The sequence below is a fragment of the Cavia porcellus genome, unplaced genomic scaffold, assembly GCF_034190915.1.
Source record: "Cavia porcellus strain 051 isolate PalLab524CR breed Dunkin Hartley unplaced genomic scaffold, mCavPor4.1 scaffold_26, whole genome shotgun sequence".
NCBI classification, from domain to species: domain Eukaryota; kingdom Metazoa; phylum Chordata; class Mammalia; order Rodentia; family Caviidae; genus Cavia; species Cavia porcellus.
The window spans coordinates 32,447,980-32,519,505 of record NW_026947509.1 but is presented as its reverse complement, the minus strand read 5'-3'; the positions used below and the strand labels follow the sequence as shown (position 1 = coordinate 32,519,505).

At 46.5% G+C, this 71,526-nt stretch overlaps 1 protein-coding gene across 1 annotated transcript; it reads left to right on the top strand.

The window, feature by feature from the left end:
* The first annotated feature begins 34,169 nt into the window (after positions 1-34,169).
* On the top strand, positions 34,170-60,049 carry Spp2 (secreted phosphoprotein 2). Its single transcript, XM_003474397.5, has 8 exons — positions 34,170-34,376; positions 34,471-34,595; positions 41,262-41,384; positions 42,518-42,625; positions 49,832-49,886; positions 50,966-51,016; positions 53,575-53,668; positions 59,945-60,049. The coding sequence occupies exons 1-7, from the start codon at positions 34,310-34,312 to the stop codon at positions 53,658-53,660; spliced, it is 615 nt and encodes a 204-aa protein (XP_003474445.2). The 5' UTR covers positions 34,170-34,309; the 3' UTR covers positions 53,661-53,668; positions 59,945-60,049.
* The last annotated feature ends 11,477 nt before the right edge of the window (positions 60,050-71,526 follow it).

The following is a 71,526-nucleotide window of genomic DNA, read 5'->3' as shown; positions in this document are numbered from 1 at the left end:
CCAAGCCAGCACCTCCCCTCCCTGTAAGTGGAGGCAGGGTGGCAGCCTGCAGCCCTTCCAGGGGGAGAACTAGCAGTGTCTCCTGAGATCCACACCATGCTGGAACTTAGGACTCTGGGAAGCCAAGCCAGCACCTCCCCTCCCTGTAAGCGGAGGCAGGGTGGCAGCCTGCAGCCCTTCCAGGGGGATAACTAGCAGAGTCTCCTGAGATCCACGCCATGCTGGAACTTAGGACTCTGGGAAGCCAAGCCAGCACATCCCCTCCCTGGTAAGCGTCGGTAATTTAGCCCACTGCAGCCCTTCCAGGGGGAGAACTAGCAGTGTCTCCTGAGATCCACGCCATGCTGGAACTTAGGACTCTGGGAAGCCAAGCCAGCACCTCCCCTCCCTGTAAGCGGAGGCAGGGTGGCAGCCTGCAGCCCTTCCAGGGGGAGAACTAGCAGTGTCTCCTGAGATCCACACCATGCTGGAACTTAGGACTCTGGGAAGCCAAGCCAGCACCTCCCCTCCCTGTAAGCGGAGGCAGGGTGGCAGCCTGCAGTCCTTCCAGGGGGAGAACTAGCAGTGTCTCCTGAGATCCACGCCATGCTGGAACTTAGGACTCTGGGAAGCCAAGCCAGCACCTCCCCTCCCTGGTAAGCGGTGGTAGTTTAGCCCACTGCAGCCCTTCCAGGGAGAGAACTAGCAGTGTCTCCTGAGATCCACACCATGCTGGAACTTAGGACTCTGGGAAGCCAAGCCAGCACCTCCCATCCCTGTAAGCGGAGGCAGGGTGGCAGCCTGCAGCCCTTCCAGGGGGAGAACTAGCAGTGTCTCCTGAGATCCACGCCATGCTGTAACTTAGGACTCTGGGAAGCCAAGCCAGCACCTCCCCTCCCTGGTAAGTGGCGGTAGTTTAGCCCACTGCAGCCCTTCCAGGGGGAGAACTAGCAGTGTCTCCTGAGATCCACACCATGCTGGAACTTAGGACTCTGGGAAGCCAAGCCAGCACCTCCCCTCCCTGTAAGCGGAGGCAGGGTGGCAGCCTGCAGCCCTTCCAGGGGGAGAACTAGCAGTGTCTCCTGAGATCCACACCATGCTGGAACTTAGGACTCTGGGAAGCCAAGCCAGCACCTCCCCTCCCTGTAAGCGGAGGCACGGTGGCAGCCTGCAGTCCTTCCAGGGGGAGAACTAGCAGTGTCTCCTGAGATCCACGCCATGCTGGAACTTAGGACTCTGGGAAGCCAAGCCAGCACCTCCCCTCCCTGGTAAGCGGTGGTAGTTTAGCCCACTGCAGCCCTTCCAGGGAGAGAACTAGCAGTGTCTCCTGAGATCCACACCATGCTGGAACTTAGGACTCTGGGAAGCCAAGCCAGCACCTCCCCTCCCTGTAAGCGGAGGCAGGGTGGCAACCTGCAGCCCTTCCAGGGGGAGAACTAGCAGTGTCTCCTGAGATCCACGCCATACTGGAACTTAGGACTCTGGGAAGCCAAGCCAGCACCTCCCCTCCCTGGTAAGCGTCGGTAGTTTAGCCCACTGCAGCCCTTCCAGGGGGAGAACTAGCAGTGTCTCCTGAGATCCACGCCATGCTGGAACTTAGGACTCTGGGAAGCCAAGCCAGCACCTCCCCTCCCTGTAAGCGGAGGCAGGGTGGCAGCCTGCAGCCCTTCCAGGGGGAGAACTAGCAGTGTCTCCTGAGATCCACGCCATGCTGGAACTTAGGACTCTGGGAAGCCAAGCCAGCACCTCCCCTCCCTGGTAAGCGGTGGTAGTTTAGCCCACTGCAGCCCTTCCAGGGGGAGAAGTAGCAGTGTCTCCTGAGATCCACGCCCTGCTGGAACTTAGGACTCTGGGAAGCCAAGCCAGCACCTCCCCTCCCTGGTAAGCGTCGGTAGTTTAGCCCACTGCAGCCCTTCCAGGGGGAGAACTAGCAGTGTCTCCTGAGATCCACGCCATGCTGGAACTTAGGACTCTGGGAAGCCAAGCCAGCACCTCCCCTCACTGTAAGCGGAGGCAGGGTGGCAGCCTGCAGCCCTTCCAGGGGGAGAACTAGCAGTGTCTCCTTAGATCCACACCATGCTGGAACTTAGGACTCTGGGAAGCCAAGCCAGCACCTCCCCTCCCTGTAAGCGGAGGCAGGGTGGCAGCCTGCAGCCCTTCCAGGGGGAGAACTAGCAGAGTCTCCTGAGATCCACGCCATGCTGGAACTTAGGACTCTGGGAAGCCAAGCCAGCACCTCCCCTCCCTGGTAAGCGGCGGTAGTTTAGCCCACTGCAGCCCTTCCAGGGGGAGAACTAGCAGTGTCTCCTGATATCCACACCATGCTGGAACTTAGGACTCTGGCAAGCCAAGCCAGCACCTCCCCTCCCTGTAAGCGGAGGCAGGGTGCCAGCCTGCAGCCCTTCCAGGGGGAGAACTAGCAGAGTCTCCTGAGATCCACGCCATGCTTTAACATAGGACTCTGGGAAGCCAAGCCAGCACCTCCCCTCCCTGGTAAGCGGCGGTAGTTTAGCCCACTGCAGCCCTTCCAGGGGGAGAACTAGCAGTGTCTCCTGAGATCCTCGCCTTGTTGGAGCTTAGGTCTCTGGGAAGCCAAGCCAGCATCTCCCCTCCCTGTGAGTGGAGGCAGGGTGGCAGCCTGCAGCCTTTCCCAGGGGAGATCTAGCAGTGTCTCCTGAGATCCACACCATGCTGGAACTTAGGATTCTGTGAAGCCAAGCCAGCACCTCCCCTCCCTGTAAGCGGAGGCAGGGTGGCAGCCTGCAGCCCTTCCAGGGGGAGAACTAGCAGTGTCTCCTGAGATCCACACCATGCTGGAACTTAGGACTCTGGGAAGCCAAGCCAGCACCTCCCCTCCCTGTAAGCGGAGGCAGGGTGGCAGCCTGCAGCCCTTCCAGGGGGAGAACTAGCAGTGTCTCCTGAGATCCACGCCATGCTGGAACTTAGGACTCTGGGAAGCCAAGCCAGCACCTCCCCTCCCTGGTAAGCGGCGGTAGTTTAGCCCACTGCAGCCCTTCCAGAGGGAGAACTAGTAGTGTCTCCTGAGATCCACACCATGCTGGAACTTAGGACTCTGGGAAGCCAAGCCAGCACCTCCCCTCCCTGTAAGCGGAGGCAGGGTGGCAGCCTGCAGACCTTCCAGGGGGAGAACTAGCAGTGTCTCCTGAGATCCACACCATGCTGGAACTTAGGACTCTGGGAAGCCAAGTCATCACCTCCCCTCCCTGTAAGCGGAGGCAGGGTGGCAGCCTGCAGCCCTTCCAGGGGGAGAACTGGCAGTGTCTCCTGAGATCCACGCCATACTGGAACTTAGGACTCTGGGAAGCCAAGCCAGCACCTCCCCTCCCTGGTAAGCGGGGGTAGTTTAGCCCACTGCGGCCCTTCCAGGGGGAGAACTAGCAGTGTCTCCTGAGATCCACACCATGCTGGAACTTAGGACTCTGGGAAGCCAAGCCAGCACCTCCCCTCCCTGTAAGCGGAGGCAGGGTGGCAGCCTGCAGCCCTTCCAGGGGGAGAACTAGCAGTGTCTCCTGAGATCCACGCCATGCTGGAACTTAGGACTCTGGGAAGCCAAGCCAGCACCTCCCCTCCCTGGTAAGCGGCAGTAGTTTAGCCCACTGCAGCCCTTCCAGGGGGAGAACTAGCAGTGTCTCCTGAGATCCACACCATGCTGGAACTTAGGACTCTGGGAAGCCAAGCCAGCACCTCCCCTCCCTGTAAGCGGAGGCAGGGTGGCAGCCTGCAGCCCTTCCAGGGGGAGAACTAGCAGTGTCTCCTGAGATCCACACCATGCTGGAACTTAGGACTCTGGGAAGCCAAGCCAGCACCTCCCCTCCCTGTAAGTGGAGGCAGGGTGGCAGCCTGCAGCCCTTCCAGGGGGAGAACTAGCAGTGTCTCCTGAGATCCACACCATGCTGGAACTTAGGACTCTGGGAAGCCAAGCCAGCACCTCCCCTCCCTGTAAGCAGAGGCAGGGTGGCAACCTGCAGCCCTTCCAGGGGGAGAAGTAGCAGTGTCTCCTGAGATCCACGCCATACTGGAACTTAGGACTCTGGGAAGCCAAGCCAGCACCTCCCCTCCCTGGTAAGCGTCGGTAGTTTAGCCCACTGCAGCCCTTCCAGGGGGAGAACTAGCAGTGTCTCCTGAGATCCACGCCATGCTGGAACTTAGGACTCTGGGAAGCCAAGCCAGCACCTCCCCTCCCTGTAAGCGGAGGCAGGGTGGCAGCCTGCAGCCCTTCCAGGGGGAGAACTAGCAGTGTCTCCTGAGATCCACACCATGCTGGAACTTAGGACTCTGGGAAGCCAAGCCAGCACCTCCCCTCCCTGTAAGCGGAGGCAGAGTGGCAGCCTGCAGCCCTTCCAGGGGGAGAACTAGCAGAGTCTCCTGAGATCCACGCCATGCTGGAACTTAGGACTCTGGGAAGCCAAGCCAGCACCTCCCCTCCCTGGTAAGCGGCGGTAGTTTAGCCCACTGCAGCCCTTCCAGGGGGAGAACTAGCAGTGTCTCCTGAGATCCACACCATGCTGGAACTTAGGACTCTGGGAAGCCAAGCCAGCACCTCCCCTCCCTGGTAAGCGGCGGTAGTTTAGCCCACTGCAGCCCTTCCAGGGGGAGAAGTAGCAGTGTCTCCTGAGATCCACGCCATACTGGAACTTAGGACTCTGGGAAGCCAAGCCAGCACCTCCCCTCCCTGGTAAGCGTCGGTAGTTTAGCCCACTGCAGCCCTTCCAGGGGGAGAACTAGCAGTGTCTCCTGAGATCCACGCCATGCTGGAACTTAGGACTCTGGGAAGCCAAGCCAGCACCTCCCCTCCCTGTAAGCGGAGGCAGTGTGGCAGCCTGCAGCCCTTCCAGGGGGAGAACTAGCAGTGTCTCCTGAGATCCACACCATGCTCGAACTTAGGACTCTGGGAAGCCAAGCCAGCACCTCCCCTCCCTGTAAGCGGAGGCAGAGTGGCAGCCTGCAGCCCTTCCAGGGGGAGAACTAGCAGAGTCTCCTGAGATCCACGCCATGCTGGAACTTAGGACTCTGGGAAGCCAAGCCAGCACCTCCCCTCCCTGGTAAGCGGCGGTAGTTTAGCCCACTGCAGCCCTTCCAGGGGGAGAACTAGCAGTGTCTCCTGAGATCCACACCATGCTGGAACTTAGGACTCTGGGAAGCCAAGTCAGCACCTCCCCTCCCTGTAAGCGGAGGCAGGGTGGCAGCCTGCAGCCCTTCCAGGGGGAGAACTAGCAGTGTCTCCTGAGATCCACGCCATGCTGGAACTTAGGACTCTGGGAAGCCAAGCCAGCACCTCCCCTCCCTGGTAAGCGGGGGTAGTTTAGCCCACTGCGGCCCTTCCAGGGGGAGAACTAGCAGTGTCTCCTGAGATCCACACCATGCTGGAACTTAGGACTCTGGGAAGCCAAGCCAGCACCTCCCCTCCCTGTAAGCGGAGGCAGGGTGGCAGCCTGCAGCCCTTCCAGGGGGAGAACTAGCAGTGTCTCCTGAGATCCACGCCATACTGGAACTTAGGACTCTGGGAAGCCAAGCCAGCACCTCCCCTCCCTGGTAAGCGGCGGTAGTTTAGCCCACTGCAGCCCTTCCAGGGGGAGATCTAGCAGTGTCTCCTGAGATCCACACCATGCTGGAACTTAGGACTCTGGGAAGCCAAGCCAGCACCTCCCCTCCCTGTAAGCGGAGGCAGGGTGGCAGCCTGCAGCCCTTCCAGGGGGAGAACTAGCAGAGTCTCCTGAGATCCACGCCATGCTGGAACTTAGGACTCTGGGAAGCCAAGCCAGCACCTCCCCTCCCTGGTAAGCGGCGGTAGTTTAGCCCACTGCAGCCCTTCCAGGGGGAGAACTAGCAGTGTCTCCTGAGATCCACACCATGCTGGAACTTAGGACTCTGGGAAGCCAAGCCAGCACCTCCCCTCCCTGGTAAGCGGCGGTAGTTTACCCCACTGCAGCCCTTCCAGGGGGAGAACTAGCAGTGTCTCCAGAGATCCACACCATGCTGGAACTTAGGATTCTGTGAAGCCAAGCCAGCACCTCCCCTCCCTGTAAGCGGAGGCGGGGTGGCAGCCTGCAGCCCTTCCAGGGGGAGAACTAGCAGTGTCTCCTGAGATCCACGCCATGCTGGAACTTAGGACTCGGGGAAGCCAAGCCAGCACCTCCCCTCCCTGGTAAGCGGCGGTAGTTCAGCCCACTGCAGCCCTTCCAGGGGGAGAACTAGCAGTGTCTCCTGAGATCCACACCATGCTGGAACTTAGGACTCTGGGAAGCCAAGCCAGCACCTCCCCTCCCTGTAAGCGGAGGCAGGGTGGCAGCCTGCAGCCCTTCCAGGGGGAGAACTAGCAGTGTCTCCTGAGATCCACGCCATACTGGAACTTAGGACTCTGGGAAGCCAAGCCAGCACCTCCCCTCTCTGGTAAGCGTCGGTAGTTTAGCCCACTGCAGCCCTTCCAGGGGGAGAACTAGCAGTGTCTCCTGAGATCCACGCCATGCTGGAACTTAGGACTCTGGGAAGCCAAGCCAGCACCTCCCCTCCCTGTAAGCGGAGGCAGGGTGGCAGCCTGCAGCCCTTCCAGGGGGAGAACTAGCAGTGTCTCCTGAGATCCACACCATGCTGGAACTTAGGACTCTGGGAAGCCAAGCCAGCACCTCCCCTCCCTGTAAGCGGAGGCAGGGTGGCAGCCTGCAGTCCTTCCAGGGGGAGAACTAGCAGTGTCTCCTGAGATCCACGCCATGCTGGAACTTAGGACTCTGGGAAGCCAAGCCAGCACCTCCCCTCCCTGGTAAGCAGTGGTAGTTTAGCCCACTGCAGCCCTTCCAGGGAGAGAACTAGCAGTGTCTCCTGAGATCCACACCATGCTGGAACTTAGGACTCTGGGAAGCCAAGCCAGCACCTCCCCTCCCTGTAAGCGGAGGCAGGGTGGCAGCCTGCAGCCCTTCCAGGGGGAGAACTAGCAGTGTCTCCTGAGATCCACGCCATGCTGGAACATAGGACTCTGGGAAGCCAAGCCAGCACCTCCCCTCCCTGGTAAGCGGCGGTAGTTTAGCCCACTGCAGCCCTTCCAGGGGGAGAACTAGCAGTTTCTCCTGAGATCCACACCATGCTGGAACTTAGGACTCTGGGAAGCCAAGCCAGCACCTCCCCTCCCTGTAAGCGGAGGCAGGGTGGCAGCCTGCAGCCCTTCCAGGGGGAGAACTAGCAGTGTCTCCTGAGATCCACACCATGCTGGAACTTAGGACTCTGGGAAGCCAAGCCAGCACCTCCCCTCCCTGTAAACGGAGGCAGGGTGGCAGCCTGCAGCCCTTCCAGGGGGAGAACTAGCAGTGTCTCCTGAGATCCACGCCATACTGGAACTTAGGACTCTGGGAAGCCAAGCCAGCACCTCCCCTCCCTGGTAAGTGGCGGTAGTTTAGCCCACTGCAGCCCTTCCAGGGGGAGAACTAGCAGTGTCTCCTGAGATCCACACCATGCTGGAACTTAGGACTCTGGGAAGCCAAGGCAGCACCTCCCCTCCCTGTAAGTGGAGGCAGGGTAGCAGCCTGCAGCCCTTCCAGGGGGAGAATTAGCAGTGTCTCCTGAGATCCACACCATGCTGGAACTTAGGACTCTGGGAAGCCAAGCCAGCACCTCCCCTCCCTGTAAGCGGAGGCAGGGTGGCAACCTGCAGCCCTTCCAGGGGGAGAACTAGCAGTGTCTCCTGAGATCCACGCCATGCTGGAACTTAGGACTCTGGGAAGCCAAGCCAGCACCTCCCCTTCCTGGTAAGCGGTGGTAGTTTAGCTCACTGCAGCCCTTCCAGGCAGAGAACTAGCAGTGTCTCCTGAGATCCACACCATGCTGGAACTTAGGACTCTGGGAAGCCAAGCCAGCACCTCCCCTCCTTGTAAGCGGAGGCAGGGTGGCAGCCTGCAGCCCTTCCAGGGGGAGAACTAGCAGTGTCTCCTGAGATCCACGCCATGCTGGAACTTAGGACTCTGGGAAGCCAAGGCAGCACCTCCCCTCCCTGGTAAGCGGCGGTAGTTTAGCCCACTGCAGCCCTTCCAGGGGGAGAACTAGCAGTGTCTCCTGAGATCCACACCATGCTGGAACTTAGGACTCTGGGAAGCCAAGCCAGCACCTCCCCTCCCTGTATGCGGAGGCAGGGTGGCAGCCTGCAGCCCTTCCAGGGGGAGAACTAGCAGTGTCTCCTGAGATCCACACCATGCTGGAACTTAGGACTCTGGGAAGCCAAGCCAGCACCTCCCCTCCCTGTAATCGGAGGCAGGGTGGCAGCCTGCAGCCCTTCCAGGGGGAGAACTAGCAGTGTCTCCTGAGATCCATGCCATGCTGGAACTTAGGACTCTGGGAAGCCAAGCCAGCACCTCCCCTCCCTGGTAAGCGGCGGTAGTTTAGCCCACTGCAGCCCTTCCAGGGGGAGAACTAGCAGTGTCTCCTGAGATCCACACCATGCTGGAACTTAGGACTCTGGGAAGCCAAGCCAGCACCTCCCCTCCCTGTAAGTGGAGGCAGGGTGGCAGCCTGCAGCCCTTCCAGGGGGAGAACTAGCAGTGTCTCCTGAGATCCACACCATGCTGGAACTTAGGACTCTGGGAAGCCAAGCCAGCACCTCCCCTCCCTGTAAGCGGAGGTAGGGTGGCAACCTGCAGCCCTTCCAGGGGGAGAACTAGCAGTGTCTCCTGAGATCCACGCCATACTGGAACTTAGGACTCTGGGAAGCCAAGCCAGCACCTCCCCTCCCTGGTAAGCGTCGGTAGTTTAGCCCACTGCAGCCCTTCCAGGGGGAGAACTAGCAGTGTCTCCTGAGATCCACGACATGCCGGAACTTAGGACTCTGGGAAGCCAAGCCAGCACCTCCCCACCCTGTAAGCGGAGGCAGGGTGGCAGCCTGCAACCCTTCCAGGGGGAGAACTAGCAGAGTCTCCTGAGATCCACGCCATGCTGGAACTTAGGACTCTGGGAAGCCAAGCCAGCACCTCCCCTCCCTGTAAGCGGAGGCAGGGTGGCAGCCTGCAGCCCTTCCAGGGGGAGAACTAGCAGTGTCTCCTGAGATCCACACCATGCTGGAACTTAGGACTCTGGGAAGCCAAGCCAGCACCTCCCCTCCCTGTAAGCGGAGGCAGGGTGGCAGCCTGCAGCCCTTCCAGGGGGAGAACTAGCAGAGTCTCCTGAGATCCACGCCATGCTGGAACTTAGGACTCTGGGAAGCCAAGCCAGCACCTCCCCTCCCTGGTAAGCGGAGGCAGGGTGGCAACCTGCAGCCCTTCCAGGGGGAGAACTAGCAGTGTCTCCTGAGATCCACGCCATACTGGAACTTAGGACTCTGGGAAGCCAAGCCAGCACCTCCCCTCCCTGGTAAGCGGCGGTAGTTTAGCCCACTGCAGCCCTTCCAGGGGGAGAACTAGCAGTGTCTCCTGAGATCCACGCCATGCTGGAACTTAGGACTCTGGGAAGCCAAGCCAGCACCTCCCCTCCCTGTAAGCGGAGGCAGGGTGGCAGCCTGCAGCCCTTCCAGGGGGAGAACTAGCAGTGTCTCCTGAGATCCACACCATGCTGGAACTTAGGACTCTGGGAAGCCAAGCCAGCACCTCCCCTCCCTGTAAGCGGAGGCAGGGTGGCAGCCTGCAGTCCTTCCAGGGGGAGAACTAGCAGTGTCTCCTGAGATCCACGCCATGCTGGAACTTAGGACTCTGGGAAGCCAAGCCAGCACCTCCCCTCCCTGGTAAGCAGTGGTAGTTTAGCCCACTGCAGCCCTTCCAGGGAGAGAACTAGCAGTGTCTCCTGAGATCCACACCATGCTGGAACGTAGGACTCTGGGAAGCCAAGCCAGCACCTCCCCTCCCTGTAAGCGGAGGCAGGGTGGCAGCCTGCAGCCCTTCCAGGGGGAGAACTAGCAGTGTCTCCTGAGATCCACGCCATGCTGGAACATAGGACTCTGGGAAGCCAAGCCAGCACCTCCCCTCCCTGGTAAGCGGCGGTAGTTTAGCCCACTGCAGCCCTTCCAGGGGGAGAACTAGCAGTTTCTCCTGAGATCCACACCATGCTGGAACTTAGGACTCTGGGAAGCCAAGCCAGCACCTCCCCTCCCTGTAAGCGGAGGCAGGGTGGCAGCCTGCAGCCCTTCCAGGGGGAGAACTAGCAGTGTCTCCTGAGATCCACACCATGCTGGAACTTAGGACTCTGGGAAGCCAAGCCAGCACCTCCCCTCCCTGTAAGCGGAGGCAGGGTGGCAGCCTGCAGCCCTTCCAGGGGGAGAACTAGCAGTGTCTCCTGAGATCCACGCCATACTGGAACTTAGGACTCTGGGAAGCCAAGCCAGCACCTCCCCTCCCTGGTAAGTGGCGGTAGTTTAGCCCACTGCAGCCCTTCCAGGGGGAGAACTAGCAGTGTCTCCTGAGATCCACACCATGCTGGAACTTAGGACTCTGGGAAGCCAAGGCAGCACCTCCCCTCCCTGTAAGTGGAGGCAGGGTAGCAGCCTGCAGCCCTTCCAGGGGGAGATTTAGCAGTGTCTCCTGAGATCCACACCATGCTGGAACTTAGGACTCTGGGAAGCCAAGCCAGCACCTCCCCTCCCTGTAAGCGGAGGCAGGGTGGCAACCTGCAGCCCTTCCAGGGGGAGAACTAGCAGTGTCTCCTGAGATCCACGCCATGCTGGAACTTAGGACTCTGGGAAGCCAAGCCAGCACCTCCCCTCCCTGGTAAGCGGTGGTAGTTTAGCTCACTGCAGCCCTTCCAGGGAGAGAACTAGCAGTGTCTCCTGAGATCCACACCATGCTGGAACTTAGGACTCTGGGAAGCCAAGCCAGCACCTCCCCTCCTTGTAAGCGGAGGCAGGGTGGCAGCCTGCAGCCCTTCCAGGGGGAGAACTAGCAGTGTCTCCTGAGATCCACGCCATGCTGGAACTTAGGACTCTGGGAAGCCAAGGCAGCACCTCCCCTCCCTGGTAAGCGGCGGTAGTTTAGCCCACTGCAGCCCTTCCAGGGGGAGAACTAGCAGTGTCTCCTGAGATCCACACCATGCTGGAACTTAGGACTCTGGGAAGCCAAGCCAGCACCTCCCCTCCCTGTAAGCGGAGGCAGGGTGGCAGCCTGCAGCCCTTCCAGGGGGAGAACTAGCAGTGTCTCCTGAGATCCACACCATGCTGGAACTTAGGACTCTGGGAAGCCAAGCCAGCACCTCCCCTCCCTGTAATCGGAGGCAGGGTGGCAGCCTGCAGCCCTTCCAGGGGGAGAACTAGCAGTGTCTCCTGAGATCCACGCCATGCTGGAACTTAGGACTCTGGGAAGCCAAGGCAGCACCTCCCCTCCCTGGTAAGCGGCGGTAGTTTAGCCCACTGCAGCCCTTCCAGGGGGAGAACTAGCAGTGTCTCCTGAGATCCACACCATGCTGGAACTTAGGACTCTGGGAAGCCAAGCCAGCACCTCCCCTCCCTGTAAGTGGAGGCAGGGTGGCAGCCTGCAGCCCTTCCAGGGGGAGAACTAGCAGTGTCTCCTGAGATCCACACCATGCTGGAACTTAGGACTCTGGGAAGCCAAGCCAGCACCTCCCCTCCCTGTAAGCGGAGGTAGGGTGGCAACCTGCAGCCCTTCCAGGGGGAGAACTAGCAGTGTCTCCTGAGATCCACGCCATACTGGAACTTAGGACTCTGGGAAGCCAAGCCAGCACCTCCCCTCCCTGGTAAGCGTCGGTAGTTTAGCCCACTGCAGCCCTTCCAGGGGGAGAACTAGCAGTGTCTCCTGAGATCCACGACATGCTGGAACTTAGGACTCTGGGAAGCCAAGCCAGCACCTCCCCTCCCTGTAAGCGGAGGCAGGGTGGCAGCCTGCAACCCTTCCAGGGGGAGAACTAGCAGAGTCTCCTGAGATCCACGCCATGCTGGAACTTAGGACTCTGGGAAGCCAAGCCAGCACCTCCCCTCCCTGTAAGCGGAGGCAGGGTGGCAGCCTGCAGCCCTTCCAGGGGGAGAACTAGCAGTGTCTCCTGAGATCCACACCATGCTGGAACTTAGGACTCTGGGAAGCCAAGCCAGCACCTCCCCTCCCTGTAAGCGGAGGCAGGGTGGCAGCCTGCATCCCTTCCAGGGGGAGAACTAGCAGAGTCTCCTGAGATCCACGCCATGCTGTAACTTAGGACTCTGGGAAGCCAAGCCAGCACCTCCCCTCCCTGGTAAGCGGCGGTAGTTTAGCCCACTGCAGCACTTCCAAGGGAGAACTAGCAGTGTCTCCTGAGATCCACACCATGCTGGAACTTAGGACTCTGGGAAGCCAAGCCAGCACCTCCCCTCCCTGTAAGTGGAGGCAGGGTGGCAGCCTGCAGCCCTTCCAGGGGGAGAACTAGCAGTGTCTCCTGAGATCCACACCATGCTGGAACTTAGGACTCTGGGAAGCCAAGCCAGCACCTCCCCTCCCTGTAAGCGGAGGCAGGGTGGCAGCCTGCAGCCCTTCCAGGGGGATAACTAGCAGAGTCTCCTGAGATCCACGCCATGCTGGAACTTAGGACTCTGGGAAGCCAAGCCAGCACATCCCCTCCCTGGTAAGCGTCGGTAATTTAGCCCACTGCAGCCCTTCCAGGGGGAGAACTAGCAGTGTCTCCTGAGATCCACGCCATGCTGGAACTTAGGACTCTGGGAAGCCAAGCCAGCACCTCCCCTCCCTGTAAGCGGAGGCAGGGTGGCAGCCTGCAGCCCTTCCAGGGGGAGAACTAGCAGTGTCTCCTGAGATCCACACCATGCTGGAACTTAGGACTCTGGGAAGCCAAGCCAGCACCTCCCCTCCCTGTAAGCGGAGGCAGGGTGGCAGCCTGCAGTCCTTCCAGGGGGAGAACTAGCAGTGTCTCCTGAGATCCACGCCATGCTGGAACTTAGGACTCTGGGAAGCCAAGCCAGCACCTCCCCTCCCTGGTAAGCGGTGGTAGTTTAGCCCACTGCAGCCCTTCCAGGGAGAGAACTAGCAGTGTCTCCTGAGATCCACACCATGCTGGAACTTAGGACTCTGGGAAGCCAAGCCAGCACCTCCCATCCCTGTAAGCGGAGGCAGGGTGGCAGCCTGCAGCCCTTCCAGGGGGAGAACTAGCAGTGTCTCCTGAGATCCACGCCATGCTGTAACTTAGGATTCTGGGAAGCCAAGCCAGCACCTCCCCTCCCTGGTAAGCGGCGGTAGTTTAGCCCACTGCAGCCCTTCCAGGGGGAGAACTAGCAGTGTCTCCTGAGATCCACACCATGCTGGAACTTAGGACTCTGGGAAGCCAAGCCAGCACCTCCCCTCCCTGTAAGCGGAGGCAGGGTGGCAGCCTGCAGCCCTTCCAGGGGGAGAACTAGCAGTGTCTCCTGAGATCCACACCATGCTGGAACTTAGGACTCTGGGAAGCCAAGCCAGCACCTCCCCTCCCTGTAAGCGGAGGCACGGTGGCAGCCTGCAGTCCTTCCAGGGGGAGAACTAGCAGTGTCTCCTGAGATCCACGCCATGCTGGAACTTAGGACTCTGGGAAGCCAAGCCAGCACCTCCCCTCCCTGGTAAGCGGTGGTAGTTTAGCCCACTGCAGCCCTTCCAGGGAGAGAACTAGCAGTGTCTCCTGAGATCCACACCATGCTGGAACTTAGGACTCTGGGAAGCCAAGCCAGCACCTCCCCTCCCTGTAAGCGGAGGCAGGGTGGCAACCTGCAGCCCTTCCAGGGGGAGAACTAGCAGTGTCTCCTGAGATCCACGCCATACTGGAACTTAGGACTCTGGGAAGCCAAGCCAGCACCTCCCCTCCCTGGTAAGCGTCGGTAGTTTAGCCCACTGCAGCCCTTCCAGGGGGAGAACTAGCAGTGTCTCCTGAGATCCACGCCATGCTGGAACTTAGGACTCTGGGAAGCCAAGCCAGCACCTCCCCTCCCTGTAAGCGGAGGCAGGGTGGCAGCCTGCAGCCCTTCCAGGGGGAGAACTAGCAGTGTCTCCTGAGATCCACGCCATGCTGGAACTTAGGACTCTGGGAAGCCAAGCCAGCACCTCCCCTCCCTGGTAAGCGGTGGTAGTTTAGCCCACTGCAGCCCTTCCAGGGGGAGAAGTAGCAGTGTCTCCTGAGATCCACGCCCTGCTGGAACTTAGGACTCTGGGAAGCCAAGCCAGCACCTCCCCTCCCTGGTAAGCGTCGGTAGTTTAGCCCACTGCAGCCCTTCCAGGGGGAGAACTAGCAGTGTCTCCTGAGATCCACGCCATGCTGGAACTTAGGACTCTGGGAAGCCAAGCCAGCACCTCCCCTCACTGTAAGCGGAGGCAGGGTGGCAGCCTGCAGCCCTTCCAGGGGGAGAACTAGCAGTGTCTCCTTAGATCCACACCATGCTGGAACTTAGGACTCTGGGAAGCCAAGCCAGCACCTCCCCTCCCTGTAAGCGGAGGCAGGGTGGCAGCCTGCAGCCCTTCCAGGGGGAGAACTAGCAGAGTCTCCTGAGATCCACGCCATGCTGGAACTTAGGACTCTGGGAAGCCAAGCCAGCACCTCCCCTCCCTGGTAAGCGGCGGTAGTTTAGCCCACTGCAGCCCTTCCAGGGGGAGAACTAGCAGTGTCTCCTGATATCCACACCATGCTGGAACTTAGGACTCTGGCAAGCCAAGCCAGCACCTCCCCTCCCTGTAAGCGGAGGCAGGGTGCCAGCCTGCAGCCCTTCCAGGGGGAGAACTAGCAGAGTCTCCTGAGATCCACGCCATGCTTTAACATAGGACTCTGGGAAGCCAAGCCAGCACCTCCCCTCCCTGGTAAGCGGCGGTAGTTTAGCCCACTGCAGCCCTTCCAGGGGGAGAACTAGCAGTGTCTCCTGAGATCCTCGCCTTGTTGGAGCTTAGGTCTCTGGGAAGCCAAGCCAGCATCTCCCCTCCCTGTGAGTGGAGGCAGGGTGGCAGCCTGCAGCCTTTCCCAGGGGAGATCTAGCAGTGTCTCCTGAGATCCACACCATGCTGGAACTTAGGATTCTGTGAAGCCAAGCCAGCACCTCCCCTCCCTGTAAGCGGAGGCAGGGTGGCAGCCTGCAGCCCTTCCAGGGGGAGAACTAGCAGTGTCTCCTGAGATCCACACCATGCTGGAACTTAGGACTCTGGGAAGCCAAGCCAGCACCTCCCCTCCCTGTAAGCGGAGGCAGGGTGGCAGCCTGCAGCCCTTCCAGGGGGAGAACTAGCAGTGTCTCCTGAGATCCACGCCATGCTGGAACTTAGGACTCTGGGAAGCCAAGCCAGCACCTCCCCTCCCTGGTAAGCGGCGGTAGTTTAGCCCACTGCAGCCCTTCCAGAGGGAGAACTAGTAGTGTCTCCTGAGATCCACACCATGCTGGAACTTAGGACTCTGGGAAGCCAAGCCAGCACCTCCCCTCCCTGTAAGCGGAGGCAGGGTGGCAGCCTGCAGACCTTCCAGGGGGAGAACTAGCAGTGTCTCCTGAGATCCACACCATGCTGGAACTTAGGACTCTGGGAAGCCGAGTCATCACCTCCCCTCCCTGTAAGCGGAGGCAGGGTGGCAGCCTGCAGCCCTTCCAGGGGGAGAACTGGCAGTGTCTCCTGAGATCCACGCCATACTGGAACTTAGGACTCTGGGAAGCCAAGCCAGCACCTCCCCTCCCTGGTAAGCGGGGGTAGTTTAGCCCACTGCGGCCCTTCCAGGGGGAGAACTAGCAGTGTCTCCTGAGATCCACACCATGCTGGAACTTAGGACTCTGGGAAGCCAAGCCAGCACCTCCCCTCCCTGTAAGCGGAGGCAGGGTGGCAGCCTGCAGCCCTTCCAGGGGGAGAACTAGCAGTGTCTCCTGAGATCCACGCCATGCTGGAACTTAGGACTCTGGGAAGCCAAGCCAGCACCTCCCCTCCCTGGTAAGCGGCAGTAGTTTAGCCCACTGCAGCCCTTCCAGGGGGAGAACTAGCAGTGTCTCCTGAGATCCACACCATGCTGGAACTTAGGACTCTGGGAAGCCAAGCCAGCACCTCCCCTCCCTGTAAGCGGAGGCAGGGTGGCAGCCTGCAGCCCTTCCAGGGGGAGAACTAGCAGTGTCTCCTGAGATCCACACCATGCTGGAACTTAGGACTCTGGGAAGCCAAGCCAGCACCTCCCCTCCCTGTAAGTGGAGGCAGGGTGGCAGCCTGCAGCCCTTCCAGGGGGAGAACTAGCAGTGTCTCCTGAGATCCACACCATGCTGGAACTTAGGACTCTGGGAAGCCAAGCCAGCACCTCCCCTCCCTGTAAGCAGAGGCAGGGTGGCAACCTGCAGCCCTTCCAGGGGGAGAAGTAGCAGTGTCTCCTGAGATCCACGCCATACTGGAACTTAGGACTCTGGGAAGCCAAGCCAGCACCTCCCCTCCCTGGTAAGCGTCGGTAGTTTAGCCCACTGCAGCCCTTCCAGGGGGAGAACTAGCAGTGTCTCCTGAGATCCACGCCATGCTGGAACTTAGGACTCTGGGAAGCCAAGCCAGCACCTCCCCTCCCTGTAAGCGGAGGCAGGGTGGCAGCCTGCAGCCCTTCCAGGGGGAGAACTAGCAGTGTCTCCTGAGATCCACACCATGCTGGAACTTAGGACTCTGGGAAGCCAAGCCAGCACCTCCCCTCCCTGTAAGCGGAGGCAGAGTGGCAGCCTGCAGCCCTTCCAGGGGGAGAACTAGCAGAGTCTCCTGAGATCCACGCCATGCTGGAACTTAGGACTCTGGGAAGCCAAGCCAGCACCTCCCCTCCCTGGTAAGCGGCGGTAGTTTAGCCCACTGCAGCCCTTCCAGGGGGAGAACTAGCAGTGTCTCCTGAGATCCACACCATGCTGGAACTTAGGACTCTGGGAAGCCAAGCCAGCACCTCCCCTCCCTGGTAAGCGGCGGTAGTTTAGCCCACTGCAGCCCTTCCAGGGGGAGAAGTAGCAGTGTCTCCTGAGATCCACGCCATACTGGAACTTAGGACTCTGGGAAGCCAAGCCAGCACCTCCCCTCCCTGGTAAGCGTCGGTAGTTTAGCCCACTGCAGCCCTTCCAGGGGGAGAACTAGCAGTGTCTCCTGAGATCCACGCCATGCTGGAACTTAGGACTCTGGGAAGCCAAGCCAGCACCTCCCCTCCCTGTAAGCGGAGGCAGTGTGGCAGCCTGCAGCCCTTCCAGGGGGAGAACTAGCAGTGTCTCCTGAGATCCACACCATGCTCGAACTTAGGACTCTGGGAAGCCAAGCCAGCACCTCCCCTCCCTGTAAGCGGAGGCAGAGTGGCAGCCTGCAGCCCTTCCAGGGGGAGAACTAGCAGAGTCTCCTGAGATCCACGCCATGCTGGAACTTAGGACTCTGGGAAGCCAAGCCAGCACCTCCCCTCCCTGGTAAGCGGCGGTAGTTTAGCCCACTGCAGCCCTTCCAGGGGGAGAACTAGCAGTGTCTCCTGAGATCCACACCATGCTGGAACTTAGGACTCTGGGAAGCCAAGTCAGCACCTCCCCTCCCTGTAAGCGGAGGCAGGGTGGCAGCCTGCAGCCCTTCCAGGGGGAGAACTAGCAGTGTCTCCTGAGATCCACGCCATGCTGGAACTTAGGACTCTGGGAAGCCAAGCCAGCACCTCCCCTCCCTGGTAAGCGGGGGTAGTTTAGCCCACTGCGGCCCTTCCAGGGGGAGAACTAGCAGTGTCTCCTGAGATCCACACCATGCTGGAACTTAGGACTCTGGGAAGCCAAGCCAGCACCTCCCCTCCCTGTAAGCGGAGGCAGGGTGGCAGCCTGCAGCCCTTCCAGGGGGAGAACTAGCAGTGTCTCCTGAGATCCACGCCATACTGGAACTTAGGACTCTGGGAAGCCAAGCCAGCACCTCCCCTCCCTGGTAAGCGGCGGTAGTTTAGCCCACTGCAGCCCTTCCAGGGGGAGATCTAGCAGTGTCTCCTGAGATCCACACCATGCTGGAACTTAGGACTCTGGGAAGCCAAGCCAGCACCTCCCCTCCCTGTAAGCGGAGGCAGGGTGGCAGCCTGCAGCCCTTCCAGGGGGAGAACTAGCAGAGTCTCCTGAGATCCACGCCATGCTGGAACTTAGGACTCTGGGAAGCCAAGCCAGCACCTCCCCTCCCTGGTAAGCGGCGGTAGTTTAGCCCACTGCAGCCCTTCCAGGGGGAGAACTAGCAGTGTCTCCTGAGATCCACACCATGCTGGAACTTAGGACTCTGGGAAGCCAAGCCAGCACCTCCCCTCCCTGTAAGCGGAGGCAGGGTGGCAGCCTGCAGCCCTTCCAGGGGGAGAACTAGCAGTGTCTCCTGAGATCCACTCCATGCTGGAACTTAGGACTCTGGGAAGCCAAGCCAGCACCTCCCCTCCCTGGTAAGCGGCAGTAGTTTAGCCCACTGCAGCCCGTCCATGGGGAGAACTAGCAGTGTCTCCTGAGATCCTCGCCCTGTTGGAGCTTAGGTCTCTGGGAAGCCAAGCCAGCATCTCCCCTCCCTGTGAGTGGAGGCAGGGTGGCAGCCTGCAGCCTTTCCAGGGGGAGATCTAGCAGTGTCTCCTGAGATCCACGCCATGTTGGAGCTTATCTCAATCTCTCCCTTATTCTTTAAAAAAATTATTTAGTTATTTCTTATGTTTTTTAATTAAGGGGAAAATTTTTTTAAATTAGCATATATGATAGTAATTCTTTTTGATTTACTGTTAACTTGTTTTGAAGTCCTGTGGTGCTCCCACGATCTTGTTTTGACTGATTAGACTCTGTTCCATTCTATATGATAGTATCAAGTTTGAGGGTATAAGCACCTACTTTGAAGGCAATAAGATTCACTAAGATGCCCATTCTGGTTTGACTGTTGTCTCCTTTGGAAGTCCTGTAATGTTTACAATGCCTAAGTTTTATTGGTATTGTTCTCTACTGTTTTGTCCAACTTTATAATATCTAATGAGATAGACTATTCTTTTTAAGGAAACAAGAGACAACTTTGATAACCATTGTTGATAACCTTGTACTCTGTTCTACATCATGTGCTATGTCTATCCTTGGTTTTGAGTGACAGCTTTGTTTTCCATATTTGACTATATTCTCTCCCCCCCAAAAAAGTAATAAGAACTAGGAGTAATAAAATCCAAAATGTGTAAATTTTGTTGTAAAAAAGAGAAGAAAAAAAAAGAGCTCTATGGATATAACAGCAATTGTGTTTAGGGGTGTTAAATAGCTGACTATATTAATGTTTTTGGATCATTGAACACAGCTGTTTGCAGTCTCTCTGTTTGAATGTTCACTTTGTATTCTTTGATACTGTGATTTGAGCAACTATTTCCAAGATGATAATATGTAATCTATTAGCAGGTGATTTCTTACTATTATGGTTTTTTTTTGTAGTTCTGTATTACGTGTACCCTTACACCACTTTGTTTTGTTTTGTGTTTTTCTCTTTTTCCTCTTAAATAAAATTTAAAAAAAAAAAAAAAAAAAAGAAAACAACTTTCAACCCAGACTGATGTACCCAGAAAAACTGTCTTCCAAATTTAATGGAGAAACAAGATACTTCCATGACAAAGAACAACTGAAGAAATTCATATCTACCAAACCAGCCCTAGAAAGAATATTGTGAAAGAGCTTTCTGGCACAATCGAGAAGCAAAAGTACAAAAAAAAAAAAAAAAAAAAAAAAAAAAAAAAACCAGGTTTATTGAGATGAAGATGTGTGAAGGAGCACACAACCCATCGTGTCTGGGCTCTCTCCTTCGACCAGAATATAGGGGGTATGGGACATATGTAACCTTTAAGTGAGGGTGGTGCTTAGGGCAGGCATTCATGACATGCAAGGAGCTGATTGGAATTTTCTTCACATGCAAACAGGAAGGGGAGTTGCAATCAAGGCTGAGGAAGAAGCAGGAAGTGGTAAGCCTTTCCATCATATTAAACCACCACCAAAACTATATAGTAATTTATTCTAGAGCAAAACTTTTTCATATTGAAATACATGCTAGAAAGCGAAAAAAATGACCATAATCTCCAGAACAACAACAGAAAGAAACCACCAGGCTGGATAAGAAATTAAACAAGGGAAGAAAGTGGGAAACCCACAACAGGAACACAATATGGCAAAGTCAAGCCAATACATATCAGTGATATCCATAAATGTAAATGGGCTCAATTCACCTGTCAAAAGAAATAGGTTGACAGAATGGATCAAGACCCCAGGTAAGCACCTTCCTCTGGCATGATCCAGGAGGAGAACCAGTCAGTAGCCCCCAAGATCTGGCCATGGCCATGGTGGGACCCAGGAGGCAGCACAAAAGAAGCAATTTGCTCGTCCTCTTGGTAAGCACTTTCCTCTAGCATGAACCAGGAGGAGACTCAGTTAGTGTCTCCTGTGAGCCTAGCAGTGCACAGGCTGGGAATCAAACATCTCCTCCTTATCCCATTAGCAACTGTGGCAGAGGTCTGAGCATATCTTGGGAGGATGACTGTAAGCAATATAGCAAACATGGGGGATTTCTTTCTATCTTCTGTTTGAAGGCAAATGTTGTTTTCAGTTTTGTTTCATTATGATTCATTGTTTTAATCTATTCAATATTCTCTTTTGATTGGTTTTATAATGTTCTGTCTTTGGTTTGATTTCACTATACCTAACTGGCTAGACAACTACTGTGAAGATAACGAGATATACTACGGTACCTATTACTGTTATCCTGGTAACCTGCTCTGAAGTTCTCTACCAATTTCACCCCATTCTCTCGATTGGCTTTGTTCTGTCTTGTTCTGTTGTATTTCTACTACCTTCAAAAAAAAAAAAAAAAAAGAAAGAAAAGAAAAGAAACAGGATCCCCAAATATGCTGTATACAAAAAACATATCTGACTCAAAAAGAAACTCATAGACTAAAAGTCAAAGGATGGAAAATAGTATTCCACACAACAGGAACCCAGAAAAAAGCAAGGGTAGTTATTTTGTTTGCATACAAAGTGAACTTCAAACCTAAAATGATTAAAAGAGATAAAGAAGGCCACTACATAGTAAGTGGAAAACTGCAAGAGGAAGAACTATCAGTTATAAATATATATGCACCAAATACAGGAACAACTAACTATATAAGACAAACACTAATGGACATGAAAAACCAAATACACAAGAACACAATTGTAATAGGAGACCTTAACATACCACTGTCACAAAGAGATAGATCAACTAACTAGACAAAAAGTCAGCAAAGAAATAACAGAACTGAGACATACCTGTGGACAAATGGACTTAGTGGATGTTTACAGAGTGTTCCACCCAACCATATCAGAATATACATTCTTCTCAGCTGTACATGGGACATTCTTCAAAATAGACCATGTATTAATGCATAAAGCATTCTTAACTAAATACAAAGGGAGTGAAATTATCCCATGTATAATATCTGACCATAGTGCACTAAAATTGGAAATCAATGGCAAAAAACTGCAAAACCTACATAAATACATGAAAATTAAAAAACAACCTTCTGAACAACCAGTGGGTTGCAGATGAAATCAAAGAAGAAATAAAGCAATACCTACAATACAATAAAAATGCAGATACAACATACTGTAACCTATAGGATGCAATGAAAGCAGTCCTAAGAGGGAAATATATAACAATAAATAGTCACATCAAGAAAATGGAATGAGCACAAATAAATAATCTAATGCTGCATCTCAAGTTTATAGAAAAGGAAGAGCAAGTCAAACTCAGAGCTCATAGAAGAGAGGAAATTGTAAAGATTAGAGCAGAAATTAATGCAATTGAAACCACAAAAACAATACAAAGAATTAATGAATCAAAGAGCTGCTTTTTAAAAGAAAAAACAAAATTGATAAACCTCTAGTCAACCTTATCAAGAAAAATAAAGAAAAAACTCAAATCCATGCAATAAGGACTGAAAGAGAAGTTACTACAGATCCCATGGAAATTCAAAAAATCATGAACACCTACTTTGAAAATCTCTACTCACATAGGGTAGAAAACACAGAGGAAATGGACAGATTTCCAGAAACATATGAACTACAAAAGCTCAGTCAAGAAGATATAACAATTTTGAGTAACCCAATGTCAGCTACTGAAATTGAAAATGTAATTAAAAACTTACCAACAATAAAAAGAGCCCAGGTCCTAATGTATTTACAGCTGAATTGTACAAGAAATTTAGAGAGCATTTGATGCCAATACTCCTTAAACTCTTCAATGAAATTGAAAGAGAAGCAGTCCTCCCTAAATCATTCTTGGAAGCAAGTATCACACTGATACCAAAACCAGAGAAAGACCCAACTAAAAAGGAGAACTATAGATCAATCTCTCTAATGAACATTGATGCAAAGATTCTCAAAATATGGCAAAGAGAATGCAGCAAATCATCAAGAATTATATACCATGGCCAAGTGGAATTTATTCCAGGGATATTCAACATATGCAAATCAATAAATGTAATACACCACATCAACAGAACCAAAAATAAAAATCACATAATCATCTCAATAGACACAGAAAAAGCTTTTGACAAAGCCCAGCACCTGTTCATGATAAAAATCCTACAGAAACTTGGCATAGACAGTGTGTACCTCAATCTCATAAAGGCCATTTATGACAAACCAACAGCCAACATTACACTAAATGGACAAAACCCAAAAGCTTTCACTCTAAAATCAGGGACAAGACAAGGATGTCCACTATCACCACTCCTATTCAACATAGTTCTAGAAATATTAGCCAGAGCAATCAGTCAAGAGGAAGGAATAAAATGAATGAAAATAGGAAAAGAAGAAGTTAAATTATCATTATTTGCAGATGACATGATACTCTACATAGAAGACCCCAAAAACTCCATTAAAAGACTACTAGAGGTAATAAATTCAGCAACATAGCTGGATACAAAGTCAACATTCAAAAATCAATAGCATTCCTGTACACAAACAAAAAGCTCACTGATAGAGAAATTATGGAAATATTGCCTTTCACAATAGCATCTAAAAAAATCAGATACTTAGGCATCAAACTAACCAAGAATGTGAAAGATCTATATGCTGAAAATTATACTACTCTGAAAAAAGAGATCAAAGAGGATATTAGAAAATGGAAGGTTATTCCTTGCTCTTGATTATGAAGAACCAACATTGTGAAAATGACCACACTCCCAAAACTGTTACACAGATTCAATGCAATCCCAATCAAAATACCATTAACATACCTTACAGATCTAGAGAAAATATTCCTAAAATTCATCTGGAAACAGAAAAAACCTAGAATAGCAAAAGTGATTCTGGGCAACAAAGGCAAGACAGGAGGCATCTCAATTCCTGACCTGAAACTATACTACAAAGCCACAGTAATAAAATCAGCATGGTAACTGGCAAAGAAATAGACCAGAGGATCAATGGAACAGAACATACAGAACAATGGAACAGAAGATACAAACACTACTACAAAGACACTCAACCACCTTATATTTAACAAAGGGGCCAAACATGTTCACTAGAAAAAAGACAGCTATTTTGTTTAATAGTATCAAGTTTGAGGGTATAGGCAACCACTTTGAAGGCAATAAGATTCACTATGATGCCCATTATGGTTTGACTATTATCTTCTTTTGAAGTCCTGTAAGGTCTCCAATGTTTAGGTTTTATTGGTTTTGTTCTGTACTGTTTGTTCAATTCTATTATACCTGATGATATAGGCAACTCTTTAAGATAGCAAGAGGCATAATGGTAACCATTGTTGATCACCTGGTATTTTGTTTTTATATCATGTACTATGTCCATCCTTCTGTTCTAACTAATTCTGTTTTGCTTTGTCACATTTGGTTTTATTCTCTTCAAAAAAATGTAATAAGAACTGTGGGAGTAATAAAATCCGAAATGTGTAATTGTTATTGTAAAAAAGAGAGGAAAAGAAAATGATCTAAAGGATATAACTGCATGTATATTTAAATGTGTAAGATAGAAAACCATATTACTAAGTTTTTGTTGGATCATTGAACAAAACTGTTTGCAATCTCACTGTTTGAATGTCCACTTTGTATGCTTTAATTTTGTAATTTCAACAACTATTTCTAAGATGACAATATGTAATCTATTAACTAGTGATTTCTTATTGTATTTCTTTCTTGAAATTCTGTATTACTTGTACCCTTTTACTGTTTTATTTTGTTTTTTTTCTTTTTAAATAAAAAACATGGTGTTGGAAAAAATTGGCTTTCTACACACTGAAGCCTGAAAATAAACCCACACCTATTACCATACACTAAACTAAAGTCAAAATGGATCAAGGATCTCAACATTAAAACAGAAACACTAAATCTACTGGGGGACAAGGTAGGTAGAAATCTTGGAGACATAGGGGTATGCAGAGAATTCATGAATAAAATGCAAACTGCATGGGAAATACTTCGAAGAATCAACAACTGGGATCTTATATTACTAAAAAGTTTCTGCACTTCTAAAGAAATCACTAACAAAGTGAAAAGAAAACCCAAAGAATGAGAAAATTTTAGCCAACAATCCTTCACACAAAAGACTTATATCTAGAACATATAAAGAACTGAAAAAACATCAAACCCCCCAAATTCAAAGATCCTGTCCAAAAATGGGCATCAGAGATGAATATACAGGTCTCAGATGAAGATATACACATGACAAATAAATACGAAGAAATGTTCACCATCACTGGCCATTCGAGAAATGCAAATTACAATAGCATTGAGATTTCATCTCAATCTGGAAAGAATGGCTGCCATCAAGAAAACAACTGATAACAAATGTTGGTGAGGATGCGGGGAAAAGGAACACTTCTTCACTGTGGGTGGGAGTGCAGACTGGTGCAACCACTGTGGAAATCAGTATGGAGATTCCTCAAAAAACTAGGATTGAAGCTTCCATTCAATCTAGCTATTCCTCTCCTGGGTCTTTTCCCAGAAACACTGAAAATGTCGTGTCACAGTGATATACTTGCACTCATATTCATAGCAGCACAATTTGTGATAGCTAAATCTTGGAAACAACTAAAATGCCCATCAACCACAGAGTGGATGAAAAAAATGTGGTATTTCTATACAATGGAATACTACTCAGCTATAAAAAGGTGATCTTGAGGCCTTTATACCTAAATGGAAGCAATTGAGAATATCCTCATATAGGCAATTCTATTAGAGATAGCGGGAGGCATTATGGTAACCATTGTTGATCACCTAGTATTATGCTTTTACATTATCCATTACGTCCACCCTTTTGATTTGACTGACTGTTCTGTTATGTCACATTTGGTTCTACTCTTTTCCAAAAAAGTAATAAGAACTGTGGGAGCAACAAAACCCAAAATGTGTAATTGTCATTGTACAAAAGAGAGGAAAAGAAAGTGCTCTAAACGATATAACTGCATGTATATTTAAGTGTATAACATAGATAATGATATTACTGAGTTTTGTTGGATCATTGAACAGAACTGTTTGCAGTCTCACTGTTGGAATGTCCACTTTATAAGCTTTAATTTTGTAACTTGAACAATTATTTCTAAGATGACAAAATGTAATCCATTAACTAGTGATTTCCTACTGTTTATTTTTTCTGTAAATCTGTATAAATTGTACCCTTTCTCTGCTTTTTTTTCTTTTTCTCCTTAAATAAAATTTTAAAAAAAGAGAGAATATCCTCATTAGTGAAATAAACAAGACTCACATTAGTAAATGTCACATTGTCTCTCTAGTGTAAAAAATAATAATAAATGGGAGAATAATGGGATCCAAAAAGGTATTGTGAAAGTGAAAGAGAAAGAAAGTGCTCTAAAGAGTATATTGGTATATATAGTATGTAAGATAGATGACCATATTAGTGAATATGTGTTGGATTATTGAACAGAAGGGTTTGCACTGTCAATGTCTGAGTGTCTAGCCACTTTTTATACTTTGATTTTGTGACTTTGGCAACTATTTTTAAGACAACAATGCATAATGTATCAACTAGCAATTTTATGATGTTAATTTTTTTTGAATTTGGTATTGTTCTACCTTTTTTTCTGTTTTCTTATTTTTAAAAATTTTTTCTTTCTTTGAAAAAAAAGAACAATATGCAATATAACAACCATTGTTAAATTTCTTTCATTATGTTTTTTTTTTTTTTGAGACAGGGTTTTGCTTTGTAGTTCAGGCGGCCTTGAGCTCACTTTGCAGCCCAGGCTGGTCTCGAACTTGCAAGGATCCTCCCACCTCAGCCTCCGGAGTGCTGGGATTACAGACGCGAGGGCTAAATTTCTTTCATTATGTTTTAAAAACTCATCTTGTTATTGTTTTGGGTTTGTTGTTTTTGTTTATCTCTTTTGATTTTTGTTTTTCTTTTCTGACTTTTTCTTTTAAAAATAAAAAAAAAAAGAAAAAGAAAATAGGAGCCCAGCTCATGACACTGATTTTTGCACTGGTTTCTTAAAATGTCACCAAAGGAGAAGAAACAACATGTAAAAGTAGGCAAGCAAGACTAAATTAAATTTTGAAATAGTGTGCACAGCAAAAGAAATGATCAAGAAAATGGAAAGGCAAGTTATAGAATGCAAGGAAACATTTATAAAGCATAAATCTGATAGGAAGTTAATAGCTAAAATATATAAGGAACTGCTACAATTCAACAACAGAAACTCAAATAACCTAACTTAAAAGTGGGCAGAAGACTTGCACAGATATTTCTCCAAAGAAGATGTACAAGTGACTGAAAGGCATAAGGAAAGCTGCTGAGGAAAATGCAAATCAGAATGAGATATCAGCTCATGTTTGTAACACAGCCACCTCCCAAAACCAGAAAATACAAGAGGGTAGGTGAGGATTTATGGAAATCAGATCCCTTGAACACTGTTTGCAGGAATGGAAACCAAGGTAGCTGCTATGGAAAAACAATGTGCAGATTTCCCAAAAGCTTAAATTAGAATCGCCTTACAGTCCAGCAATTCCACATCTGGGTATTTAGCACAGTTGAAATCAGGTTTGTAAGGAGACATTTACATTCCTATGTTCACTTCGGCTGTACACACAGCAGCTAAAAAGTCCACAGATGGATGGGTAGGAAGAGAAAGAATGTGGTACCCAATCTGGTGGAATAGTATTCAGACACAAAAAATCCGGTCATGGGCTGTCATACAGAGGAAACTTGAGGAGATTATGCTAAATCAAATAAGCCCGTCACAGAATGACAGTTACTTCCTGATTCTACTTATCTGTGGTAACTAAAGTAACCAAACTCGGAAGCAGAAGCAGAATGACAGTTATAATAGATTGAAATGGGCACAGGAAAAGGGAGAGCTTCTATTTAATGGGTACAGAGTTTTGGCCATGCAGATGAGAAGGTTCTAGAGACCTGCAATGCAGTATTGTTGCCATGATTAATGTTGTTGTGTTGCATACTTAGAAGCTGTTAGAGGGTGGATCTCACATCAGCTGTTGCTACATCAAGAATAATAATGATATAAAAATGGGTGCTCCGTTACTCTGGGCAATTTGGGGGATTGTGATAAGCAGTGTTTCTTTTTTAACCTATGGTGTGCATAGTAAAAAATACAATTTTATCATTTTCAGCTAGTAAAATTTGGAGGATGTTTATTGCTACACTACTACTAAGTTTTTCCTAACTGATAATTCATTCTTGAAAAAAATCTCTAATTTTCCTGGGAAGAACTATGTTTCATCTTTAAAATTTGTTTTTTTGGCACTGTCAGAAATTCAACTCAGAAACTATGAGAAATAGAAATATCTTCTCGGTATTATTTGTGGGGGCTCTTAATTCTAGCTTTCCTTCAGGACTTTGCATTTAAGCATTGCCTTCCACCCTCTTGCACATCTGTCTTTCTGGAAATGCCCTGTCTCTGCTCTACCACAGAACGCAAACCTTCTCCTTCCTGCGACTCGAGGTGGCAGTGATTATTACTTACCAGCCCAGTATCTATTCCCCTAGTTAACAAACTTATTTCCTAGCCTCCTTCACAGTAGGTTGGCTCTATAACTTAATTTTGGCCAGTGAGGAATAAGCAGGTATTAGAGATATTGGAAAGGACCCTTAAAGGAATGAGGCTCATCCCTTTTATCTTTTTTTTTTTTTTTTCAACAAGCTGCACAGAATAGAATGTGATGGCTGGAGCTTTGGTAGCCATTTTGGATTCCATTTTGGACAAAGATGAGATCTTTGTCCAAAATGACAAAATGTCCAAAAGGAGTTTGGGTCCCTGATAATTGTGGGGTCACCAGATGGCTTGTCTTCTTTCTTACTGTTTTCCTAATGAGAGAAAAAAAGGTTTTATCATATTTAAGCTGGTATTGAATTTTTGGTCAAGTTAGGATGAAGTTGATTCAAACCAATCTTTCCTTTTACTTAGCTAATTCCCTTGTTTTGAGACAGAGACCACGCTAGAGAAAGGGGAAAAACTCCTGGGCCTTTAACCAATTTATTTATTTATTTATTTATTTATTTATTTATTTTTTTTTTTTTATTTAAGAGGAAAAAGGGAAAAACACAAAACAAAACAAAGCAGTGTAACTTTAACCAATTTATTAATAAAATCCCACCTTGTACTTTCCTCTGAGGCTGTCAAGGCTGTTAAATTTGCTTTTGCTAAAACGAACAAACAATCAAACAAAAATAATGACTTCACGTGGACCTTGAGACACCCAAGAGATAAAGAAGAACAAAACTTGACCCTCATTTTGTATTAATCTCTCTTATCACCTTAAAGGCACGGATCAGACACTTGCTTAGCTCTGCATATGAGCATATGATGCATACAGAGAGCATCTGTCCGTCTAAAAGTCAGCAAAACAAGACCAATTAGCTGAGAAATTATATAACCTAGTTCATCTAACTGGAAGATCGAGGACACCAAAAACAGAGATTTACAGAGACCTTCGGCCACTCCCAGGAGTCTCCTGTCATTGCCCTAAATCTGTGGTCGCCTTGGGTTCCAGCAGAATCTCCACAAAATGGAGACCACCCCAAGCAGAGAGACTATAGGGAGAGCAAATCACTCTGCTTTGCAGACCTAACCACCCTGTGGAGCAGTAAGAATTCCTTCCATGGCCATCTTGCAAGATCAGAGCTGATGCAGTGATCAGCCAGACCCTGCTCATCTCAGACTGCTGTAAGAAGAGCCTTGTTCCTTTTTCTTGATGCATCCTAAATGTGAGAAGACGTCCAGGACCTCACCAAGCTGACTTGAGGTCCCCATCTCTCTAGCGGAACCTCCTCAAATCCTGCTGTTAAAAGTAGGCCTTATCAGCTGAGAAGATAATGAGATTCATTATAACGCCCATTCTCGTTGACTTCTATCTACTTTTGAAGACCTACAATGTCTCCAATGTTTTGGTTTTGTCGGTTTTGTTCTTTACTGTTTTGTTCAATTGTATTATAACTAATGATATAGGCAATTCTATTAGAGATAGCGGGAGGCATTATGGTAACCATTGTTGATCACCTTGTATTATGTTTTTATATTATCTATTATGTCCACCCTTTTGACTTGACCGATTCTGTTCTGTTATGTCTCATTTGGTTTTACTCTCTTCCAAAAAAGCAAGAAGAACCGTGGGAGCAATGAAACCCAAAACGTGTAATAGTCATTGTACAAAAGAGAGGAAAAGAAAGTGCTCTAAACTATATAACTGCATGTATAATTAAGTGTATAAGATAGAAAATGATATCACAGAGTTTTATTGGATCATTGAACAGAACTGTTTGCAGTATCATTGTTGGAATGTCCACTCTACAAGCTTTAATTTTGTGACTTGAACAATTATTTCTAAGATGGCAATATGTAATCCATTAACTAATGATTTCCTATTGTTCATTTTTTTCTTCTGTAAATCTGTATAACTTGTACCCTTTCACTGTTTTTTTTTCTTTTCTCCTCAAATAAAAAATTTATAAAAAAAAAAAAAAAGTAGGCCTTAATCATCTTTTTGGCATGGTACCACTGTGCCTCAGTGGTCATCAGAAAGACACCTCACCGGAGTGGAAGCCACACTCTTGGCCTCAAGGTATGTAACTCCAGGTTTCTAGGAACTTGGTTAGGATTCATCGTGTCTATTAGCATGTCTGGGGCCAAGAGGCCCTGAGTGAAGAAACCTGTTTCCCTTTTCCTCCTCTGAGGATTCCTGGACTCACTGTACCACAGAACCGTGATTTTCTTTGTTTGCATGTAATACATATTTATATCCCTGAGCTTTGGAGAAACTAGGCCATTCTGGATTTCATTATCAGCAAGGCTTTGGAGCAGGTGTCTATGTTGGGCTTCTACCCGCTACGAAGTGCTCACATCCTGTCTTGTAACTGTGACAAAACAAAAGTGTCTATAGACATTTCCAAATGCCCCGATGGGCAGAATTCCCCTGATTGAGAACCAGTGCTGCATCACTGCTTCTCAGATTCCCATGGGAGCTTGTGAGATACAGATGGCCAGGTCTCTCCAGATGCTTGGCTCACGGGTTCCACAGGGCTGGAGAATAAGTGTTTTCAGCTCCTGCCTGTTGGAGCTTCTGCTCTGCTCTGTAGATAAACATGACCTCTCTTGTAAGAGCAAACAAACCAGTGATACTGACATTTCCAGAACACAGAAAGGGCCTGACTCTAGGCCGGCAAAGTAAATTTTGACAGTGGCAATCAGAGGTTTAATTCTGGTAAGAAATTGGAAAGCAGCCACCAAATCTGATTTATAGATCAGATGAAGATTGAATTTAAATTTGGCTTTAAATTTACTGATTTTTCTCCAATAATATTAGTACAGAGATGACAAAAATGAAATGAATCAACCCCAAAAGAAATGATAAAGGTGATAGCAATGATTCTGGTCCATGCCACGCCACTCACCCATCTTAATTCACAGTGCTCCCAATTCCTGTTATTAAAATTTCTGTGACGGATTTTTATATAAAATGTCCAGGGCGACATCAAAAAGGTACACAGTGCTTTGAACTTTGTGCCACATGATTTTTAATACCTAAATGATTTTTGTTGGAACAGCAGGAAATTACCAGAATGAATGCCATTCACAGTTCTGCAGATCGGAGAAAAAGTAGCAAAATGGCCCGCCTTACAATGGGTGGCTTATGTTTAATCTTTCAGGTTTACTACACATGACAGAACTCTGCAAAGGCCTTTTTAAATCACTGCTTTTTAGCACTCATCAGTGCCTGCCCTGCATGCCTGGCCTTAACATTTAATTGTAGCCAAGAGGATCTGGGCAGCACAGAGATCTATTCCCACGCCAGCAAGCTGCAACAGAATCAATGACCCTGTGCCGGAAACATCATTTCATTGTTGTCTCTCTCATCTCCCCGCTCTCTTACAATTACTTTTATTGCTACGTGCATTTAATGAGGCCGTGGAGTTTGCAGCCAGATGGTTCTCTTAGTTAAATCTAGAAGACTCTAATGGGATTGGGTTCAGACCAGGTTACAAACAACAGCATAACAGATTTCAGTGGTCACCGCCCCCTAGCACACGGCCCAGAGGACCTGTTACATGACAGAAATGGGTACTGACTTCAGACAGAAGGACTTGGCACCAAATTCTGAGATACCCAGTGGGTTCCCTCACTCACTCACGCAACAAGTGCTCCCTTGGGGGCTCCTCTGGGGGCTCTCAGAGTGACACAGATCAGGGAGTCACCATCTCTACTTCTCCGAGCTTGTGGTCTACTCCAGAAGAAAGGTGACTGCAAAATAATCAGCAGATGTCTATGCATGTGTGATAATTGCCAGGGAGAGAGGAAGCAGAGAGTCAGAGGGAAGGGCTTGGTGGAAGGGTTGTAGAAGCAGGAGGTGAGTCCAGGCGTCTCTCTGAGGGGTGCCTTGTAGGCTGTGGCTTGATTAATGTGAGGCAGCTGGCCCCCGGAGTAAGAACACCATTACAAAAGCCCACAGTGGAAGTCCTTGAGAGTCAGGGTTTGTCAGCTTTCATTACTGTAACAAAATGCCTGAGATAATCCAATTATAAATAAGAAAGGTTTATTTCTCTCACACTTTTGAAGATTTTGGGTTATGACTGGCCAGCCTGGTGGCTCTCTGGGCCTGTGGTGACACAGTCCACCATACTGGGAGGGTGTAGTGGAGAACACTGCTCACCTCAAGGCCAGATGAAGAGGAAGGAGGACAGGAAAGAGACTGGAACCTTCAGTGTCTTTTCAGGGATGTCCCAGTGACCTAAAATGCCCCATGAAGTCCGCTTTTCCCCCACCATCTTCCAGTTGTGCAAAGCTGAGCATCAAGCCTTTAATGCATGGACCCTTTGGTGACAACCAGCTCCAAAGGACACTTGGATGGCCAAGGACCCTGGAGCACTGGAATCTGGTAGGGTGGCCCAGGAGCAGGTGCAGAGCAGTCGGGAAGCACTGGCCTGGAGCTGTGGTTGAGCAAACAAACGGGCGTGTGGACCCTCAGGTTACCCTGGGAGTCCAAACACCATTGTGCTCAAATGCTGATGAGTGTCTTGTAGAAGCACCTTTGGGTGACGGCAGTGAGTATTCACAGGTGCCTTGCGGTTCGGTCAATGAGAAAAGCCATCAGAAACATGGTTTTGCTTGGCAAAAGTATATACTATGGGGCAGTGACAGTGGAAACAGACAAAAAACCCAGGCAGGCTCTTGATGGCAAAGGTTGCCTTGTGGATGTGGCGATAGTTTACGTCTGTCACCATGGCTGTTCCCGGCCTCTTCCCTCCTGCTAGCCTGTCCCTGGGGAGCACTGGAACCTCACCACATTGTCTGGCAAATGTGATGGTTCCCTCCCCCAGCTTTCCCTTGCTGTTCTTTTTCTTGGCCAAGTTACCTTCTCTCCTGTGGATGACCTTGCAGCTATCAAAGCTGAGATGAAAGAGACTCATGAGTCCCTGGATTTCATGGGTTCCAAGAGACCCATGAATTCCTGCCAGAGACCCATTTCTCAGTCTTTCTTCAGTCCCTGTCCGAATTTTCATTGTCATTGAGACCTCCTTAGCTGGTGCTTCTATTTGATTTTATATACAGAGTGGGCTAGAGTACTAATTCACTCAAGAGAGACTCCAGGTCTGTTCCTCTGCTCTGACTCCTGGCCACCATGAAATGAGCACCTTCTTCTACCATACACCTCCGTCATGATGTGTCTGCCTTGGAACCCCCAGCCATGGACTGAATCTTCTGAAACCATGAGCAAAACTAAATCCTCCCTTCAAGTTATGTACGTCAGGTATTTGGTTCCAGGGATGAAAAACTGACCAATACATTTTTCTAAGTCATCCCCTGAGGGCTTGTTATTCAGTCCTCATGTGATGTGTCATCTTGGGTAGACACATTTGGTATCTGGACATTTTGAGGAACATTATTCTAAATGTTTTAATCAATAGATTTTGAGTTAAGCAAATAACTTCATTGTGTGTATGTATATATGTCATTCAACCAGCTGAAGATCTGAGCAAAAAAAAAAAAGGCTGACCAGTAGGAGGGAATTTTGCCAGTGGTTGGCCTTTGTACTGGACAATAGGTCTTCCCAGGCTGCCAAAGCCAATTCCTTAAAATAAACCTTTCTTCTTCCCTCCATTCATCTTGTGAGTTCTCTTTAATTGCAGAACCCTGTCTATCCATTTATGCCCATTTTATAGGTGAGGAAATTGAGCCACAGAGGTGTTGAGAACTGCAACCAAGGACACACACTAGTGAGGACATAGCAGAGCTGAGATTGCAGGGCTGGGCTTTCTGAGCCCAGGCTTCTGTTGATGTTATGAATGCTCATACAATCACCTTTACACAATGTGCATGGTGTTTCCTGCAGAGCATTTCTCTTTTTAATAATTCACAGCCCTCCTTGGGTTCATGCACTGCATAAAAACTGTTACAGGGGGAGCCTACTAATGTGCAAAAATGTCCACGAGCAAGAAGATTAGTGAGCAGAATTGTGTTGCAGCTTCTTACATCACCTATGCTTTGCTTGGAATGTGTAAAACCTCCATAAAATTCTCTTCTTTGAAATCATAATTTCCAAAGTAAATTTCAAAATACATTATTTTCAGAAATAGTCCCCTGGGAGTCCTATGAGAGGGATGGAACAGGCAAAAACTGAAAAGCAGCTGTTTTGTGGAACACATCATCCCCCGAGAGAAGGAAAATAAAAAGAGAAAATAAACAGCTCACATGAAGTCCCGGGCCTCTTGATGTCTTTTGCTGTAGGCTAAAGTCCCCAGGGTAAAGTCTAAACTTCAAAAGTGACCTGAAACTGGAACTTTTCCATAGGAAAAGTCAGCAGTAAATATTGACCCCCAGGATCAATTCTTTCTGTTTAAGTTGCAGACCACACGAATCAGAGAAAACAAGCAGATTTGGTTAATTCAGCTGTTCTCAGAGAGAATCATCACCCTAAAGCCACAGAGAGACCATCTCCCGGGCTCTGAGTTAAAATCATTCTTTCCACCATGGAGAGGAGCGTGGTGAAGCTATTGATCATATTTGCCCTTGGGATGCACTATCGGTCTTGCTCAGGTAAGGACCCCGACACCGGGGCCACCTGCTCTGAGGACTCATCACAATCCCGGGCAGGTGTCTCACGTCCCTGTGGCCATGTGCTTATGTCCAGGTTTCCCTGTGTTCGACTATGACCCTTCCTCCCTGCATGAAGCCCTCAGTGCCTCTGTGGCCAAAGTGAACTCCCAGTCCCTGAGTCCATATCTGTTTCGGGCGTTCAGGAGCTCATTAAAAAGAGTGAGTGAGTAACGAAGCTTCCTCTCCTCTACTTTGCACTGTCTATCTGCAGTCCATTCATTGGGGAGAGCCTTCATTTTCATTTTTTTCTAGTTTAAAAAGACAGCAGCAAGCCTGCTCCTCCACGCGGATGTGTTCTTTTGGACAGAGAAAGGATTTAATTATGATTCTTGTCCTGAGGCTTGCAAAGCTACTTTGGAGGCTGGGCTCTTCCACAGTGTCCTTCCCTCTGACCTTGGCTTCTCTTGCTGCCTCTGGACCTGAAATCCTCCTGGCTCCTCTGGTGGTGTTTTACTAAGAGCTGCTCATTTCTGGGCCTCCTTTGCAATTCAGCAGCTCTGCTCTGACTACTTAGAGGAAATAAATTCCAGCTTTGGGAGTCAAAGAACTCTGCCTTCCTTTGTCAGCTTGCTAATATTCTATTTCCCCATAGCCTGGAGAACCAAGAGGAGAAGAATTTTTTGAGCTTCCAATGATTAAGTTTGTGAAAGCCAAGGGGGAAATGTAGAATCACACTTTAGAGGAAATGAGGAGCACCTCTCTCTCTGCTGTTCCCCAAATGACTTCACTAGTTACTACCTTCATGGGGCTCACAGGAGGCCGGAAGAGAAACACCCTCAGGAATTCACGTTAAGGCTGGGGGTATGGGAGGTTCTGTAAAGTTGCTCAACCTGGGAACCAGAAGGAAGAAGCAGGCTTCCGGGGAACTAGAAAAGGGCCAGGCGTCTGAGCAGCAGCCATCCTCTCTCTCAGCCAGTGTGCTCTCTGTGACCCTGGTCCTGCTCTGTCTCCTCTTTGTTCCGGGTCCCTCCTCATTCATCCCCCCAGATTCCCTGTACAGTGTGATTCACGCTTTCCTAGCCCAGTTCTCTAAATAGAATGTATTTGTCTAGACTTTCTTCTGCAGCAATGGGCTCTGTGTCTGTTTTCTCAATGCCGAGCAAGTTGACTGAGTTGGTTGTATTTTTGGATTGGTCTTAGGTCTATGGGCCCTGCCTTAATAGGGCGCGCTTCCTGGGACGTGAGCGGAATGGCACTGCTTAGACCTGGATGCTGTGGTAGGGAAACACTGCCAGGTCTGATTGAACTGCTCCTTGAAGATGACAGGAGCAGAATCCTGCTGCTTCCACTGGCTTTCAAATACCCCTTTTCATTGATATTTAATGACATCTTCTTGTAGTACTGTGGAATCAATGTCTTTTTGCCAAGTTTTCACACATACAGTTTAACTTTGTAAGTTAAACTGTTATTCACTGCAGGACAAAATTAGTGGTTAATTAAATGAAGAAGAGCGTGTGAAGCGATCAAGAAAACTGATTAGGGGCATCATGGAAATCTGGCCCAGGGAGATGAGATAGTACATAGCATAGCTACCTAGGGCACATTCAGCATGTGGACCATTCTAATAGACTTATGCAAACCTGAGGCCACTGCATGCATCTGAAGGTGAGCACCCTTACTGGTCCAGGAGTAGTTCTTATAGGTCCCTAAGTAAGAGGGGCCTCTCTGCTTTGAGTATGTGGCTCTCCCATATGGATCCTGCCAGCTTTTGCCTCTTTCCAGTCTTATTTAATTATGCAAAACTGTCAAGTGACATTCAGCATGCTCCGTCCTTCAGTCGTTCCCTCCATGTGAAAAGGACGGCCCTCCTTTGGTCTTTCCTGGTGAGAGGTCTTTCCTCTCAGAAATGCTTTACATTTTGCATTATGTTAAGCTTATCTTCTACAACCACCCCCAGATGGCCCCAAATACACTGGGACTCTCTACCCTAATAGATATGATGATCTGCTGAGAGGCAAAGTCCTTAGGAGAGAGCTGAGTGAACAGGTCACTAGCACTGAGGGCACAAACAATCCACGAAAGAATTAAGAAACACTGGAAAAAATACTTGACCACTCTGATATCCAAAAAGGAAAAAAGTCAGAAGTAAGCTTAGTACTATTTGGTAAAATTATCTTTAAGAATCAATTTAGAAATATTTATTGAGCATATTTTCAAGCACATTCAGCATTAAAGTTAGCAAACATTTTAAACCTTTGATTTTATAATTTCACTTCTAAAAATACAACAACAGGAAATAAGCAATTTATTCATACATATTTTGGGGTAGAGTCCAGTAGACTTAGAGAAAAGGTCAGACCCTTCCACTTTATCCCTGAATTTACTTGGGGTTCACATTAGCATCCATTAAGAACTTTAAATGTTCTTAATGTCACGGAGGGATGGTTGACTAATTAAATCCCTATCTTCAGGGTTGGTATTTATATTCTCAAACACTATCCTGGTCTTTCTAATGTAGAATGAGGGTGAATAACTATTGGGTTTTACCAACAGTCTTGAGTCAAATACATCATATTTGATTTCAAGTTTATACATCTTGAATTCCAAATTTTAAAAAAGGTTGAAGAAAGAGGAAATGACACAGCTTCAGCTGTGATAGTTTCCTTGCTGCAATCTTGATAAAAGACTGTCCATTCACTGGACACAAGCGGAGAAGGGAAGGATGGACAGGTAGCAGGGCAGGTGAATAGCACAAGAGAGGAAGGGCTGGGTATCAAATACAGTATCCAAGGTCATGCCTTCACTAACGAACCAAACATACTCAAAAACGCACCTCACAAATGCCCTGGATGGCTCTCAAACCATTCAGTTTCACAATCCAGCTTAACTGTCACACTCCGCCTCTTGTCAACTTGACATCCCAAAACAATTCCTTCAAACATATTTAATCTGAAAATAAAGACATGGCCACAATTCTGCACAGCATGATGAAACTATCCTATTAAAAATTATTTTAAAATGTACTGCCTTCCTCAACAGTTCATGCATTACCCAAAAGTCCAAGTCTCAAGGCAAGCTCCTGTGAAAATCAAAATCAAGTATCACATTCTCTTTAGATAATGGTGAAGGGTAAATATCCTCATTTCATACGAGAGGGATAGGAAGATAGAAAAGAATGGAACTGATCTATGTGCACCCATGCTTATAAAAGCACAATTAATAACTGGTAAATTATGGAAACAACTCAAATGCCTATCAACTGAGGAATGGATAAAAAAGATGTGGTCTTTTTATACAATGGAGTACTACTCAGTGATAAAGAAGATAAACGAGATTTTTTATAGGGAAATGGGTACAATTTGAGACCATACTCATAAGTGAAATAAATCAGACTTACATGTGTAAACATTGTATTGTCTCCCTAGTGTGAGAAGCTCAAATAGTAAGGTCCAAAATGTACAATAGACCTGTGAAATGGGAAGGCACTATTCAAAAGGTAAGAGGAACTGGGGTGGGGGAAAGGAGAAAGGAAGGAGAGGAAAAGAAAAAAATACAAGATAGATAAGATATTTATACTACTAGTTTCTCTTAGTTCATTGAAAAGGAAAGTTTGTGCTAAATCATTTGGACCATTTCTTGTGCCTTATCTTGTACTTTGAATAACTGTTTTGATGATAACAATACACAGCACAATAACTATTGTTATCTTCCTATCATTTTGCTTTGAAATTTTGTGGGGTTTGTTTCCCTCATAAACTAAAAAATAAGAGAAAAGAAAAAAGAATGGATCCAGAAGAAAACCTAAATCCAGCTGGGCAAACATTAAGTCCTGTAGCTCCTCCATGTCCGGCATCTAGGCAAATTGTGATGAGATGTAAGTTCCACAGGTTTTGGGCATCCCCACTCCCTATGGCCTTGCCAGTTGCTGCCCACACAGGCTCTCTTTGGCTGGCCCTGCTCATGGCAAATTTATCTCCTGAGCAGATATTACATGTTATTGACATTTTCAACTTCCTAGGATCTCTCCTATACCTTGGCTCCATTTCTACAGCTCCATACATTACTCTCACATTGACCCACTGTTTGGACTTTCAGGCATTTTCTGAAACCTGAGCAGAAACTCCCATATTCCAAAACCTTTTGCATTCTTCCCACCTGATAAAACAGCATTATGTGGCTGATATCAAGGTCTACTGCCAGCTTGAGCAGTAGCCAGAACTCTTTGGATGATAACTACATCCGCCTCTCAGTGCCTGGGTGCTGAGCATGGTGAAAGGAATTCTGGGGACCAGTTCTCTAGATGGCTCTTCTTCAACAGGTGAGCCAGTAGCTGTATTCTGAAATGGAAGGTTTATACTTTTGCACCCTTCAACCTGTGATGGGTGGGGTCTTGCTGATTTCTGATATACCTGCATCTTTCTTTTTATTCCTATTACATAGTACTTGGTTTCCTTTTAATGGTGCTAAAGTTGTCAAGCTACCACATCTTTTTTGGGTCCCAACTTTACATGTGGTTCTTTTTGGGCCAAAACTTAAGTTTTTGAAAGCTTTATACTCTGCTTTTTGTTCCCAATTTATACTGTAAATCTAAAAGTGGTCAGCAGTACCCATACTACAGCCTGAACACTGGGGTGCTTTGAAATTTCTTCTGCCTTATTAAGTAGTCTGCTGCCACTAAGTCTCATGTAAAGTTTTAGAACATGGGGAAAATGTAGATAAGTTGTCTGATAGGATGTAATACAGTCTATAGTTCAATTTTCAGTAGAACTCTTGTTTCCATCTGAAACCCCATGAGCCACATTCCTATCAGCATTCTGGTTTTCTGAGATCTCACCAGAATTTCCCATTAGTGTCTGCTTAAAGCATTGTAGGGTTTCTCTTACCCACTTCTCCAAACTTCCTGGAAACCAGTTCCAAAGACTTCTGAAAGACATACATCATCAGATACAGTCACATCCATGACCATACTGTTGGTGCCATTTCTGTGTTGGTCAGCTTTCCCATTGGTGGGGTATAACATCTGACACCACAGCATAAAAGAGGAGAGGTTTATTTGGGTCACAGTTTCATGCCATGATCAACTGACTCCCAGGAAGAAACACCAAGGTGGAACAAGGCGCTCACCTGGTGGTGGCCAGGAAACTGATGTAGCACCAAAGATTACACCTCCATAGCTCAGAATTATGCTTAATAATCCCCTGGGCATCTATCAAAGCCACCTACAGCAAGGTGAGTGAAAACAGAAATGATTTGAAGATAAAATTTATAATTAAAAGTGAAATAGAACAGAAAGGCTTTGGGAACCTTTAGCCTGGTCACAGAAAGGATTTCTGTTCGGAAGAAAATGTGATCAAGTGAGTGTTGGCTAAAAAGACAGATATAGGTGGGAAAAAGCCCTGGTTGGGTCTTTTCTGTATAAACACCTGCCCATGGGCTGCAGGACCATCCATGACCTGTCTCTCTGACATCATACTGAATGGATCAACCTTTGTTCATGCTGTTCCACCCCAGTGAGTCAGCACTGTTTGTTCTAGGTCATTGGTTCTGCTTTCCTGCACGTGATGATGGCTTCTTCCTATGCTGTAAGACTCAGTTAATGGGTTTCTTCTTCTGGAGGGTTTTCCTTGTACTGTTTCTAAGTAGCTTCCTCATCCCTACTGACATGGCCACGCTGTTCCTCTGCATTGCTCTGTAACCATCTGCAATCACCTCGTTTAGATTGTTTTAAGGCGCATACTCTGTGGACCCCCTCTATGACCTCTGAGCTGCATGCATCTTTCCTGAGCTGCCTCAGGCAATGAATATACCTTGAGACCTCAGAGAACCACACTTTCTGGTTATCAGAATGGCTCGGGTTTGTCAGGAAGTTTGGTCAATACCCCTAGTATCCATCCTTAGTGGAGAGAAACAGAAAACCATGGGAAAGTATTCCATCATGAAAACTGCTCACACTTGAGCCAGGGTTGGGTGACACTATGCAGCTGAGATGTGCTTGTTGCCTAATTACTAAAAAACCAGTGCTGCTGATTCTTGTCACCGGAGGAAAGTACGTTCTATAAAGTTGCCATATATTTTGATTTTGCAAACACTGAATCATAGTCCCTAGAGGAAATACAAAGTTAATATCCTCCAAGTCCTGAGTTGTGGCATTTTTGTTGACTCATTAATACACAACCCTAGTTGTGTATTATGCCTAGTTTAATGGATTCTGTAATTTCTTTAACACTGAACCCACCACCAAGGCCATGATAATTCCCACCTAAACCAAGTTTGTCTAACACACACACATCGCATTCTCTGTAAAGCACATTTCAGTTGCTCACCCTTCGGAATGCTGGGCGGCTCTTCAGCACCAGGTTTGGTGGCCAAATTTACCCACAAAAAGCGGCAAAGTACAAAAGCTCTCTCAGTAAATAAGCCATAAAAGGCACAGCTTTTCCCCCTTGAGAGCCAAAACAGGAAAGCAGAGCGCTGCGTCTTTCAACCTCAGGTGGGAAACGCACGTTGTGTGACACAAACTATCTTCCTCTCTGCACCATGGCTGGCGGCTGGGTGGCAAGCATTAATTTTGCATTTGCAATAAAACTTAGAGAGTAGGCAAATTTAAGGTGAGGAATTCTTGAATCCTGAGGACCAGTCATCAGTGGAAATCTTCAGAAGCTGGCCTACATTTTGAGTGCATTTTTGTCAGTGGAATAAACTGTGTGACTTTACTAAGCTGCTGTTCCTCTCTGCGCTTCAGATGGAGGGCATAGAACCAAGTGAAGTTCAGCTTTGCAGTGGACGATTCTGTAAATGTTTTGTGACTGGTCAGAGAGAAGCATGTCTAACTCTATGTGCTGCCCAAATACCAATGTCACAGGCTGACCCTGTGCTTTTGTGAAGGTGAATGTTCTGGATGAGGACCGCGTGCTCATGAGCTTAGAGTTCAGCATCCGGGAGACCACGTGCTTAAAAGATTCCAGAGAAGATCCGTCTACATGTGCCTTCCAGAGGGGCTACTACGTGGTGAGTGTGGCAGAAAGGGATCGGGGCCAAGAAACTGACACAGAAAGGGCAACGCTGCTTCCCTGGCTGGGCTCCTGCCTGGCTGAGTCCTCGCAGGGTCTCTGTGGTGACAGTGGGTGAGGAGTGACCCCTTGGGCTATGGAATCCATGGTCCCGAGGGGCCCTGGGAAATTCTTGGTGCCTCAGTTGCCTGGTAACATGAAGATGAAGGGAACCTTGGGATGGGACAGGACAGGAGGGGAGGGGCTCAAGGGGAAGTAACAATGGTTAAGATGTGACACAGATATGTACCAGTCCCCCAAGGTGAGTGTGATTATTAGGAACTGCAGACATGGAAGAATAAAGAAAGGAAACTAAAATAATAATTACAATAAAGAGGGGATGAATTTGTATCAGGTAAAGTGAGTACAAAGAGGCCAAACGAGAATCTAGACAGACACTTTCCAATTTCGTTATAAGCGAATGTACACCACGCACTGTCTTCTTGGCACCAGTCATGTTGTTCTGTAGTGACCGCTGCACGGCATGTGTCCCGTTTGTTCAGGCTCCATGAGTCGGGCACACGGCACGTCCCCTGCTGAACCCCCTGAGGCCAGGATGGGTGGGACAGGCAGTCATCCCCTGTGGGTAGACACCATCTCTGACCCGGGCAAATGCTGTCCATCCTGAATTCTCTTTCCCTGGTGTCCCCATTTTGCATGCCTGGCTTCTCAAGCTCTGGACACTTCCAACAGGTTTGTTACTTGTGAAATTTTCATTATGACCCTGTTTTACCAAAGATGCAACCCAAAAAGTGAAAAGCATCTGCTTCTAGAAAAATCTGAGGGCAGAGTCCTGTGAGCTCGTTATCTTTTTTTGTTGCTCCAATGAGAATCCACTCAAAGCACCCGGCTCAGTGTTCAAGAGGGAGGGGACGTGTGCTTTTCCCGGAGACCTGCAATGCATCAGCGCCTCAGACATTTAAATATTTCATCTGAGTCTGCACAGGTCTTACAAAGTTTCTTTTTGGAAAACTGAAGCACCTCTGTGAAGTCTCCCTTTCAGCATCATGTTTTCCAGCCCCGAGGATTGTGCGTGGCCGCTGGCCAGGGCCGCGGTGGCTGGAGAATAACTCACCGCCTTGTCTCTTCCAGCAAACCGCAGCCTGCAGAAGCACCGTGCAGATGGCGGGCGAGCAGGCGCAGCAGGTGTGGGCTCACTGCCGCTGGGCCGACACATCCGAGTCCCACAGCAGCGAGGAGGTAGGTGGCTTCGCCCTCTTCCCGACAGCACCCGTTAGCGCCCTGTGGCTCTGGGCAAAGCAGAAGGTTTCACAGGGTGGCCGGCCCATCGCCCAGGCTTGGGCAGGCCCGGCTGCTGATACAGGGGTTTCTACTTGGACACCCACAGCCTCACTGTTTGTGTCTCTGGCTTCTTCCAGCCTGTTCTTTTTTTTGGTTCTCATTTGCAGTACGTACTGATAGTTACATTCAGTGTGGGGAGCTGGTGCAGGCACGTAACACATCTTACTTCTGCTTTCAATCCTTCTCCTCCCCATACTCCATCTCTTAGTCTCCTTCCCTTTTACAAAGAGCTATTGTTTACTTTCCATTATTTGTCTTTTATTTTGCTCTGTACTTATATTTTGGCTTTCTCATATAGGAGAAACCACATACTCAAGTGTTTGTGTCTGATTCATTTCATTTAACAATATCATCTCAAGGTGCATCCATCTTCATGCAAATGACTCAGATCTGTTCTTCTTTATGGCAGAATAGTACTTCACTGTGTATAAATACTGTTATTCTCTCTTCTCTCCTTTCTGAGACCTTGGACATGATTTGAAAGTAACAGTGAACAAATCCTTGAAGTTTTATATCTAAGACCATACATTAGTGGAACAAACAAGGGAGATTTTTGCTGTTGTATTCAAAGCGGTTTACTAGACCACACCAGAGGTTGCTGAGGGTATCAAGTGTATTTGTGGAAATTAAACACCTGTAGTGTCTGGCTCATAATAAGCGAAAGGCAGAATTCTTTTGTTTTTCTCTCTAATTGGTCAGAAATGACTTGCAAAAATATTACAAAATTAGTATAAATTTCTGACTTGAGATAATCATATCACATATTTATTTACTGACTGCTTTCCTTCATACCCAGTTTTTCTTTTGAGAGAAGGAATGTTTGTTTGTTTGCTGGCCTTGGACAATGTTTGACACAAGGTAGACACTCAGTAAATACTTGTTGAATGAATATGGGAAAGTTAGGGAAGAAATGGTTAGGAATACACTATGAAACATGAAGGTTCTTTAATCTAGTGATTAAAAATATCTCAGTTCTATTAGTAGCTCATTCATCACTGGGTAATAATCTTGATAGACATTTCATTTTCCCCCTACTATTATATAACTGTATCTGTCTAGCACTTTTCTCTGCATCTTTTATTTTTATTTGAAGTTGTGTGTGTGTGTGTGTGTGTGTGTGTGTGTGTGGTACCGGGGATCAAACTCAGGACCTCACAGTTTCCAAGCAGGTGTGTATGCCACTGAGCTAAATCCCCAGCCCATCTTATTTTTATTCAGTTTTCCAAAACTTAATTCTGTAGTGAAAATCATGGTAAAAGAGTATAAAGTTTCACCAGGGGTTTAGCTCAGCAGCATAAGTGCCTGCTTGGCAAACTCAAGATCATGAGTTCAATCCCTGGTACCCCCCCCCCAAAAGAGTCTAAAGTTTCAACTCCAAGAATCACACATAAAAGTTAGCATCCCCGTGTTATTCTCATCACCACCCTAAATAGTTTGCAAAGGAAGCCCATTATAGAATTAGGGTACCCTGAAACCCATGACTGAGGAACCCTATTCATCTTACTTATCTTCTCCTTGTTGGGGCAAAATATCTAGCACTCGCAAGTCAAAGGAGGAATGTTTAGCTCACAGTTTGTAGAGATTCCAGTCTGTAATTAGCTAGCTCCAAGGCAGAGGGCCATCGCAGAGGAGAAACAGTCCGTGGCCAGACAGGTAGGAAGCAGCAGGCAGTGAGCCTGCTTTCCCTGTTTAGTCTATCCGAGCTACCAGCCATTGGTGCCACTCACAGCCCAAATGGGGCTTCTGTCCTCACTAAATTCATTCAGCTACACTCAGAACCATGCTAATTCAATCAGCGACAAATCTGATTGTAAGCACCCTTCACCCAGTATAACAAATGGCCTAGATCCAGCTGCCTCTGAACAGCCCCACTTATGAGCACTTGAGCCTTTGGGGAGACATGGAAATAAAAGCTATGACACTATCCCTGGGGTGGTCTTCTTAGTGGTGAGAGAAAAAAAAAACTGGGTTGGCTTAATGTTATTGGTTGGTCTCACACTAGTGACTTTGGAGGGCCAACAATCCACAGGTGACAACAATCTACTGCGGCTTGCCACACTAAGTTGCAGTTTAAGGATTTTCCCTTCCTGGTGCTGGGATGAGTACCAAGTATCTCCTTTCCTAACTCTGTTACACACACATGCTTCATGATGATATGCTCATACAAAGCTAACTCAGAAGTGACAAGGACTACAGGTATCTTTTACTAGCATTGTGTTAGAGTGGTTTTTCTGTGGTTTATGAAGGTGGAGGCAAAGTCATTGGGGAACTAGACATGCATAGTGCTAATCCCTGTAGCATTTAACAGACTGGTGTGGGCAAGGTATCTGTTGGGCAGGTAATACTCCATCAACACACAAGCACTTGGGACCACGGAGAGAGAGAATGAGTATCTGGATGATGGGCAGATGTCTGCTGTGAGGATCAGGCATGTGAACCAAGCAAGTAGATAGAAATCAGAAGAGGGCCAGTGTGGTCTGGAAGGGAGAGATCACATGGGGAGACCCTGAAATGCAAAAGGAATGGACAGGAGTAGGACTGAAATGGATGGAGATGGACAGAGGTTGGATTGAAATATACAGAAATCTGTTAGGATAGGAATAAGCAAAATCTGAGGGAGAAGTACACAGGTGGGCTGGAGGTGAGGACCACTGTGCCTCTGGGTCATAGCAGGAACCCCAGGGTTCCTCACAGTGAAGTGGAGGAGGCTGATGCTTTTGAGGCAGGGGTGCAGACTCAGAGGAAGAATTCATTGGAGGGAGAGGAATGTAACTATCCCGAGCGTGAGGAGGTGAGAAAAAGGAGGTGAGGGAGAAGGCCGACTGTGTGGCCACAGGGAGAAGCGGCGTCCATGGCCTTCGCCACAGTTGAACTGACCTTCATAAACATCACCTAGTTTAACCCCTCTTCTGTCTTTGGTTGGGAAAATCCACTCTGATTGTGCAACTCAAAAATCTGCTACAACTTTCTAAGTGCAGGGGAAGCGTACTTTCTTTCTTCTTATTCCAAGTTTTCTGCTCTGATCCTGAGCTGTGTTAGCTGTAGGAATAAACGAGACTTTAAAATGAACTCCCATGCTGCTTGTCCTTAAAGATCAAGAGATCATAAAGAATGACGAGAAAGTTAAAAAGAGAAAAATTCCACACATTCAAGAATTCTGCATTTCTAAAGAAAAAAGCAGATAATGGATTTCTTTTTGGAAAATTTAAAAAATTAGTTGACAAATAATTCTTGTATATATTTATGGGGTACAATGCAATGTGTGTATATTATAGAAAGAATTCTTGTGCAAAACAGAGGAAAAGAGAGCACAGCTGTAACTATTTCAATGAGACGCATGGAGATGTTACAAACATGAAAGAAAACAGGCTACAGTGAATTTAGTGATGGAACAAATAAAGTATTGTTGGAGGTAAAAAAAAATAAGACATTTAAAAAGCCCCAGGCTATTAAAAAATAAAATGATTTTAAAAACATATGTACAATATAGAAATATTTCCAGGATGAGGAATGTAATATCAAGAAAGAGGGAAACCATAGGAAGTAAAGCCAAAAATTCAAATTAAAACCAATAAACACTTAAATCTAGTGGAAAATATCTGGGAAGAACACCATAGGGAAACCATCCTGAAGGTTATAAATTTGAATTCACTACTTCATGATTTAAAATAAAAGTATTGTAACTGTAAAGAAACTGGAATTAAATTTCTAAATTTGCAAATATTCTTCTGTCCCCAACATCATAAATATTTGAATCATGGGAAGTTTCTAATCTTTTTATTTTTAATTTTGAATGAGAAACCGCAGATGAAAGGCTTCTCTATAGCAGGTGAGTGTACCTGAGCTGCAGGAAGGTGGCCAGCCACCCAGAGTGCCAGGCGGAAGCAGGCAGATGGAGTCCCCGCCCCTTCTCCAACTTCTGGTCAAAGAATTTGAGTTTCTGGGAGCTTTTCCAGTTTGGATGGGTGGGGAAAACCTTGTCTGGGGTTTCAGGCAAGAGGCCTTAAACAGCCCAAGAGAGAGGAACTGAGGAAGCACTACCAAAGGAATGCTAGCTCAGGGAAGGAAATATTTGACTGCTTTCCATTTCTAAAGACAGAAGATGTCTAAGCCCCTCAAATAGCAGTAATCTAGGGCGAAAAGAGCTGATTTCCTGGGTCACATTCCCAGACAGAAGGGGGAGCATTGGCTTCACAGAGGACTGGATTTAGGGAGCTTCTACACTGTGGACACCACAGCCTTCTCCTTGATCTTGTCCTTGGCCTCCTTTTCTCCCTCCTCGCCCGCCTACTTCTTCCTCTTTCATCCTCCTCCTCCTCCTCCTTCTCCCTCGGCCTCTCCCTCTCACACAATTCCCTTTCATCCTTCTCCCAGATCAGGAAATAAAACCCAGTGACTCCAGAGCCACCTCCTCTGATAGTAGGAGGAGAAGGAAGCAGTTTTTTCCAGCTCTAGTTGGACAGCTTCCAGCTCGCATCGATCTCTTTCATACATGTAACTATTGATTATTTACTGATTTTTAGTTGTGTGTATTTAGCACATACCATGTGATTTTGGGTATGAGGGGCCTGAGTCTGACACATATTATGCATGTACTCGGCCACTGAGCTACACCCAAAGCCCCTGCTTTGATGCCTTTCATTTTAAAATAACATCTTTATCAAGACATAATTCTGTACCATACAAGTCATCTTTTTCAGTGAGTACACCTTCGAGGTTTCTAGTATCTTCACAAAGAAAACTGCCACCACTACCTACATTCAGAAAGCTTTCATCGTCCTGAAAAGAGATTCCTAAAATGAATCATTCTCTATTCTTCATTTCCCCCCAAATCTTGGTGACCAGTGATCTGCTTTCTGTGTTAACTTCATATGAGTAAAATTCTGGCCATTGCATATGAATAAATCCCACAATATGTGTCCTTTTGTTGTAGCTTTATTTCAGTTAGGAAAACGTTTGAGAGGGTGTGTGTATACACATCATAGAATGCATGAGCATATTTACAGGTAGCATGCAAAAAGAAATGAAAATAGCTTCATTTGTTTTTGCTGTTAAACAGTTTTCCCATTGCCTGGACATCCCACATGTGACCTATTCATTCAGTAACTGATCAGCATTTGGGTTTTCCCGCCCTCTGGCTATTGTGAGTGATGATGTCGGGAACATGCATGTCATAGGTGGGTAGGTTTTTAATCTCACACTGAGCAGAACTGTTGGGTGTAGTCAGTCTTATTTGTTGAGGAGCTGTTAAAGTTTTCCAAAGTGGTAATGTGTGATATCTTCAGATTCAACACATTCTTGCCACATCTGTCGTTGTACCTTTTCTTCAGCCATTCTAGTGGGTGTGAGTTGATTTAATTTGTATCTTCTTAATAACTAATGAATGTCCACTCTTAAACCAACATTCCTCATTTACCTCCTGAGTTCTGTTCTTGTAGCTGGGCAGCTAAATGAATTGGTCACTAAATGAGGAATTGTACATAATATCTATTCTATGTGACTCAGGACAAAGAAATGGCCAAAGAAAACGCCAGCCGGATGACTTTGCTTTTACTTGCATAACTCTTACATGTGGTACTGTAATATATAAAAGACAAAACTACAGGACTGCAGTGTACGGTTTAGTCAGCACAAACTGCACTGCTGCGTGAACTAGGTGTGTTGCACCAAGAAAAGACCTGGCTCTAAAACAAAATGTGCACAATTATGCAAAAAAAAGTTGTAAGTCTGAACTGCTGTTAAATAGGTAGGTCATTAAATGAAGAAAATGTGCATCTTCTTCAAAGAAATTCTACTCAATTCCTTTCCTTATGTTTAATTGAGTTACTTCTTATTACTGAGTTATTTGCAAATGCTTCCTCCCACTTGGTGTGCCTTTTTCTTTGATGGTGCCCTTTGTTAAGTCAATTTCCCCCTTTGATGTTTTGTGTGAGTCTTATGTTTACCATCCATTTCATTTCACTAACCAGAGGCAAGGGCCCGGTGCCTCTCCTTTTCATGAGGTCTTCAGTCGCAGCGACATTATTTGTTGAGAAGACTGCTCTCTCACCCTCGAGTTGTCTTGCTGTGGGCCCTCTCCTGGGCTGGTTGTCACCTGGGGGTCAGAGGAGTCACCGTGACCCCTGCACCAGGAGATGGGTAGAGGCGGAAAGTCCGGAAGCCAAGCAGGCTCTGGGTCTGTTGTGTCCACTGCCAGTGGCCTCATGAAAGCTGGGTGTGGACACTTCGCTCCACTGACGATACTATCAAGAGTTCATGGAAAGTTCTAAAGTTCCACCCGGACTCAGTTTTTGCAGGCTTATAAACCAAGTTTCTGTTTCTGGTCCATAGCATTGGAAGTGTGCTCTGTGTCACTTTGGAGTCTGTCTGACCCTTACATGAGTTGGTCTTCCCCATGTGTTCTCTTGAACATATGTACCTGATGGCATCTGAAGGGACTTGAGGTGCAATCACAAAACATAATGAGTACATAACATTTTTTAAAATGTATGACAGTAAGTGACACATCACTGTTAATTTTTCTCAAAATAGTCCCTGTCACTTCAAATACATTTATCACATCATTTGGGTCATTTTCTGAATCAGTTCTAGAAATTCTTTTTTGTGAGTGTCTTTTCATGGTTGCCCAATGTCCTGAATTGATTCAAAATATTTACGGCAACTGCTGCCAAACAAAGCTATAGAGGATCTTCATTCAGATCCGAGGCTCCTGTGACTTCTGGATCTTCCCCAAAGCCATAACTGACCATGAAAGGCAAAAGCTCTGACCAAGTCACTACACTGAGGCACGTGTGACAGTGAAACTAGACACACAGAAAAGAGGCGTTCAGAACTGCTTCAGAAAGTGGAAAGAATGGTGGGAACTGTCTGTTCAAAGCGAGGGGCAATATTCTGATGGAGACTCCTAGTAATGTGCATTTCACTGTAATAATTCTATAAATATAAACATTCACTATATGTTCTGATCACACTTCATATACCTTTATTTCATTAAAATGTGTTATATATCTCAAAGTTCTCTAGATAATATTTACAGTTTTTTACAGTATGTTTCTTTTCTTCTGTTTCATGTGCTGATATCTATTGATGCCTAAATTTCTTTAGATGATTTTTGGGGACATGGGAAGATCCTATAACTGGAGAAACGATTATCTACTTGGTAAGTTGAGATTCATTCTTGTTAATGTTTATTCCCCCTTGAAGCAATTTCATATCACAGCTCTTTGTTCCTGAATCAGTTAAAGGCAGAAATTTCTGGAAAAGTGAAAACTACATTTGAACTATTGTGGTAATTATGAAAATCCTTTAGCTTTGCTTTTGTTGTTTAACTAAGTAATATCAGTGTAACTATTTATTCAGATATTTCTTCATATTTTTGCTGAGCTTTTCCATACATGAGTCCATTTGATGGCTCCAACATCTGTACAAATAGCCAGGGCTGGGGTTGACTTCTGCCTAAGTGTGTTCTCGAGTTGAGCACTTGTTCCTGCCTGGTTCATGCCCTAGGTTTTGAGGCCCAGGGGTGCGGTAGTGGGCGGGAGGAGGATCAGGACTCAGCCTCATCTGCCTGGCTGGGCTGGACTCTGGGACCTCCCTGGCCTGTGATCAGAGCTGGCTGCCTCTTTGCATCTGAGAGCCATGGCAGGGAGAGGAAGGAATGTCCTTTTGTCCTTCTTGTATGGCTTTCACTTTGCAAGCATAATTGTGTTAGTGTCCTATGATTTTGGAGCCATCCTTAGATCCCAGAGGAGTTTCCCATTGGTGCTGGTGGTAGCAAAGCCCTTGTAGTCTCCTGCTTTTTGGCTTCCAAAGCATGTTCCTTGAGTTGTGTGTCACGTTCAGGGCTGGACCCACAGGCTCTTTCTTGCTGTGTATACTGACCACAGGATACAAGTGCCATAAACACAGAGCCTTAAACACACAACACACTGAGAAAAAGACTACAAAACTGTAAGCATTATTGTTATTTCTATTTTTAAAAATGACATGCATTTTTGTGTGTCTACCACATATTTGATTCTTCTTTGTGTGGTGGATGTAGATAATCATGTTTGAGCTTTGTATTTTGTGAAAACCTTACTAGAGAATTCCAGAGATAGTCAAAAAGAAGGAAGAGGAGGAGGAGCAGGAGGAAGAGGAGGAGGGGAGGCAACGTATTTATGGCTTCAATTACACAATCTCAGAACATTCTGGAAGTCGGTGGAGGTGTTTTTTCTTATGATGGTTACTGCATTATAGGTCTCATTCCTGAGGAACCCAGAAGCCAGCGGTTTTATGATCGGTCACCTGGTAAGTGGTTATTTCCTTTGGTATGAAGACCCTTTTCTGATGAGCCCAGTCCATGCTGCAGCATGATATTTTAAGTGAAAATACAAAAGAATAGTAAAGTATAAAGTTGCTTGACAAGTCATTGTAAAGGTAACTTTGAGTTACTAACTCATTTAGCAATTACCAGCCACCAAACAAAATATCAAGTCCACTGTGAGGCTGAGGCAGGAGAATCCCAAGTAAGGACTGCAGCCTATAAGTAAGACCCTGTTATAAAAGAAAACAAAACAGAGCAGAACAGAACCAAACCAGACAAATCCAGCTCAGGAAACAGCAACTCCGCCTAGAGCATTTTCAGAATGGTGTGTATTGATGGAGTTTCATGGCCAGGTGTAGCCAAACCTCTCAGTGAAGGGGCAGGGCTTCCTCCAGCCCCTGGGAGATCAGTTTTCTCATTCAGCCTCTAGGATTGGCTCTGTAACCCAGCTGCTCCCCAGCTGGGGGCCTGGATTGGCACCGTCAGATGCCCGTCCCCACTGCTTCCAGCCAGCACTGTGTTCCTCCCCACCTTCTGGGTAGCAAACAGGCTTCATGAGCTTCTGTATGTTGCTCAGGGCTACACTGCCCTTGTGGGACTTTGATCCCGACACTCAGTGGCAGAGAAGGGACTTTGGACAGATCTGTGACTCTGCAGTCCTGAGTTTTCCATGGAGCCCTCCAGGTGCCTTGTGAAATCCTCTGTGTTCCACGTCCACCTTTACAGTGGACGCAGGGATACATCGTACTGCAGGGGACGCTGATTGCTGTTGTCTGTGTCACAATGTTGGGTTTAAACCTGAAACTTTGTTTTAAGAAATGCCTCTGGTTTATAACTCGTTCAAGTTGTCACTTGATAAAAAAAGCTACTGTCAGTGCCTCCTCCCCTGAAAATGTTCTTTGGAACGCTTCTCCTGGTGCTGTCTTCAGAAGCTGTGACCCAGTCTTGAATCTCTGTAACCGGCACTCAGATTTCCCCTTGGGTTTGCTTGTGGAAATAGTGTGGTAATAAATTTGATAATTTGGTTGCATGACCAACGTGGGCGAATTAGCTATCTACTGCTGGGTATCAACATAGTCCAAGATTTTACAGCTTAAAGCAAGAATCATTTATTTCCCCGTTTATTCAATGGGGAACAGGAGCCCAGGGACAATTTAATGGTATGACAACTGAATTTCCCAGTGATGCCTCTTAATCACGGAGGAGCTGTGCTATTGTAACTCAGCAGACCAAGCCTGGCCCCTGGGAGGGCACCGCCCAAGAGGGTGAGCCCAGGAGGCCACCCTGGAGGCTGCAGTTAGAGATGAAAAGTACTGTGCGGATGTAAATGCATGTGACCTCAAAAGATGTCACCAAGTGTTGTAGTCAGGAGTTGTGCAGAGAACAATTAGAATGAGGACATGGAGTTTATAATATTGTTTTATGATGGTCATTCAGAGTTAACACAGGAAAATGCAGAAAATTTGTCCACAACACTAAAGACATAGAATATTCAGCCAAGGGCCTGAAACCCACAGCAGTGTCCCACATGAGTCTGGATGAAGACCCAGAGCTCATGACAATGCCCCCCACAAGTCCAACTGGAGGTCTAGAGCCCACAAGGACTCACACCAGTCTCTTCTATGGATCTGTGCTGGGAAGGCCCATACATTAGCGGTGGAAGCCAGAAAGTCTATGACAGCAAGGTGAGCGAGCTGTGCTGGTAGGTTGAGGGTTCTATGCTGGAGCTGAGAAGCCACCCTCACAACAAAGACCAGAGCTGTCCTGAAAAGCACCACCGCCATCCTCAGTGATATGGAGGCCCCGTGCTCTTTCAATGATAAGCACAGTCGGGTACATGCCAGGAAGCCAGCTTGATGAGTTCATCCTGGAGACCAAGTGGCACATGTCTTCCCCTCCGGAGCCAGGAAGCAATGCTTGATGTGAGGACCAGAGCTTCTCCAGGAGAACCAACGGCTCAAACAGCAACATGTAGGAAAGCCCACAATGCCTCAATGCCACACTTTTCCTCTCCACATCTCTATGCTGGCAGCTTTCCTCAGGTGGAACATCTACACTCAGCATCATGGTGATTTAATTCTGCTGGTGTTAAGTTGACCACCAGTTTTTAATCCATAACACCAGGCCACATTCTGACCCCAGGTTGAGCCTCAAGAGTGTTGCTGATGTAGATGTGCAGCTGTCTCAGAGATGGCCTGAAATGCACCCATTTAATTCAGTTCAGCAAATGTGTGTGACAGGCTCTGAGCAGATCCCAGGAGGATGGAAAAGAAATGTGACAGCCCCTGCCCTTGAGGGCTTGTAGCAGTGGTGGAGACAGAGCCCAGGTGGCGGTGCAGAGTGGGAAAAATCAACTGCATCCCCTCCATGACACAGCCAGGGTAGGAGAGCACCACGGGAAGACAAGGGGCGGTGCCACCCATGACCCTTGGCAGTGTGGGCCTAGGTCATCCTGGCCGAATGCTTCTCAGTGACTTACAGCCTCCTGGTCCCTGGGGGTCCTGGCTCACTGTGACTGACAGGGTCTCTGCTCCCATTTCAGAGCCCATGAGAAGGGATTTTCCTCCTACAAACAGAAGAGTCCCCAACTACCGGCACAGAGCAAGGATAAACGGTGGCTTTGAGTGACACTGGAGGTAAGGGGATAGATACTTGACACAGCCATAAAGCCCCTGTAATGTGTGCTCATCCTTCTTCCAGGTCCTTGTCTCCTCTAGCTGCTCTGCTGGGACCCTCTTATCAGTCTCCTGTCAGCCTTCTGAGCCCTCAACTTGTGTCTGTCACCACTGATGCCATCAGCTGACTCCACTCTAACAGTGAACAAAGGGCCAAGAGCAGCCCCTTCCTTTGACCCTGCCCTGCTCATCCCAGCACCCACGTTTGCTGAATCCTTCCCAGCTGACCTCCCACACACACGGTGGTCCGGCAGCTGCCACCTCAGCCTCTCCACCTTCCGTTTGCTTGTCTGCTATTTGCAAGCTGGTTTTGATTGCTTGAAATTTCTGAATTCTGACCTGACTTCCAGATCCATCATTTAAATACCAGTGACCCCCTGTCTTATGTCTTTAGCCCAATTTTCTCTCTTCTGTAGATGACTGTCATCTCCTACTCTTGTCTGACTTGATTCTTCACTGATACATAATTATTTTCTAATGTGTGTCTCTTTCTGTATCCTAAGCTCCAAGCCCTCAGGTCAGCTGCCCATTGCCCCTGAAAAGCAGCCATTTTCTCACCAAACTCCCTTTCTTGATTGGTAACATCATCATCCACCCAATTTGCTCAACCTAAAAACCATGGGGGCAGCACTGATTCTTCCTTAACCTTGGTCTCTTCCTGGCATCCCCAGTGGTCCAGTGCAGTTGATCCCACCCATGTGTTTTCTCTATCATTGGCTGCATCCCTGCCTCAGTCCTGACCCTACCTGGCATGCTGTTCTCAGGTTTATCTTAAACACAGAAGAGATTCAGACCCTTGTCCACCCCGATCCCTGTACTAGCTTTCCTGTGGAGGAAAGCAGAGCTGTGAAAAGCCAGATACTGAGCTGAGCAGAAGAGCACCCTCCACATTTGCCCCCTTGCTTCAGCGAGCTGGAGCTAAGCCTCTGTTTGTCACACTCACCCTCAGGGTCACACAGCCTCACTGGTGTATAGATTCCCAGTTGGTCCCAGAGATTGGAGCAGAGGAAGCTTTCTGAGGATTCCCAAGTCTGTGGGGACATCATAAAGGGCGCATCTAAAAGGAATTTAAGATGTAGTTATAGATATTGTTCTGTGCATGTGTTTGCACGCACACAGAGGAGTTGTTAATGGAGCATCCACACACATCACTGTTTGTGAAACATGGTATCCCTTCAGGATAGAGTCCACATGCTTCAGTGTGGCTCCTGGTGGCCTTTGTGATCCAGCAGTACCCACATCCCCCTGACATAGGGGAACAAAACTCCCAGTCTACTAGATATCTGGTATGAGTTTGTGTTCTATAAAATCAAAGAATGAGTTTTAAGAACAATAGAGATAAAGAACAGAATATATTTATTGAGAGGAAAGCTTCTGTCTGAGAGAGAGACCGAAGTGGTCCTGAGTGGATAAGACTCTGTTATTTCTAGGGACTTTTTTTACAGTAAAATCACAAAGTGAGGCAGGTCTAAGGTGGGGAGAATCTGGGAACTCGCAAGGTGGGCATGAGGTGGGACAGAACTATGGTAATCCAGTAAGGTTAGTTGCTCTGGTAAAGTTGATTAAATTGGTGACAAATGGGGATGCAAGTCACATAGCAAGCAGGCATGCTTAAAGAGCAGGGACTCTTCCTGTAGGAGATTCCTAGCTTCCTCAGGCTGACAGAGACCTATTTAGAGTATCAATCCCTGATGCTTATCCTTAGGAAGTATGTGGGTGCCATTGATTTATCTTTTGTCTTGAGGCCTGGCCCACAGTGGCGGTGTCTGTCTCTCCCGAAGTTATAAGGTGTCTCATCTTTTTGCACTGGCTCCTTTGGGAGCCCAGCCCTGTCTGACTGCCTGGGATATTTCTAACTCAGTTGCCGGTGACACCCAGACTCATCTCTCCCAACTCACCTTGCCCTAGGTCCAGCAGTGTTGAAATATTCACAGCTCCTCCTGCTAGCGCCTGGCCTAGATCCTCATTATGAAGAAGCAGACTCATTGTATTTCTTTTTTATATTTTTTTTCTCTTTAGAGCAAATGGGGCTGGAGGGAGATTAGCATTCTCAGTGGGTGTTGGCTGTGTTTTGTGTATTCCTTGTATGCTCTCATTAGATATATATACACCAGTGTGTCACAGTAGGAACTCGCTGTCTGATGCGCACAAAGAAATCAGTCACCTACAACACGTCTTTAAAAGCAACACAGAGTGAAGATGTGTGACGGCTCTGGCCTGGTCACGGACTTTGAGTTCCTCGTGTGACCTTTAGCGAAGGAAGTGTCTGCTCTGTGTTTTCCAGAGCCATGGGATGAAGCTGCCAAAGCTGGCACAGGGGCTCCAGGGATGACGCCTGTGACCAGCAGGACTGGCTCTGAGTCTGCTGGACTTCCTATAGTGGTCATCTCAGCCCTTTAACCTAGAAGGGCTCCATGCCGCCGGAGCCTTCCCACCACGTTCTGTTTATTGAGGATGAATTTCCTTGTTATTCCAATGATTTTAGTTTAAGAACAAGTAAAAGTATTAATGATGTGCATATATGTAAGAACAATTTCTTCATCCATTTCATAATGCTAATAACATCTTATTAGAATCAATCAAGATGGGAGAAAGGAAGAAAGAAAGAGAGGCAGGGAGAAAGGGAGGCAGGGAGGTTCAACCAAAAGCAAGATTACTATTTTCAAACTATGAGTGACATTTTCCTTATGGGTTGCTCTTTGATGGCTCGGATTTTGGTTCATTTGTCTTGGAATCCCCAGAGCCTGACCCTGTCCTTGTAATAAACTAGGCACAGAGTGTTTTTATAATTTCATAAACATTATCCTAGAACTCTTTCAGGCTGCTAGAAAATGATTTCATATATGAGTGGATAGTGAAATGCAGTATTCAACCAAAGATGTCTAAAGTCTTTTCTTATCTAAACTTAAAATAGGAAACACAACAAACCAGGGCCCAACTCTCATGTTGAAAAGAATATATTTGAGAGTCGGCTACTTTCTTGATCTTTGTAGCTAGAAAGACCAGTTATGAGTGGCTGGAAGATACTTAGCACATGAACCATAACTGATGCATCTTCCTTGGCCTTGCAGTGTGGATTTGCATAGAATTCTTTTTTAAAAAAAATTTTTATTTTCTTGTGTCGCTGGAGATAAGACCTGATAAAGAGGATAAGGCACCTGGGGAACTCTCCTCCTTGTTCTTGGCCTTGCAAGAATGTTTTGGTCTTCCCAGCCACCGTAGTCATGATTACAGTTCTGGAAACACCCACTGCCCTTTACCCATTGTTGACTCAGATGTAATGAATAAATACCAAGCGTTTAGGTGCCTCATGGCCCTTCATTCTTGGAGATAAGCTGGTCATCCCAGATCACTGCGAGGCCCCTCTACTCTTGTCTCATGCTCTTTCTTGCTCTATGCTGTGACCCAGGCAGGATCCTGGAACCCACTGCAGGGCTCTCCCTTAGTGTCCAGATTCAGACTTCTTCCTATCACCTGCTTCCAAGGCTTTGTTTGTTTTCTTATAATACTCATATCTCCATGTTCAGATGACGGCATGAGAGGCCCAGACCTCGAGCACTATTTGTTTGTGATGCGTCTGTCATGTGTTACATGCACTCAATGTGGGGTCCGGGGGTGTGGTTTAGTGGTAGAGGTTTGCCTAGCATGCAGGAGGCTCTGGTTCAATCCCTTGCATGGCAAAATTAGCAAAACTAATGGAACGAAGGACTGTGGGAGACTTGGCAACATACCTACCCACCTCGACCTAGCATGGCACACCCTTCTAGAAGCCACATGAGCTTGGGTGGGCTGTGACCACCTCGGTGAGCTTGCAGAACAATTTCAGTGACTCAGACACTGGACTCACTAGTGCAAACTTCCTGTCAGGCTCTCCATGATGTCCCACTTGCTAGAGGGAGCCTGTGCTCAGGAGGAAGGAGAAGACCCACCCAAGGATCCAGAGGCAGAAAACTGGCCATGGGCAGCTCTGTCTAGTGACCCTCATTGTGATGTTCACGCACTAACAAGAGCAGTCAAGTCGCATGATTCTCATCTGTAAATGCTGCAAACACTGGATTGGTGACTCCTGAAACCTTGCTCCTTCAGAAAATATTACTTTGGGCGCCTTTGACCTCTGGTCCTGACATTTTCCTCAGGGGTTCGATGTATGACTTTCTTTTCCATGTGTACTGCACAGATGCCTTATTTAGTGTGCTTTGTTGATGCATGGACTTCAATTCATGGCCAGCAGGGTTAGAACTCACACCTGCAAGGAGCTCATCTAATACCTGGTTTTCGCCCTAATGCACATCACAGCCCTCTAGGAGCACTAGAGGGCGCTGTATGCAGGGTAAGAAGTCACTCTAGATAGACCTTGAAAAGGACTGTTGTTTACAGGACAAACCCTGAAACAAAGAGGCCTTCTTTGGCCTTGGATGTGGATATTTCTTATCTTTCTACATGCTCCAGAAGGAGAGAGAAGGCACCAGGACACTGCTTTGGGGCATAAAAATAAGTACTAGTGAGTAGGTGAATTCCCGAGTCCAGAAGCTTGGAGTAGGTGGGGTTGACTGTACAATGGGTAGCCATCACCTGGGTTGCCGCTCACTTCTCTTTGATGTCTCTCCTTCCTGTCTCAGCCTAGATTTTAAAGAGAACTCTCTGTAGTGCTGTCCCCCAGACCTCACCCACTCTCTCTTCATGCACTGGCAGGAGTTCGCTTGGTAAACACACCGTGGCTGACTTCCAGTCCCCATGGTCACCCCATTCTTTCTGTGGGCATTTTGGATGCCAGGACCACTCCTTTTCTGAAATCCTCTGCCACTGAGGTTTTAAGGCTCAGGGCCAAGACTTCTCCCTACTCTTCATGGATGTCTCTTGTTCGCATTCCTCATGGAATGGTGTTCCTGGGGTCTGGACTTGGCTGGTTCTTCCTTTACTCCACGCCCTCTGTCTCCTAGGTAACCCCAGGCATCCTCAGGGCTGCGATGCTCACTCACCTGGGAATTCTCCCATCTGGCTGCCCTGGACTCCAGCCTTGGGTAAACAGCAACTTGCTGACACCTCCATCAGAATGTTCTAGGCCAAGCTCAAGATGGAGTTTCTGCCTGGACCTGCCCTTCCTCCTATATCCAGCTCATCTTGGTTCCCCAGGCCTGAGACAGATTCATCTGCAGCCTTTCCCTTTTCCATGCAGTGGTCACCACGTCCTGCTGATCCTTCGGAGGAGATGCACTGCCTTCTTTCTCCGCTGTCTGCTCCAGTTCTGGTCTCTTCATCTCTAGCTTGAAGATAGCTCTTATCTTTCTGTCAGTTGCATCTTGTTCTCCCCAAAGGCTCTGGCACTAGTTTCTTAACACAAGTCCTCACCTGCTCAAGGGTCCTGTTCCCCTGAAATATGGAGTCTCAGCTCCCAAGCAGTGAGGCACCGGGGCAACCACCCCACTGTCCCATGAGGGGGTCTCACATGTGCTCCAGCTCTGTGTCCTGCTTCTGTCTGCTTCTGTAGTCATGTCAGGGGTCTCACAGAGCTGACTATTTCTGCCAGTGCTCTTGGTCTCTCTCTACTCCCTAGCCCCTGCTGCCAGCAAGCAGCCCCTTGCCCAGCCCACCGAGTACAGCTCAACAAGTCTTCCGGGGTCCCTTTCCCTGGAGTTTCCTGTGCAGAAGAGTCACTGTAACTGCATTTACTGCAGTGTACTCTGACCGCTTCTATCTTCTCCACTGTGTATGTTCCACTGTGTGTGTGTGTGTGTGTTTTCTTGAATTCAGAATCATATTGTTTTTAGTCTTTGTAATCCCCAATAAATATTCACAGCTCTCTTGGTTACTGAAGGATGAACTGATGAGCTGGTGAGTGGGTAGATGAAAGGAGGCTCCTATCTCCAGTACCTCGCCCAGAGCCTGGCCTTCACCTGTACTAACTTAGCAGGTTCCTCTCTCCCTCTCACCCTCACACCACAGGAGCAGCCTCCCACCACTAAACTGGGAGCCTTTCCTTGGTGGTCTGTTTGGCCCTTCACTTTGTGAGACTTCAGCTTCCTTCCTTCCTATGTCTGTGTCCTCCTGACTTGGTTACCTCTTCTTCCTGTGCCTCTCATTCTTTCATCCATTCATGGATCTTTTTGCTTTGTATACTTGTGTTGGTCTCCGGTGCCATCTTCAATACACCCCGAAGAATCCTGGGTCCCAAGAGTCTCTGTGGGAATGTAGGTACTACAGTGGTGTCTCACCTCTCTCCTTTCTCTCTGTTAACAGCAAAGAGCATGGAAAGAAGACAAGTTCCAACAAAGAAAAGTACTGTGTGAATTATGTAACTTTGCATCTGACCAGTCTCTAATAAAAGTCTTCTTTTTCCTGTAAGACTCTTTTATTGCCTAATTTCAAAAAGAATAACAGTAACTATCACATTTTTAGATGAGACACTAATAATGGCATGAGGAGATGAATGCTAACTATGAATTTTAGGAAATGATGGCTCACAAAGTCACCCTATTCAGTATGTTTCAGACCAATTTACGTTTGCTGTACGTTCCATGTTATTAAAAAGAGATGCAAGGTTTATAAATAAATATATTCACTGTTTTTTTTTAAGTATAGATAAATGTACATTTTAAGGTCACCATCTGTAATAACTTGCTCACTTTGGCAGTGTTATTTCCAAGAAACTAGTTAGGTGAATAAAGAGCTAGCAAAGAGGACTACACTTATTTCCAAAAGGTAAATGACTCGGGGTCAACAAAGACACAGTTTAAAGGGGAAAAAGAAGCATTCCCAACCATCTCAGTGTCAAGGGATCTGTCTTCCCCTCGTGTCTAGTTTTAATGTTGAAAAGTCACCTTGGAGCTGTGGGGGTGACACTGTCATGGTGGAGATGTGACATTCTGCGCGTGTTAAACCTCACAGACTATTCAACACCAGGGAAACCCTCACGCAGACTGTACTAGTTAATGCTAGTGCACCAGTTCTGGTCTATCAGTTGTGACAGATGTGTGACACTAAGGCGCCATGTCACTAACAGGGATTTGTGGGGTTGAGGCACAGGGTGGGGAGATGGGATGTATGGACCCTTTGCATTTTCTGCTCAATGCTCCTGTAAGCCCAAGAGTAACCTAAAGATAAATCTCATTAATAAATAATCTTTGAGTAGCTAAGGAAGATGAAGTATCAAAATCACTGTCCCCACAAATGCATCATTGCTATTTCCTTTCCTTCAGATTTCTTAGTCTAGAGTCAACACCAGGGTGAGTTTCCTATCAGGAAAGTCCCTGAGGGGACCAAGTCTGGGTTCCACAAGCAGGCAGGGAGAGATAAGCCCAAACTTGGGCAGTCGGCATGGGGCTGATGGAGGGGCGAGTCTCGCCAGAGCACATCGGGTCTCTGCAGGACTGAAGCCCACGTCAGCCCCAAGGCTTTGCCAAAGACACCGTCCACAGTGGCTCTCAGCCCCTGCTGGCCTTGCACGCGTGTGTCCGGATGCCGTTGCCTCCATCTGCCCCCAGCAAACTGCTCTGCCCCAGGCGGGTTTCCGGGGTCTGCTCAGGCCGCTTCCTCCCCACTCCTCTCCTCTGGTTTTCCAGGTCCCTCCTGGGTTTTCCTGCATCCTGACTTTATCTTACCATGAAGATGAGTTTGTCAAATTCTGAAAACATTATGGTGGCATTTTGAATCAAATCAATTGCATCAAATTTATAGATTGATTTAGAAAAACTGAAATCTTTAGATGTTTGACTTTTACACCATAAGACTAAGACATACATTTCTCTTTCTGAAGTCTTTTTAAAATGTTCTTTAAAAGTTAGGAATTTTAGTATATGTATTCTGTGTATTTCCTTTTTTTATTGCTATTAGTGAGATCTTTTGTCTTTATAGTTCATAATATAAATTTACGAACCTATATGAGGTTTGGAGTTTTCTGCTAGTTTTCATATTGCTGCTGATGAGTTTTCAGTTGCTATTTAATATTTCATGTGGACACCCACAACTTTTGCAAATAGTATTCATTTTCCCTGATTTTTCTATTTTTCAAATGTCTTTTTTCCCCTGATTTTCTTCAATGAGCACATTCTAACAGTAACAGGAAGATGATACACACCCTCGTCTTGCTCCTCACTCGACAGCCTTCTAAGGAATCGTTTCAGTGTTTCACTATTAAGGACAATGCTGATTTCTGGCTTGGTGGAAGGAGTATCTGTATTTATAAGCATAAGATTGCATCTATTGGTGCTGAGGATGTAGCTCAGACAGACAGCCTTTGCCTAGCGTATGAGAAATTCTGGGTTTGAGTCCCCGCACCAGAAAAAAAAAAAGATGGAGATGGTATCTATTCTTTTTTTTCCTTAAGGGTTTATGACACAAATGTATATTGAATTTTATCAAATATATTACAATTCTTTGCTAACACAATACCATGAATTATGCTAACAAATTACTGGTATTAAACCATCTTGACATACTTGGAATGACTCCACTGGATCATAGCTTACCACTCTTCAATTATGGCACTGTGTTATTTAGAATGTTTATATCGATATTCATAAGTGTGATTTATTTTTGTGCTAACTTCATTTGATCTTAGAATTTGGTGTTGGATATTCCTTTCTATCTTCACAATTTCTACACAGCATTTCTCCCCACCCACAAGACTTTAGTCAAATAAAAGACTTCTTAAAATCCATAGACTGAAAAAATCAAATCCATGGAATCAGGTGTATTTCTTTTAGGGTCAGAATGGAATATTAATTATGCATAATTTATGTATCAATCTATACATCTTTATAATGTGCTAGTTTTTGCATTTGCCAGTCTTTCCCACGCATTTAGCTAATACATTTCTTGCACTTTCTTTTGGAGAGAATAGTAGCAAACACAATTTAGATGTGAAATGTCCAATCCTTGCTTAGCAGGGGTCATTGGCCCAGAAGAAAGCCGGAGTGTGTAAAGACTATCTGGAGACAGAACTGTTTGATTTGTTCTGCCTATTTTTACACTGGAGTTGTGAGCACCAGTACCACCGTGAAGCAGAGCTTAACGCACAGCAGCCAGCAAAGGCCTTTGCAAAGCACCACTTTTCTGTGTGCATAAGCTGGAGTGCAAGCGTGTGAGGGACAGGGATGGGGCAGCTCATCTCCTGCTGCCAGGACAACAGTGTCAAGATACCCATGCACTCTGCACCCTTAGCTGAGGCTGTTTCTAAGAACAAACATTATCTACCCACTGGGCCAGACCTTCAGTGAGTAATTTTCCATTGAACAAAGCAACCTTGTGGTTTTCTGTTTGGGCGGTGCACACTGCCCTCCACGGTGGGGCTGAGGAATGTAGTCAGAGCCAGGTTTCTCTCTGGGCTCTGACCTTGGTAGAAATCACAGTGCAATACAAACAGTGATGAACTTCTTCACAAATAAGTTATTGTGTCACTGTAAAGTTTGTGCAACAGAAAAAAAAACTATAGCCTCTCTGCAGATGCAGGTGTGACTTTCTATTTCAGAAGCATTAGGCGTGACTGTGTGGCATTCTTGGGAGCCCCTGGGAAGGTACACCTGTAGAGAAATGTTTACTCTCCTGTCCCTTCACAGCTGAAGATTAAAAATTGCCCAGAGTTCAAATATTTAATGTTCTTCCTTGTTCTCCATCTGCAGCGTGCCTCAGGGTGGCCTGACCTGTTGGTGGCATGTCACACACCACACCGCTCCTCACTCCCAAGTTACCATGTGTGGGAAAAGCAGGGTGGTCAGGTCTCATCACCTTTGGGTCCTTTGCAGCCTTGAAACCTGTCAGTGTCCTTACATTTGGACAAAGCTTCCTGGGCCCTTATGCTCCAGATCCCAACAAAAGGTTTGATTCTGATCACAAGTCACTTTATACACATTTAACAGTGCCTCATTGCTTCAGTGATTACAGGGTGGGAGGGACTGTGGGAAACACATGCAAGGGATGCGCAGGGAAGTCAAGGTGACAATTACTCTCTACAGTGTTTCCTTCCGCAGTGGTACTAAGTTGTATCCTTGTGAAATGAACCTAGGTTTAAAATAAGTACATTTGCAGAAGAATAGGTTGGTCAACTCAGAGTTTTCTAGACCATTCCTTTCTTGCTTGTTCTGCTTTCTCAGTGCCTGGGTCAGATCAAACTGCTTTTGAGACAGAGAAACTGAGTGAGGAGGATTAGCACAGTCAGCAGAGCAGACAGAGGTTTAAAGTCTAAACAGTGCCTGCAAGTGCTGTGGCCTGGGTGGGGGCCCGGTGACAGTGGCGATGGTAATAGCTGTGGCTTTCTTTTTAAAAATTTTTTGTTTGATTGGTCTTTTTGAAACAGTATCTTGCTACGCAGGTCAGCTGGCCTTGAGTTCACAATGTAGTCCAGACTGGTCTCAAATTCACAACAATCCTGCCTCAGCCTCCTGCGTGCTGGGGTGGTTTCCTATCTAAAGCACCTGAAGCATCTTATTGGGGCGAACTGCAGGAGCCTTGAGGGGCTGCATAGGGACAGAGAGCAACTGTGCTGTCTGAGTCTGTCTGGGCTCCTAGAAGGTAGTGGAGAGCAGAAGGCTTAAACAAAAGATGTTTGTTCCTCATAATCTGGGAGTCTGGGGAATCAAGTCCAAGACCGAGATTTCAGCAGAGTTAGCTCCTAGTGAAGGCTCTTAAGTTTTGGCCTGTGGGTTCCTCCTTACACAGCAGGGAGAACAAGGCTTCTCTTTATTATAATTATCTCTTCTCTTCCTTCTAATGGAAGGACATTAATCCCATCCTGACAGTCCCACCTTCACAACCCCATCTAGGTCAATTTATTCCCCAAAGGACCTATTTTTAAGTACCACATTAGAATTTCAGGTGTCAACATACGAATTTGGGAGGGACCCATTCAGTTCAAGACTGGCAGTAGTGAGGCATTTTGTACACACAGCAGAGAGCATGCCCTCCAGTCAGCCCAGGAACCTTGAGAGGTGGGCTCACAGAGGTGACTGAGAGAAACTCCACCCATGCCACATTCCATGTCCAGGGCTGTCTCATCTCCAGGACAGCATGTCTCTGCTCCCATGTCTCTGGACTCTCACCATGGGTACCTTGCTGATTCTATTCCCCAGCTTTTACTGCACTAAGATCAAGCAGTAAGAACCAGTCTTTCTGGAGATGCCAACAGGCAAAGGAAGAAAAGCTTCCAGAACTTGCTCATTCGGATGGGTTTGGCAACCACATTCGTGCAGGGTATAGCAATAGGTCAGTGGGGAAAAGGTGAGCGAGCCTCCCCCCTCCCCCAGACGTCTCAAACCCCCATACTTGAGTTTGCATATATCCCAAGGCCACATCCTTCCTTATCCCCTCTTTGAGTCCTCCTTCATCTGCACTGTAGACCTCATAGCATCTTCTACTCTACCCTATGTGTTCTTAGAGCTCACTTCTCCTTGCCTAGCACAGGTGTGTCTATCTCCCTTCTTGCATTTTCACAGCCTTATAAAATGAGATGTGATGAGGGGGCCTCATGTTTATGAATGCTTTCCATGTTTTCCATCCTTGGTAGTAGCTTGCTAATCTTCCAGTGATCCAAATTCTGCAAAGAAACAAGCATTTGCTTTCTACAATTTCTAAAGTTAGAATTAAAATGAACTAAGCATTATCTCCACTGTCCTGTTGTTTTTTGCTATTTGTTATCCAGTTCTATATTATCTCAAAAGATCTCTACTCATTTGTAGAACACTATTCAAAGGTGACCATACTAATGCAATTATTGATTAGTTCTTTAATCAATAATTTGATTGCTAATAGTTTCCACCTGCCTGAATCCTTGAGCAGGAGGAAATTTCTTTTACAAAAAAGAGCTTAATTCTCTTGCATGCAAGAAGCTTAGAATCAATACTCTGTCTTAATGAAAAGTAAGAAGCTGATCAGGCTAAAAAATCAACTTTTTAGGCCTGATCAAAAAATGGGGTCACAAGTCAAATCGATGTTCCCCATAACTGGGGGGACAGGCCAATGGATTTGGAGGATCACAACTGACTACAGCAGATATCCATAGACAAAAATCATCTTGGGAACTGGTGGTGGGGTAGGAAAACTGAATTGTATTGACAGATTTCTGTAGGTTTATGGTAGGAAAGTCTGAGAGTCTAAAACTCCAGGAGAACCTTTTGCTGGTATAGGTGTGTCCCATGCTATGAGTGTCCTATCTCTAGAACTTCTATTAGATCCTAGCAGAGAACACCATCCATATACATCATGTCTGCCTTCCAGAAAAATTGCAAAGCATACTAAAAGGAAAAAGCACACACACTTTGGAGAGACTGAACAATATCAAAACCAGAGTAGCTAGATCAGAAATTTTGGAATTATCAGATTTATGTCTTACTTCATTTTCTGCTGCTATACCATAATACTTAAGCATGGATAAATTTTAAATAGCACAATTTTATTTGGATCATGATTTTAGAAGTGGGAAAGTATATATAATCTCCATTTAACAAACGAGTCCCAATCCTGTGACTAGGTTGTTAACAGAATTGGTCATTAATTGAGAAAGTGTGCATAGTATATATATTATTATATTCAGGACAAAGAAATTGTCAAAGGAAACTCCAGCTTGGTGACTTTGTTTTTATTTACATAACTCTCTCACACAGCACTCTAATATGTAACAGAACATAAAATTACAGTTTTGTACTATACAGTATCATCAACAAGAATTACTGCCTAGACAAGGGACTTTGTACAAAAATAGACATTGAAGCACTATAAACTAGACATACAAAACTTAAAAAAAAAAAGACAAGCATTAAGTCTGAGTGGCCAGGCATAAAGTGGAACAGTTGTTAAACAGGGAGGTTGCCCTTAAATGAGGAACATCTGCAGAACATTGAAGGACTACATCGTGGTACATCTGTAAGTGAAGGCATCACAAGGTGAGAGAACGAACGAGAAAGAGGAGAGGAAACAGGGTCATGTGCTCCTCTTTCATCATAAACCCACTCAGACTTAAGCCAGCCTCACTCCAACCACAATGGTGATGTGAATATGGCCATGCCCGACCTCTTGCTAACAACCAAATGGCAGTTAAACTTCGACATACCAATTAGAGGGGACATTCAAACTATAGAAGTTGAGGTTGTTTTTAAAGTTATGAACAATATGCTAAGACTCTAATAGAAAAGTAGACAACATGGAAAAATAGGTGGATCATGCCATCAGAGTGAGAAAGTTCTAAATAAAACCAAAAGGAAATGCTAGAGATCAAAAACTCTGTAACAGAGATGAAGAATGCCATTGATGGTCCTGAAGGCCTTAACAGACTGGATGAGACTATGGTGCTAATCTTGAGCCTGAAGATGAACTTACAGAAGTATCAAAACTGGGAAGCAAAGAACAAAGAGTGAAGGAAACAGAACAGAATATTCAAGAACTGATGGAAAAATCCAAAAGGTGAAATGTATGCACAGTGAGAATACTGAAAAGGAAAGAAGGAAAGAGGGGGAAAGAATGAAAGCGATATTTAAAACAAGAGTAAATGAGGATTTCCCCCAGATTCATACTGGACATCAAAGCACAGATGCAGGAAGCTCAAGAACACCAGCAGGACAAATACTCAAATCCAAGCATATTACTCACAAAATTCAGAAAATCCAGGCAGCTATGATTTAGCTCTGGCTGTCCCCCAGAGGCCTGTGTGTTTAATGCTGGGTCCACAGCTGGTGGCACTGTTGGGAAAAGGAGAGAGCTTTCAGAGACAGGTTCTGGATGCATCTGAGGTGTTGGGAGCCTGCCCTAGGAGGGCTGGCAGGAGCCCAGCCTCTTCCTTTTCCTGTCTCTGCTGCTTCCACTGTGTAGTGAGTGGCTCTGCTCCTCGGTGTCCTTCTGCCATGATTTGCTGCTTCACGATTGGCCCGTGATCAAGAACTCAAGACTCTGGGTCCAAACCAGCCTGCTTTCCTCATATGCTGTTATCTCAGGTATCTGTTGTGGTAACAGGAGGCTCACAAACACAAAGACAAATTCTTTGAAGGAAGCCAGAAGGAAAAAGCATTTTACTTATAAGGGAAGAGAGATAAGAAATATATCTGACTTCCTCTTAGAAACCATGAGAGCAAGGTGAGATTGGAGTAAAATATCTGAAATGTTAAGGAAGAAAAAAACTCACAAATCTCAAATTTTGTACCTTGTAGAGTCACTTTTCAAAAGTTAAGGAGAAATAGCAATGAAATTTGCTGCCAGTAGGCCTGCCTTGTTAGAAATGATAAAGGTTATTCTTTCAACAGAAGGAAATTTATATAGGTCAGAAACTTGGATCTACCAAAGAACTGGAGCGCATTAGAAAAATAGAGACAAAAACTAGTTTTCTCACTTTTAGCTGGTCTAAAAGACAATAGTCTGATCTGAATAATAATAGTGACAAAGTATTCTAATATATATTATGTGCCTATATAAGAAAGAAATGAATGACAGCAATCACACAGGAACAAAAGGGGAAAATTAAAAATCTTTTATGTATCATAATAAAATATATAGTCAATTACTACAAGGTAGTTGCACTATCTGTTATTTGGAAGTGGGGTTAGTTGTGGGGCAATCACCACAAATTGTAACAAAAAGAAATATACTAAGAAGGGAAATAGAATTATTTAAAGTGCTTAACTAAAACCAAAAAAAGAAAAAGTGTAGAAGACAAAAATCAGAACAGTGAACAAGAGCAACAGATAGAAAACAATGATAAAAATAATAAATCTCACTAATAATTAATCTAACTACATCAAAAATCCATTTAAACATCAACGATGTAAATACAGAAATTAAAAGGCAGATGTTTTCAGGGTAGATTTTAAAAAAAGCAATACATAGTCTACAAAAAGACCCACTTTAAGTATAAAGACACAGGCTGATTAAAAGTAAAAGATATGGAGAAAACTATACCATGCTGATGCTAATCAAAAGAAAGCAAGAAAAGCTGTGTTAATTTCTGTTAATTTCAGGCAGAGTAGACTTTAGAGCAAGGAATGTTTTCAGGGATAAAGAAGGGAAATATGTAATGATAAAAGGGCCAGTTCTTGAAGAAGACAAATAATTCTCAATTTGTATGCTCCCAATAACAGGGCATCAGGTGCTGTGAGGCAAAATCTGACAGAACTTCCAGGAGAAATAGACGAATCCACTATTATCATCAGAAACTTTATTGCCTTTCTATCAGAAATAGATTCTGTAAGGCGGGAATCAGTAAACACACAACCAAATTCAATAGCACCATCAATCAAGTGGGTATAATTGACATCTACAGGTTACATTATTCAATAACTGCAGATTACACATTCTTCTCAGGTTCACATGAAGCATCCACCAAAACAGACCAGATTCAGCTGTAAAACATACCTTACCCAATTTAAAAGAATAGGAATTATGCAATATTTACTCTCAGAGCACCAGAAGGGAATTGCACTAGAAATCTGCAGTGGAAAGATTTCTGGATTCTGACAAAATACTTGAAGATGAAACAACAAGCCTTTCAACTGCATATGTTCCAAAGAAGAAATCTCAAGAGTTATTTTTAAAGATGTATTGAAGTAAATAAAAATGAAAATACAGCTTGTCAAAGTACATGGCATGTGGTAAAGGCAGTGCTTAGGGTAACCCTTGCACATACAAAAGAGAAGAACTATCTTAAACCAATACTCTAAGCCTACACCTTAGGAAACCAGGAAAAGAGGAGCAAATTAAATCCCAAGTAGACAGACAAAAAATAGTAGAGGTTAAAGCTAAAACCAATCAAATTAAAGATAGAAAACAAACAGAGAAAAATCAATGAAGCCAAATGCTGGTTCTTAGAAAGGATCAATAAATCAATCAGCCTCCAGCTAAGCCAATAGTAAAACAGTGAGAGGACATAATTGTCAGTGTCAGGAATGAAATATAGGACACCACAACAGCTCCCATGACATTAAAGGATAATAGTTGAATACTGTGAACAAATCCATAGCCAAAAATCTGATAACCTAGATGAAATGGACCAGTTCCTTACATGGCATGGTCTCCCTTAAATCATACATAAAAAAAATAGAAAATGCTATATTGCTATTAAAGAAACTGAGCCAATAACTTTCCAAACAGGAACCCACTGGATGTGTTCATAGGAGAATTGTACTGAACAATTAAAGGAAAAGTTATCCCAATTCTCTCTAATCTTTTCTTGAAGACAAAAGCAAATCTGAATGAATCAAGATAAATTATGAGGATAATAAATAACTAGAGCGACGATAATGTGCAAAAACCAATCACTTATTTCCATGCCAGCGATAAACAAGTGTTGGAACCAAAAACACATTACCGTTTGTGTCAGGAACCCCCAGAATGGAAAGGTGTAAATCTGACATAATGTACAGAAGGTCTATTGAAGGAACACTGCAAAACTGTCTTGAGTGATATCAAAGTACTAAAAATGAGTACTTTACTCCATGCCATGGGCAGGAAGGGAGACTCAATGTTGACAAGGTGTCAGTTCTCCCTCAATAAACTAAATTCAACACAGTCCCAGCAGGTTATTTTGTGGTGATCAACACTGTTCTTAGGGTTTGCAGGAAGATACAAATAATCCAGAAAAGATGCCTCCATATTGAAGGATAAGGCCAGAGAAGACACCACTCAACTTCAGGATGTACATAATCTCACTGAAGTAGCCATACATCTGGCAAATAAGCAGGTGAAAACTGTTCAGTATCATCTGTCATTACGGAACTGCAAATTAAAACAAGAGCATGGTACGTGTCCACTGGCAAGGCCAAAAACAAAGCACTGACAACACCAAATGGTGATGAGGATGCAGACCAACAGGAGCTCGGGTCACTGCTTGGAAATGCATGATGGTACAGTCACATTGGACTGGAGTCTGAAGTTTCTCACAGAACTAAGCATTTTCTTACCTTATTGCCCAGCAACTCATTCCTTCAGATTTACCCAAATGAGGCTGAAACACAGCCACAGATCAGCTCACAGATCTTTACAGTAGCTTCGTTAATAATTGCCCAAAGTTGGAGGTACACAAGGTGTCCCTGAGTGGGACAGTGAGTAACTAAACCGTGGTGTATCTGGGCAATGAAGTATTATTCGGCACAAAGGAAAAGGGAGGTATGGATCCAAGAAACACACGGAGGAAGCTTAGATGTCACCTGCTGAAGGAAAGAAGCCAATCAGAAAGGGTTTGCTGGGATTTCAACTAGATGATGTTCTGGAAAGGGCAAAACTATGGAGACTGTGAAATGGTTAGTGTGTTTCCTTCTTAGAAGGAAGGCAGAGGGCAGTGCATGGAGCACTGGGAAACTACGCTCTGTCGTACCACAATGGTAGATTTATACCACTGCATATTTGTTCAAACTTGGAATGTACAGTATCAATAATGAGCTCTATGGCAAACCATGGGTTTTGTGTGATGATGGTGTAGACTGTAGACATATACCGCTTCAGTGTGGGATGTTACTATCTGAGCAAGCTATTCCTGTGTGGGGCAGGGAGCAAACTGCCCCAAGCTGTGTCTCAAAATAAGGCACAGGTCTCATCTTACAGCTCCAAAAAGTTTCCACGCTCTCCTCAGGCTACGGTGAAGGTGCGGACAGTGCTGTCTTCCGGGTGTTGGCTCCAGAGCACAGTGTACTTCCCTGCCGCTTCCCGCTTCTGCGGTCACCTGTGCTCTCTGGCCTGTGCCCCTCGCCATGCAAAGCTCTACCGTCTGCTTCCATCACTGCTCCATCTTCTCGCTGGCCCTGCCCTTTCCCTCTCTCTTATGAGGACCCTCTTGATGACACTGAGTCTGCTTGGGCAATCCAGAGTCATCTCCCACTCAAAATCCTTGGTAATGCTTGATAAATCCTGGC

Excerpts from the sequence above, each read along its gene's own strand:
- Spp2 (XM_003474397.5), top strand. The coding sequence starts at position 34,310 with ATGGAGAGGAGCGTGGTGAAGCTATTGATCATATTTGCCCTTGGGATG. Across the intron at positions 42,626-49,831 it reads AGTCCCACAGCAGCGAGGAG|ATGATTTTTGGGGACATGGG; the intron begins GTAGGTGGCTTC and ends AAATTTCTTTAG. Across the intron at positions 51,017-53,574 it reads GTTTTATGATCGGTCACCTG|AGCCCATGAGAAGGGATTTT; the intron begins GTAAGTGGTTAT and ends CTCCCATTTCAG.